This window comes from Colius striatus, chromosome 16 (genome assembly GCF_028858725.1).
Source record: "Colius striatus isolate bColStr4 chromosome 16, bColStr4.1.hap1, whole genome shotgun sequence".
NCBI classification, from domain to species: Eukaryota; Metazoa; Chordata; class Aves; order Coliiformes; family Coliidae; genus Colius; species Colius striatus.
In genome coordinates, this window is record NC_084774.1 from 1,618,191 (window position 1) to 1,669,400 (window position 51,210).

General features: G+C 58.1%; 2 protein-coding genes across 3 annotated transcripts; one reads left to right on the forward strand and one right to left on the reverse strand.

The window, feature by feature from the left end:
- Positions 1-1,118: 1,118 nt before the first annotated feature.
- PIGU (phosphatidylinositol glycan anchor biosynthesis class U) lies at positions 1,119-15,392 on the reverse strand. 2 transcript variants are annotated; one of them, XM_062008916.1, is made up of 12 exons: positions 15,202-15,392; positions 13,243-13,307; positions 11,844-11,903; positions 10,825-10,887; positions 9,212-9,321; positions 7,775-7,875; positions 6,952-7,049; positions 4,995-5,149; positions 4,414-4,557; positions 3,997-4,121; positions 2,542-2,684; positions 1,119-1,960 (listed from the first exon to the last, which is right to left on the reverse strand). In XM_062008916.1, the coding sequence occupies exons 1-12, from the start codon at positions 15,329-15,331 to the stop codon at positions 1,847-1,849; spliced, it is 1,308 nt and encodes a 435-aa protein (XP_061864900.1). In that variant the 5' UTR covers positions 15,332-15,392; the 3' UTR covers positions 1,119-1,846. The 2 variants fall into 2 exon arrangements, with proteins under 2 accessions (XP_061864900.1, XP_061864901.1); XM_062008917.1 differs by having other exon boundaries at positions 13,243-14,341; positions 15,202-15,283.
- A 21,418-nt stretch (positions 15,393-36,810) lies between these two features.
- Positions 36,811-49,014, forward strand: TP53INP2 (tumor protein p53 inducible nuclear protein 2). Its single transcript, XM_062009143.1, has 4 exons — positions 36,811-36,949; positions 43,184-43,500; positions 46,955-47,084; positions 48,747-49,014. Exons 2-4 carry the CDS (start codon positions 43,380-43,382, stop codon positions 48,994-48,996), a joined length of 501 nt encoding a protein of 166 aa, XP_061865127.1. The 5' UTR covers positions 36,811-36,949; positions 43,184-43,379; the 3' UTR covers positions 48,997-49,014.
- Positions 49,015-51,210: the final 2,196 nt, after the last annotated feature.

The window sequence follows — 51,210 nt, forward strand, 5'->3', positions numbered from 1 at the left end:
GACGAGCCAGGACAAGCAGCAGCCCTGGAGGTGCCCCCTGCCCGGAGGCAGGCCCAGGCAGGGGCAGGGGGGACGTGGACAGTGCTCTGAGATGCCAAAGCTGCTCCTACCTGCCCCCACCGACCATCAGCAGGCCCAGATCCCCTTTCACAAAGAAGTTGTTCCTTCCTGTCCACCTGAACACCTGTGTGGGGACAGCAGCAGGGTGCAGCCCCACCTCCATCCCTGCCCCTGCCCTGTGACAGGGGGCTGCCACTGCCCTGGCCCTGGCCTCTACCTGCCAGCAGCCCTGGGGACCTCCCAACAGCCCTGTCACCCACCAATGTCACCATCCCTGTCACCCACAGCCCCCTGGCACAGGCAGACATGGCTGATCTGCCTTCACACCCCACTGATGGGCTGTAGCTGTCTCCGGTGTGTGGAGGGTCCTCGGTGATACCAGCTGAGCAGAGACCCTTCCCCTTCCCCTTCCCTTCCCTTCCCTTCCCTTCCCTTCCCTTCCCTTCCCTTCCCTTCCCTTCCCTTCCCTTCCCTTCCCTTCCCTTCCCTTCCCTTCCCCTTCCCCTTCCCCTTCCCTTCCCTTCCCTTCCCTTCCCTTCCCTTCCCTTCCCTTCCCTTCCCTTCCCTTCCCTTCCCTTCCCTTCCCTCCCCTCCCCTCCCCTCCCCTCCCCTCCCTGCCCCTTATGCTCACACCGTTACCTCTTCCCAGGACCCCTTTGCCATCCAGCTTTGTGACCCGCTCCCCTGGGAGCCCCAGCTGGAGCCATCCTGGGGGCAGTGGGTGCTCATGGCCCTGGACATGGAGCTGGGCTGGAGCTGCTGCTGCAGCCCCTCAGCTCTGTCCTGAGTGAAGCATTTTCTGTGCTGTGGGCAGTGGGAGCTTGTCCCAATGGCACCATCCCATGGCCTGTTCCCAGATGGTGTTTCCTGCCACCCCCTAGGTCTGTGTGCCCTTTGGTGTGCCCCACGGCCACTTATTTTCCTTCCCGACCTGCGTTTGCTCGTTTGCTTTTAAGTTCCTCCCAGCCCCTCCCTGTGCGTCTCGGTGCCTCCCAGGAGCCTCTCCTCACTGCCAGGTCCTGCCCACCCTCTCCCAAACACAGAGCACACACACAAGCTGTTCAAAACCTGCAGTTTATGATGCTCCCTGACGTGCCCCACGGCGCGGGCAGCCCCAGCCCTGTGTGCCCCTGCCCAGGGGCTGCACTGGGACCCTGGCATGGGGGCAGATGGCAGAGAGGTGGCTCCTCTGCAGCAGGAACCATTCCAGGGCCACCCCCTGCCCCGTGGGCCACTGCCCCAGCTGATGGAGGGGAGGGCAGCAGTTGGCACCTTCACCAGGTCATTCCTCCTCAGCCCCCCTTTTCCCCCACACCCGCTCTGCCTCAGCACAGGAGCTTCCCCGATCCCGCAGCAGCAGCCAGGGCTCGGGCTCCAGGGCCCCAGCCAGCACCCTGTGCCAGGCAGGAGCATCAGTGGGCAAAGCAGCAAGGGGGAAGTCCCAGGAGAACCAACATCTCCAAGCAGCAGTGACAGCAAAGCAAAGGGTTTATGGTCTGAGCTCACTGTGGGCCTGGTCCCAGCTCAGACCCTCTCTCCAGTTCCTGCTGGACGGCGGCGAAAAGCAGAGCGGAGGGGAGAAGGGACACACTGCAGCTCCCACCAGCAGCTCTCAGTCTCTGCCCTGAGCCCACAGCTCAGGAAGGTGTTCCCAGAAGAACCTCAGCCCTTTCTTTCAGTAGGTAACATTCCCAAAGTCGGATGGCGTGGAGGGAACCTTCCCCACCCACCCCACGCTTTGCTGCTCCTTCCAGTGGCCCACGTCCCAGGGAGGGTGCCACGAGCCTTACTTCAGCACCAGCATGGCCTCTGTGCCGTCGGGCCGCGTCAGGTGCAGCCCGTGGGTGAGGTAGTACTCCCTCCGCAGGAAGGCATAGAAATAATCCGAGACCAGCAGGATCTGCAGGGGCAGAGGTTCAGGCATCAGTGAGGGCTCAGAGCAAGGGGCGAGCTCTGACAGACCCTGGTGGGGTCTCAGCTGAGCTCTGTGCTCCCTCAGGCTTGTGGCATCATCTATCCACACTGGTCCTGAGCGAGTCTCTCCTCGTGAAGTTCCTCCCTGTGCTCCAGTGGAACATCCTGCGCTTGCCCTGGCTGAACCTCAGCAGGTTCCTCTGTGCCCAACCCTCAGCCTGTGCAGATGTGGCTGACTGGCAGCTCAGTCTCTGGGGAATCAGTCAGTTTGGTGCCATCAGGGAACTTGCTGAGGGTCACTCTGTGCCCTCACCCAGGCCGCTGACGAAGCTCCATCCCTGCGGAACCCCACTGGCCCCAGGCCTCTGGCCACACTGAGTGCTGGTGCACATCCAGCTGGATTGTTGAGCAACAGCTCAAAGCTCACCAGCCTCCCCCCTGGCAGCGTGGGTGAAGGCCAGGCAGCTGCAGCTGGGGCAGGGGGGAGGGAGCTGCTGGGCAGGACCCCCCAGAGCCCGCTGCTGCTGAGGGCACACACACACGTGCCCCTCTGCCCCGGCCACTCACCTGCCCAACGTTGAAAGTCAGAGTGATGGCGTAATAAAAATTGGAGTTGGCACTTCCTGCATAAATCCAGAGGTGCCACAGCACAGGGAACAGCAGGGAGCAGACAATGAGCACACAGGACAGGATGAAGATGTTCCGGAGGACTGCAAAAGAAACCCAGGTGTCAGTGAGCAGCCAGCAGTGGCAGCCCGGGATGTGCAGCGCGGGGAGGCACCTGCCCCACACACACTCCTCTCCACTCTCACAGGGATGGAGAATTTCCTGGGCAGCTTTTCTAAGGAAATCACTCTCCTCCCCTTTAAAACAAACACTTCTGCCTTTGCCTGACTGTGGAATCACAGCCTCATCCACGGTTTGGGTTCCAAGGGCCCTTAAAAGCTCATCTTAAAAGCCCATCTCATCCCACCTCCTCCCACCAGCCCAGGCTGCTCCCAGCCCCATCCAACCTGGCCTGGAACACTCCCAGGGATGGGGCAGCCATGGCCTCTCTGGGCAGCCTGTGCCAGGGCCTCACCACTCACAGGGAAGAGCTTCTTCCTGATGTCTGATCTTCCCTTTGTCAGTTTGGAGCCATCACCCTTTGTCCTGTCACTCCAGGCCGTTGGACAAAGTTCCTCCTCAGCTTTCTTGCTGGCCCCTTTAGGGACTGGAGGCTGCTCTAAGAGGCTTCTCCAGGCTGAACCACCCCTACTCTCAGGCTGTCTCCATGCAGGAGGTGCTCCCTCAGACCACCTTTGTGATGTACAAATCTCCTGTGTACATCTCCTCATCTGTATGTCTTTCCTTCTAGGTCCTGCTTCCAAACGCTCTTCCTCAGAGGACTTTGGCTTTTTGGTGTCTGCCCTATAGCAAGTAGCCTGGCAGGGGGGGTCACAGCAAGGAACACCAGGAAAAGCACAGTGCTCCAAGTCTCCCCAGCACAGCACGTTCCAGGGACTGGGTCTGAAAATCATCCAGGAGCTCTCTGGTGATTTAAACAGCTAAAGAGGTTCTGTATGAAGCATTTAACAAAAAGTTGGAGTGAATCAGTTACTTTCACTCTAAGCAAACAGGCAGATGCAAACCAAAGCAGCACTGCAGGCTGCAGGGCTTGAAGGACTCGCCAGGAGCAGGAGCAATGTTCAGGCTGCACAGCCTCAGAGGGCAGAGAAGCACAGATGCACTTCAAATAAGCCACATCCCTTGTGCAGGGCTGGAAAAGGTTCTCACACAAAAGCTCATCTTCAGACCAACTTAAAGAGAAGGGGATGACAAGGCACAAGTGAAAACTCCCTTCTTGAGCAATTTCATCCCTGGTGCTAAAGACACATCACAAGTGTGTCAGCAGAAAAACGCAGCCCCTTCCAGACACCCCACGGAGGCTGCAGGCACCAGTCTGCTTTGGCTTCTGGCGACAATTGTTGGGCAGGCCTTTCCCCATTCCAGGTAAGGAACAATCAAACACAGTGAACTCACATCTGTAAAGGTGGCTCCAGACTGGAAGGAAAGCCATGTACAGGGCAACGTCTCCCACCGTGGGGTAGGACTTGAAGATGGAAATGATGGCGATCTGGATGAACATGAAGAACACAGGGTGTTCCCTGGAAGGGAAAAGACACAAAGGGTAAGAGAATGCAGAAGGGTCTCTCGAAATAAATATCAGCAAGGACACAAATGTGCTGTGGGACAGGCTCCAAGAGGCTCTCACACCCCTGTTCTCTCTGAGCAAGAGTGTCCAGAGCCAGGCACTGAACTGGGGAAGGGGCTGGAGCACAAGTGTGATGGGGAGGGGCTGAGGGAATGGGGGTGTTCAGCCTGGAGGAGCTGTAAGGTATCTGTGAGCTTCCATCAGACATCTGAGAGTACAAAAAGCAAGCAGAGAAATATACTTACTTCAGCTTTATTGCCAAGGGAACGGTGTAGAAGAACACGTTGATTTGAAACACACACACAAAGAACAGACTAAAGTGTTCAAACATCTCTGCAAAGAAGTACCAGAAAAGGCCAATGTTGGGGGTCAGATCTGGGACAGAGAGGCTGAAATTGGAAAAGAAAAAGTCAAGGTAATGTTTTCAAATGGCTGTTTTTCATTGCCCTGCTTCTGCCACGTTAATTAACATTGTGTGCCTGGAGGGCCTGTCTTTTAAATCTCTGGAAGAGAAAGCAAAGGGGTGCAAACCTGGAGAGCAAATGGCCTGATCCCTCCCTGTGCCCCAGCAGGACTCAGGCTGTGCCCAAGCAGACATTTCTCCTGAGATGAAAATCTCACAGCAGCTCAACAATCAAATCCATTTCCCATTGGAAAATATCTCCTGTCTTCTCTAATTGTTGCTGTTACTTAACAGAAGCTGGCTAAGGCCTGCTCTCCTCCACAGCCCCCACAGTGCTGAGGACAAGGACAGGGGCACCTGTGTGTGACTTGCAAGAAACAACACAGGGGGCTCAGCAGAAAAATCAAGAATCTTTGTACTCACATAAACCCATAAACAGAGGGGATAAAATCCCAGGAGTTGAGCAGGAAGAAGGAGAGGCAGATGATGACCAGCAGGCTGCAGAGGTACAGGGCTGCATACTGCATGGTGTACAGCCAGAAGCTTTTGCTTTTCGGTTTTATCGGTATGAACTGACGCTGGAAATTAAACACAGGCAGATCCTCATCAGAAGGAAAGCCAGAGGCAAGCCCCAGTGCTCAGAGAAGGATTTTAAACCAAGGGAAGAAAGCATCAGAGGCTGGCACTGTGCCAGCTCTCCAGCACAATGTGCTTGATGTTCTTTACTGTGGCCAGCTAAGCCACACGCAGTACACACTCTGCCAGAACTGGGCTTGAACACACTGTGGCTAAGCTGGTCACTTCTGCTTGCAGCATGTCTCAGGCACTCCATGTGGGACTTACCCATTTGTCTCTGTTTGCCATGCTGTCCTGCTGCCTGCCTGCTGCACAGACCCCCAGCAGCTGGGTGACTGAGCTCCACTCCACAGCCCCCACCCTGTGACACCAGCTCTCCAGCACACAGGCTGGCACTCATGCTCTGCTAAATCGGGGGGACAGCACAACCAGTGGGTTCCCAGGCACACAGGAGCCCTCCAGAAGATTGCCTCCTTGGATAGACACACTGCTGCAGTCCTGCCACATGTCCTGAGAGGTCAGCCACAAGCCCTTGCCACACAACGTGACATCCAGCTCTCTCACTCCAATAGATGCATTTGTACTTTGTTGCCACTTCACTATGACTGGAGTTAAAAGAGAACAAATGAGACTAAATCAGAAAAAACATAAAGTAAATGCCCCTAAAATTTATCAAACTGAAAAAGCAACACTGAGGCTGCAGGAGCTCTTGTAAAGAGCAATAATGACAACTTTTCTGAACAGAAAAGTGAGAGCTATCCATGCCAGAGGGGCAGGGGCACAGATGGACTCATCCCCTGCTCTCTTTTGGAGCTCTGAGAATATGCTGTAATGAACCTGGAGTTAAGGTGCAGTTCTGCAGGTGTTCAGCTGAGGGGAGACAGGAGCACTCTCTGCTGCTCACCGACAGGAGGCTGCAGGGAGCTGGGAGTCAGTCTCTTCTCCCAAGTAACAAGAGATAGGACAAGAGGAAACAGCCTCACATTGCCCCAGGGGAGGTTGAGGTTGGAGCTGAGGCAGAACTGTTTCCCTGAGAGGGGTGTCAGCCCTGTGCCAGGCTGCCCAGGGAGCTGGGGCAGTGCCCAGCCCTGGAGGGATCCCAAAGCCCTGGAGCTGAGGTGCTGAGGGCTGTGGCTCAGTGCTGGGCTGGGCAGGGTGAGGGCAGGGCTGGGACTGCAGCAGCTTCAAGGGCTTTTCCAGCCACAAGGATTCTGACTCTTGTTTAAGTATTGTTTGTAGTATCAACACAAGACCTTAGAGAGAGACCAGTGGGAAGCAAGCAGGCAAATGGGACAAACCCACTCAGCAGCAGAGAGCTCTGAGGCTGAGCCCTGTCTGCAGATGTGCCTGTCAGCTTGCTGCTGGGCTGAAGCAGTGTCTGTCTGTACCCAGGAAAGACTGAGGTTAGTCCTGCTGGAATTGAGGGTCCTGTTAACAGGGAGGCAGAAAGGCCAAGGGCAAGCACGTGCCTTGGGCCACTAAAGCCCAAAGCAGTAGTTCCAAGTTTGATTTGAACATACAGGTTCTCACTCAAACTCTCCAGGTCTCAAATCCTCATTGCCAGTCACACACACAAAGATGAGCACTTATTTCAGGCAAGCTAAACACCATTTAGTTCTGTAGATGACTCTCTGCTCTCTTCTCTCTGTACACAGGCATCCCTATTAGGCTTCAAACTCTCTATGGCTTGAGAAGAGTGACTTTTGCTGGAACTCAGGACTGGCCAGACTCCCCCCTCAATAGGTAAGGACTCCCTGCACTGCTACAAGAAGACAACAGGTATCAACAGTTAGAAACCATCTACCTGGAGAAGGTAAAGGAGTGCTGGAGCAAACAATGTCAGAGGGTAGAGTGACTGGTATGTTGCCAGGGCCAAGAACACAGCACTGAGGAAGGCACTACCTGCAAAGAAAACAAAACCCATGCTCATTTGAAAGGATGAAAATATTCTTCTGAGAACACTAACAGAATCAGTCTCTATCAGGTTTCTTTGCAATGTCTGGGCACTGCTGGAGACAAGAGAGGCTGACCCTTCCTCTGACCCAGCAGAGAACTCCAGACACTTGTGTGTCACACAGATCACATATGCTAAAGGCCTTTGGCCATGGGGAGGCACAAAAGAGACAGAAAGCTGGCATGATGCACAACATGCATGAAGCAGACTCTGGTGTTATTCAGCTATGCTGGTACAGGTCTGTGGTTACTCTTTGTGCTTCCCCACAGCTCAATCAGCTCACACCTCTGAGTGACAGCCAAGTAACAGCTGCAGGCAACTGCTGGCTTTTGAATAAAAGTGCAAAGACACAGCTGGAAAAGAGAAGGGATTTCCCATTAGGGAGGAGGCAGCAGGGTGTCATGTCCTCCTACACACAGAAATCATCTCCTCATCCACCTGAAGTCAGCTGGGAGAAGGAGGCAGCTTTCAGAGATGAAACTCTGAGGTGAAGGGAAGTTTTGACTTGACTGTCACATCTCTTGAGCTCAACTTCAGAGAATTTGAACCTTGTTCCAGTCCTGTTCCTGCTGCATTTTACTGAGATCTTTGTAGCAGTGTCAAATTCCACCTTCATTTAACTTCTGCTCTTTACAGAAAGCCATGCAGACCCATTTCTAACTCAGTGCCTTACCTTTTATTGTAGCCAAAATGAAGAAGGCGATGACAGTGTTGTTGATGGCACAGGTGGACTTTGCCACACAGGACAGCACAGTGTAGGGATTTAACAGGTAGCTGAAAAAGAGCAAAGCTCCAGTTACAGCCACAGGAGACAGCATCTCATGGAAGAGGTGTTCAAAGGAAAAGCAGGTCCCTTTTACCTTTTCTTCTGGTTTATTTGCATTTGGTGGGATCCTCTGGCCACCAAATTAACTCAGCTGAGCAAAGCCTTCAGTCTGGAGCAAAACTGATCTTTGGCTCGTAGCCTTGGACACAGTGGCCCCAGGGAGCACACTCAGGAAAAGCAGGTGGCTGGGGAGGTGTCCAAAATGCAAGCTTTAGCTTGGAAAATTACCAAATTACTACAAAAAAAGTCTGTTGCTTTGCTGAAAGGTTGTGAATGCATTCAGTCACACCTAGGATGACTTGGGCCAAAGCAAATTCCTACTGCCACTCACATCCACTGGCAGAGGTGACAAAAAGCAGATAACGTGATGGAAACACATCCTGAGACATCTGCAGCTTCCCCCAACCTTGTGCACTCCTGCTGTGGCAGAGCAATCATTTTTGCTCACCAGGGCATGATCTGAGCCCCAAACCAGCCAGCCATGGAAATCTGGGATGTTTTCATTGGCATTACGGAAAGACAGCAAATTTTGCAGCCCACACCAGGACAGGTACAATGTAACCGTGGGAAGGTGCTGCAATGTTGCATCCCAACCAGGCTGAGATGTATCAGCTCTGTCCTTCTGCCTCTGGGGAACTGACCCTTTGGCACAATTCACACAGAAATACAAGACAGTAACAACTTGTCTCATGGCAAACTCTGAGACAGAGTCATTCCCTGAATAACTGATGTCAAAACCCCAGTGAAGAAGGCAAGCCTTTGATGTTTGCACTTTGGTTGTGCATTATTTATTGTGGCTGAAGCTGGAATGTTTAGTATTCAGAAGGACATCAGTAGGTGACGTTCCTGAGGTGACAACCTGAACACGTCACAACTCCAGCGTCCCAGAATCGCTTACAGCAATTCAGACACATTTGGCAATCGTGTTCAAGTGCTGAAAGAGTCTCCTGCTTTTTCTGCACAGGCTCTGGAGGCATTTGGGAGGCAGAGAATGGGTTTTGGCAAAATAAACAGGAATGTGATGTGTGCAGACACAACGTTCCTGCTACCAAGTTACTGACCTCGCCCTCCTGAGGCAGCCCTAGGCAGCCTGAGCGAACTCACTTGCTGGCAACAAGCATTTGCCAAAGCATCTGCTTTTCAGTCTGAGTACTCAGGGCTGTGGGGATTTGGATGCTTCTGAGGAAAAAGCAAATCTTCAACAAATATGGAAGCCCCAGGTCAGGCAGATAAAAGCCACAGGGAGCTGAGGAGGGGAAGCAGCAGGTGAGCAGCAATACTTACAACAGTGCTACCTTGAGGGGGATGTAGTGCATTTCCATGGGAGTCTGGATGAGTTCAGCCACATCTGGTGCATATTTATCCAGCTCTATGAGAAGCTTCTGCTTTTTGAACTGAACAAGGGAGAAGAACCAAAGACTGTCAAATGAGGAAAGTCATTATTCCTTACTTCTCAGCATTTGCATTACTGTAGCACAAACAGGAGCCCCAGGCACAAGCCAAAACTGGCACCATGTGAGGTGGAGCACACACAGAATGAACCCACCCCCCTATTCCCAAACACTTGATTGAAGTGGAAGTCAGGAGGAAGCAGATGATCTCTGCTTCTTTCAGCTTCCTTAATTCCCCGTGTCTAGCTCTTGACACGACCTCTCAGTGAATTCAGCACGTGGGAGTTTGATGCTTTCCATCTTCCTAAAGCCTGTCTCCAGTGAAAAGCTGCCTGTATAAATTCACTGTTCAGCAAACAAGCCCCTGAGACACGAGGCACGGGAGTATTCAGTCTGCATTGTTCTCAGGATGGGTACCTCTATGCCAACTCTTTTGAGTCCTTACAGAAGATGGGTTACAGAGATTTTATGATGCTCTCTATGGAGACAAAAAACCTGAATTACAAACTCCTGAAGCATGTCACATGAGACAGAGGAGAGGCAACAAACTCCTGATGAGCAAAGTAACTCTCATGCAGGGTTTTTACACATCTGCAGCTCTGTCAGGAGTTACTTCTTCAACCTCAGAGGCAGAGGACAGGGAACAAGCATGCAGCTGGAGGGGGATCACACAGCTGCTGTAGGAAATGCAGTCTCCATGTTCCTGTTGACACTGAATCTCTGCCCCTCTACGATTGCAGAGAGCACAGCACAGTTCCCACAAAACCTCTGAGCTGCTTATGTGACAGCAGGGAGGAATCACTCAACTCCAAATACATGTACTTATTGTTTGAAGGGAAGAAGTAGTATTTGGGGCCAGGCAAGGTGAAAACCTTGCTCACTAGAGTGATTTATGTCACCTTAGCATCCTTGGAAGGTTTTATTCTTTCCTTTACATGCTTTCAGTCTGTGCATTAACTCATACTGTGTGTAAACACAAACCCTGCTCAAAGTAAAACATTCCAGCCTTTAGCTAGAAAAGGGACAGAAGATTGCAGTAGGAGTAGAGGCGAGAAAACGGAGTGCTCAAGTCTTGCCAAATCCACAGTCCAGTAATTACATACTGCAAAGTGCCCCAACAACTGGAGGCAGGTTTGCAGTCCATGTTCCAAACCCTCACATCTCCTCCTGTGTACTATGGCCCTGTCTGCATTTCATTGCCTACTGTGTTCCCACAAATATCTCAACTTCTCTGTAATCCCTCCAGACCAAAGAACCCACACTGCTGTCATCACCAGCCAAGTGCAGTGTGATGCTGCAGGCACCAGCAATGCTGCCAGCCCCAAACTGCAAATACCTCACTTGTTTACCACCTTTACTTCCCATGCTCATTGATCATCCAGATATGATCACATCTACTGCAACAGGACTGGGTGACACCACACCCTCTGGCATGTATCTTCTTGGGTACAGAATAACTATACCTGCTGGGAGAAGAGGACCAGCAACGCTAACAAGTCAGCTTACCACAACTTTGTTGAAGTCCTGGATGGCCAAGTAGAGGGCAACAGCAGTTAGCACATCAGTTATCTACAAAAGCAAGGCAGAGACAGACTGGCTGTAAGCAAAATAAGCACAGGGAGAAAAGGATATTGGACAGTACTGCAGTGCTAAACAAGGACTCTGATCTGACTCAGCTCGGGAGAAGTAAAAATAAGCTTTAAAAACAGCAGATTGCTGCTTTGGACACTGTGCTCACACACCACCCCTTAACCTTGAAGCCACGAGCTGTATCCAAGAGGGTAATATTTACAAAACAAGAGAATGGGGAGTCAAGGGGAAAGAAATTGCTCATAGAAAGAGGTATGGGGGGGTAAAGGGGGGAATCATTGGTGCAATTAGAGCATAGGCAACAGTGGGGCAGTGCCCAGCTGGCTAAACCCACCTGCCCACTAACCCAGCATGACAGTGCCTGGAGCTGCCCAGAATTCCCAGGCAGCAGCAGGACATCTGCGACTGCACTGGAGCCCAGCACAGATGCTGTCAGCTCTGCATGAGCCCTGCCTTGGCTGCCCAGGGGCTCCTCAGGTGCCAGGGACAGACAGCTCTGTGGTTCCTGTCCTCCTCAACCATGAGAGCTCAGGGAACAGTTTATGAGAGACATCTGGAGGACAAACCCACTGGCACTCTCTTTGCAGGCCTGGGGTTTGGCAGTGGGTTTTAGTGAGGAATACTGCAGTGCAGGGATTAGGCTGGGGGACACAAGACATTCTGACCTGCAAGAGGGAACCTTTGAAACCAAATGCCACCTGCTCATCCCTCACTGGGGTTACACATCTAACCAAGAACTCAACCAAGAAAGAATATGTACAAGAAGGGAAAAGCTCAAATGTCAGATGGCAGAGGCAAAGCTGCCTTTCTAATTAAACTGAGCTCAGTAGGAACCTGAACTACAGAGAAGATGAAGGTCCCTGATTCCTGCAGGAGTAGAAGGAAAGTTTCAGTCTCATGTGGCCTCTCAGGAGGAGCTTCCCAGGAGCACTCACCATGAACACCAGCTCAGCATACTCAGTCAGGAAGTGGAAGAGATAGATTATCAGTGGAGTCTAAAAGAGAGCAGAAGGGAAATCCATGTCAAATGTTGCCTTGATAAAACACCTGGTGATTTGATGAGGACTCTGAGAGGCTGCAGAAGGTCATTTTCCTCAGCCTCTTCCCCTGAGCAAAGTGATTAACCAAAGCACACTTACTGGTGGCTTTTTTCCTTGCAAAGTTCTCAACACACTTTACAGAAGACACCACCAATTCTCAGAACTATATTCAACTCCAGCTTCTCAGCTCAGCCAGTGCAGTGGGAGAGTTCCAACACAAAGCATATCAACAGTAGCTTTAGAAAACAGGTTTTTCTCTACAGAATCAGTTTTTTTCCAGGTTGTTTGCAGGTACTTTTGAAAGCATTTCCTACATAGCTGGGTTCCCTCTTTAACCTGCTGTTCAGATGAGTCTAAAAGATAAAGCAGTAGGACTACAGTACTATAATCTCTTACTCCTACAGCTTTTCTTTCCCAGGATAAGCACAGGAGCTTGCTTCTGAGTGATTCCTGGGACAGAAAAGCTTAATCAGGAAGTCCAGTGTGCATGGTGTGCATTCAGTCTTCACTGTGAGACAACAGGCTTCTTGTTAAATGCCTTTAAAAATAATGTGATGATACAAATAAGCAAGGGAAAACATTTCCCAGACTGAGAGAAAACTGTTTAATGAGAGATAATTTATTGGAGAAAAACAAGATTTCAGAGACATCCAACATTAACTGTCTCAGCCTGAGGTGATATGATGTATAAATGAACCTTCATAGACAGGAGGCAAGCCCAGGGCACAAAACCCCAGGGGTGCCCAAGTGTTTGGAGGAGTGAGGTGTTTTCAGGATGAGGAATGAAAGTACTGAGGTGTTTTCAAGATGAGGAATGAAAGTAGTGCATGCTTGTGCTGCTGTTAATATTTCTGCAAGTGCAGAAACTCAAGGTGCTGCTACCCAATAAAGTTGTGTTCAGGCTCATGATGACAGTCTCTGTCCCTGCTCCACCTTCAGCTGACAGAAACATCTGGGTGTGAGCAGAGGCTTTGACTTGTTATAGATTTCCCATCTTTCAGGCTCTCCTTCTGCCTGAGAATCTTACAACATCTATGACCTGCACAGTACTGAGTTACTCTGTGCTGAACTGCATCTCCTCAGCATTTGGGGTTGGATCAGATGATCTTTCGAGGTCCCTTTCAACCCTTAAGATTCTGTGATCGTGCCAGTCACCACACACACAACTACTGCACGGACAACTGCATGACTCCAAGGTCTCCAAAGTCTCTGGGACAAGGTGGGGCTTCAGCCTTTGCTGTGGGCAGTAAGATCAAGGAACCTGACTATCATATTGAAAATGAAGCCTACTGACCTCATGAAAAACAGCTCCAGAGTACGGTGAGACCCCCAAATCCAGCAGAGCCAATCCTTCGACCACTGAAAGGTACAAAAGGCCTGTGTTAGAACCCTGCCACATGGGAATAGCCCATGATGGTAAAAGTAGAGCTTCCAAAACAGTCACACTCCCAAGAACCTCAGCCTGAGTGGCTGTCTGAGTGGGTGACACAAAACCCCACGCAGCCAGAGACCAGCCAGAATGGGTTGCTCCCTTTAGCTGCCAGACAAACCTCCTTACTGACAGAAGGGTCAGCTCAGATCCATTTCTTTGTTTCAGCTACAGAATTATTACAGCTGCAATGTTCTGTGCTTGGTGATATACAAACCACACAAAGGATATTTACTGATTTTGGTCCCCTGTTCTGTGAGACATGGAATCTGTGCTGCAGAAATACTTCACTCTAAGAGGATATATCACCGTGTAATACAGAATTGGAACCGTTTTGCCTGATTAGATGTAGAGAGACCTGAAACATCCAAAAGCACCATAAAAGAGCAGAAACAAATACACATTACACACACAGAAACTAAAACTTTATCCATTGCTGTCACCTCCTGATATTTTGCACCCTTAATTCAGCCCCTTTGCAGTGATGTCACTGCAGCTGGCACTGCAGCACACAACCACAGTTTTCTGTAGGCTTTCCACCTTCCCGAGCACAAAGGGCTCCTGGGGCTGAGCAGCAGCCACCATGAAAGAAGCTGTGGGAAAGGGCTCCATTTACCCAGAGGGAAATGAGGCAGGAGGCTGCAGGAAGCAACAAGAGGTGCTCTGTTCAGCTGGAGACATGCTGCAGAGACAGATTCTGTCTCTGCCACAAAACTCCTGTATGATGACAGCCCAGACTTTGCTGCCAAGTGATCCCAGTCGCACTCCTTACCATCTAGATGCCTACCTTGGTGCTCCAAGGTAAGACTTCGAAAGTATCCACTGCTGCAAGGGAATTTTTGGGAGCTTTATTTTGAAACTAGGAAGCATGAAGTGCCATACACTGTGGAGTAGAGACCTCAGGCTCATCAAATGCATTCGTGCCTTTGACCATCACTCTGTGCCACTGAATTCCACCACAAACCTGCAAATTATTTTATGTGCATAACAACCTGGCATCATTTTCCCAAAGAGCTGTCTTTAACATAAATGTAGGTTCCTTCATGGATTCAGATGAAAGGGTAGTGGTAGTGAGCTGGGGGTCGATTTCTTCTCTCCAGTAAGGAATGATAAGACAAGAGGTCTCAAGTTGCCCCGGAGGAGGTTGCAATTGGAGCTGAGGCAGAACTGTTTCCCTGAGAGGGGTGTCAGCCCTGTGCCAGGCTGCCCAGGGAGCTGGGGCAGTGCCCAGCCCTGGAGGGATCCCAAAGCCCTGGAGCTGAGGTGCTGAGGGCTGTGGGTCAGTGCTGGGCTGGGCAGGGTGAGGCAGGGCTGGGACTGCAGCAGCTTCAAGGGCTTTAACAACCAAATGATTCTGTGACTCTCTATGAGGTGAATACCACCAAAAAGCCTTGATTCAGCTGCACCTCCGTCTCCAGAAGAAACACCTGAATCATGTTGGTAATGATCCGTGGGGCCACAGACTGAAGCAGGAACGTAGCTGGGTGCTGGCGCAGTCAGGGCAGGGTGAAAGGGGCTCCATCGGTGCTCTGAACCCCAGACTCGGCGCCAGAGTTTGCCAGCGTCCCATCTGCCGGACGTCCGTGACACAACCCGCCTGTGCCAGTGCAAATGGCACCCAGCGGCCGAATCGCCGGCCTCGTGCCTGCCGTCCCGTGTCCCTCCCGTCCCCTCGCCGCGGACACTCTTCCCTCGGGAGCAACCGCACGCAGCCTGCGGTAGGGCCCAGGAGAAGACAGGCCCGGGGCCGGGTCCCCGCCCGCCTGCAGCCGCGCTCCGGGCCCGCGGGGCTCCCCGGCCCTTCGGCCGCTCGCCGGGCCTCACCTCGCTTCCAGGCGTTTAGAGGGGACGACACCTCCACGCGCTCGGAGATGAAGGCGGCGAGGCTGGAGCGGTAGAGCACGGCGCGGACCGTGACGGCCGCCAGCACCACCAGCACCAGGGGAGCCGCCATCCTCGCGGGCGGGCGCGCGGCGGTAGTTCCCAGGCGGCGCCCGGCAACGCGGCGCCAATGCCGCTGCCCGCCCAGAGAGACTACATGTACCAGCAGCCCCCGCGCGCCGCGTCCCGGCAGCGCCCGGGCGCTACGGGCAGCGCGGCGGGCCAAACTGTACCGGAGCGCGAACGCTGCCAGGCTCTGGGCCACTTGGCGATGGCAGGAGCGGCCGGGCCCGGCTGGGGACACGGGACAGACAGCCCGGGACAGACATCCCAGGTCCGGCTGGGGACACGGGACAGACAGCCCAGGACAGACACCCCAGGCCCGTCTGGGGACACGGGACAGACAGCCCGGGACAGACACCCGGGACAGGCCGGGACAGACCCCAGGCCCGGCTGGGGACACGGGACAGACAGCCCGGGACAGACACCCCAGGCCCGGCTGGGGACACGGGACAGACAGCCCGGGACAGACACCCCAGGCCCGGCTGGGGACACGGGACAGACGCGCCTGGATAGCCTGGGACAGACACCCCGGGGCTAGGCCGGGGACACAGGACAGACACCCGGGACAGACACCCCAGGCCTGGCTGGGGACACGGGACAGACAGCCCGGGACACACAGCCCGGGACAGACACCCCAGGCCTGGCTGGAGACACGGGACAGACGCCCCGGGGCTCGGCTGGGGACACGGGACAGACAGCCCAGGACAGACGCCCCGGGGCTCGGCCAGGGACATGGGACAGACAGCCCGGGACAGACACCCCAGGCCTGGTTGGGGACACGGGACAGACAGCCCGGGACAGGCCGGGACAGACAGCCCAGGACAGACACCCGGGATAGGCCGGGACAGACAGCCCAGGCCCGGCTGGGGACACGGGACAGACAGCCCGGGACAGACACTCCAGGCCCGGCTGGGGACACGGGACAGACAGCCCGGGACAGACACTCCAGGCCCGGCTGGGGACATGGGACAGACAGCCCGGGACAACCCGGGACAGACAGCCCAGGCTCGGCCGGGGCCAGCTGGGACGGATGGTGCCGAATTAGTACTAAGTCATCGAAAATCGGTAAGAACATCGGTATCAGGGGAAAGGTGTCGGGGGCAAATGGCGACCACTGACCCACAGCCCACCCGCCCAGCTCAGGCCCCAGCCCCACAGCAGCGCAGTCATTTCCACGCCCACCCAGCCACTAGATAGAACAGCAGCATCTGTGCGTTCGTGTACCAAACGTGCTGATGGGTTGAGTGCAAATACAGCCCAGGAGGTGCTGGTGAGGTGCTGCCTTTGTGTGTTACCCCCAGCACCCGCAGCTGCCATCAGACACCTCTGTGTGTGTGTGTGTGTGTGTGGCTGTACACTGGGTGAATGACCCCACTTTGGGGATAACAGCCTCGCACAGTTTCAGCAGGCTCTTGGCAAGCTGAGCTTGTCAGCCTGAGTGGTTCCAACAGGACCAGCAGCCTCCAGAGCTTATGAGTTCTTGGGAGGCTTTCACACAGCACCTTCCCAGCAAGTGCTCTGCTGCTGTTTGCCCATAACTCTTTCTCCATCACATCCTATACAGCCCCCTCACAGAACTGTTCCCAAAGCAGCCTCTCGAGCAATTCCTCTGGAGCAGAGACAAGTCAAAGGAAAACCCTGTGGTCTCTTGAAGAGCTTGGGAGAAAGGACCCATTCCATGTGCTATATGAAGGCAACACTTATTTTCATGTAAGTAATGGAAAGCATTTGCTGGCTGACTTTACTAGGACTGCCATTTAAAAGAGCTGGATAGTGTCCAAGTCACAACATTGCCGTTGGATTGATGCAGCTTCAGAGCCATAGTGTGGACTTGCACCCACCTGTGGAAATGGAGAGAGGCTGAACGCTGCTGGGATGTGGCTCCCTAAAGGCCCAGGTGCCACAGCATATGCTCTCCCCAGGACTGGAGAGACTGGTGGATTAAGATGTCAAGTCACAGACACTTTCTGGACCAAGACCGTAGCTACTTCAAACAGCATGGATCCCTTCATGCTTCACAACCTGCTTCACATTGGCCAAGGAGTGTTTCCTACTGTGCTCACTCCTTTGCTGGGGTGAGGCAGTGTATCTGCTCAGCTGCTTTGCAGGGCTTTCCTCAAATGTGCTCCTGGCTGCTGCCACAGGACAACAAACCTGGTCCTGAAGCAGTAACGGGAGCTTTAGTGTTCAGTCTGTCGTATGACAACTGCTGCTCTCGGGCTGCTGCACTGAAGGCACTGATGTGGTGGTAAAAGTGGTTTTCCGTCAGCATGGGCACTGGCTAGCCGTGGGATGTGGTGGCCCCAGGTTTGGCATATCCTCTGATTAACCAGAGTAGATTTGTTCAAGTTAATTTATTTGTGCAGACATCTGTAAATCAGAAGCCAGAAGTGCTGATTCTTCTCTTTGGCAGCTGGTAACAGCGCTCTCTTCAGTTTTCTGATCAAAAGTGCTTCTTTTCCCAGCGATGGTTGTGCTCCAAGTGACAGTTCTGAGCCAATGTCATTGACAGCACTGAGAGTGTGGCTTTGTTGGGTAACTGGAATGGAGTTGTGTGGTTAGTTGTGTGCTCCAAGATGCTGTTTTTGGCAGTCTGATCAGTGCCATATGCTCTCCAGCACCATCTGATTCAGGACAGGGAATTGGAAGCCCTGGGGAAGTTCAGACAATGTCCAAGGGCACAGATGTGAAATCATACCACTGCAGTTGTTCAACTGGAATGCAAAAGCCAACTGAAAAGAAAGGTCAAGAGAGTAACTCATGGCAAATGCAGCAGTTCTGTCTGGAGCATAGGTTTGCCCAAATGTTTCTTCACCAGGAGATCCTGGGGCGAGCAAATGAGTGAAGTTTGTAAGTCGAGTTCACATGTCCATCCCCCTCACAGCATCTTAAGGCAGGTTAAGCACTGGAGCCTTGGCATCTGTCTATAGACTGACACTAATCTGGGGGCCTAGGCCTGGCTTTAAGGAGCTATGATAAGCACACACACACTGCCTGGAGCAGCCCTTTGTCTGGCAGTAACGTTTGAACCCACTTTCAGCCAAATGGGACACAGGGACTGGCCTCTAAAAACCTTGGGGCTCCCACAAGCTTGGTGAAAATCAGGGAGAGGTTAAAGAGGCTTGAACTGGTGTGGGTTTGGGAAAGGCAGCAGTTTGAGGTGACCTGGTGTGTACTGTGCAGCCAAGCAGTACTGGGTGGCTCAAAGCCAGCACAGCACAGCTGGCCACGTTCCCAGGCAGCAGCCAAGGGGCAGGGAGCGATGGTGGAGGCAAGAACAGAGAAGAGGTCTCAGGGACTACCAGAGACTGGTGCTGAGTGTCAGAGACTTGGAGCAAGGAGCTGTAGGGATACAGGCAACTCTGAGAAATTAAGAGCTTGCTTGGTTCACGTGGCAACTCATTTTCTTTCAGCAGAGGCATAAACACCATCTCCTGTGTCCCGTGTTTGCCCCAAACTGATGGCAGCTTTTGCAGCACCAAAGGTTTTACGAGCTGTCCTTTCTTCCTGAAATCCCTTGCTGTGCAAGAGAGCTGGTACTAACACACACAGAGGGCCTGGTGTCCTGGAGCAGTCTGAGCACCTGCAGTTTCTCCTCCCATGGTACCACCAGCAGCACTGCACTGGGATGTGTAGGGCTTGGTGGTCCACACAGGCAAATGCAACCCTGAAGGGCTTTCCTCTCATTGCCTCCCCTAGGCCTCTGGGTTTTGTTGCCTAACAAAAAACAGCTGAGCTGTAACAGGAGCCAAGAAGGGCTGGTGTGGAAGCAGCTTTGCTGCATTGGTTGCATCGCTGCGTGGGGCGCCCACGCTGATGGCACAGGGGAGGGATCCGGCCTCGAGATGTTGCATCACAGAACTTCCACAGAACACACTGGTTTGGACTCAGCCAGTTCAGGTGTGATTCATCTTCATTCCTGCAAACAGATGCTGGTTTGGGCACTTTCTGTGTGCCCCGATGGAATTGCACAATGGTGCCATTTTTCTGGGTAAACAAGCCACTCCTTTTCTGTACAAAATAGGTGATCTGGTTCCTTAGGCAGCCTGCAGCCCTTCCCTCAGCCCTCCCAGCCTAATACAATCTTTCTGCACCTGGGAGACCACAACTACATGCATTATTCTAACTGACAGCTCATCAGGGCCCTGTGCAATGGGTGCTCATAGCTCAGAGATGCTTCCTCTTCCTGTGGGATCTATTCCACCCCATCCCTACAGCCCAGGGGGCTCATTTTCATCCACCATTTGTTTTGGTCAAGCTGTCATGTTTTATTTCCTCACCAGTGCTACACTCTGATCTCTTCTTCTGCCTTTCCTCCAACAGACCTTACACAGCCACAGTTGTGGTGTTATTGCTGTGATGTTCTGAACATTAGTGCTCCTCAGTGGCTCTGGCTTTGATGTGAACTCCACCTTTCTGTTCTCTGTCTTACACACCACGATCATTTAGTGATAAAACACTTGAGTCACTTTGCCTCCTCTTTTCCAAGTTATCTCCTGTCAGAGTTTATTGGTCAGAACTCCCATCAGCCTCTGGTTTTGCCAGTGGAAGAATACCCCCCTCCCAGTTTGTGTGGGCTACGGGAGTCCTCGTTGCTCCTTTCCTTTGGCATTCTTGGGCCAGAACTGCTCTTGATCCAGGGGTACTGCTGTTTTTATAGATCACTGGGAGAAGGGTGCCTGCCCTACTACCTTGGGTTTACTACCTTGGAACAGAAGAGATTTTCCTAGCAGGCTGGAATAGCAGTAGTGCAAGTTTACTGCAGTACTCCAGTGTTTCTGCTGCTGACTGACAGGAGACAGCACGAGCTTTACAGTCTCTTATGGAGGTTTACAGTGGTCTGTGTGAAAAGTGGAGCCCGAGTGATCTGCTGTTCCCTGGCTTCATATGTCAGGAACTTCCTTTTCATGACAGACAGATCTCTGTAAGAAAAGAGCTCAGCCTCTCTCAGCCCTCAGGTTGTGTTTCTGGTGCTGCTTCGAACATTTTCCAGAACGAGTTTTAAATGGCAACATTAAATGAATCCCCAAGAGGAAAGCTGTAATTGCTGCCAGCTGACTGGGGCCAGCTAATCAGCTCTGGAAGCCCATCTTCTACATGAGGGAGTGTCCTGGTATAGGCCCATCAGGGAACAAAAGACCATGAGTAGCCTCAAGTACCAACGACCTGAGGAATGCCAAAGGGCAGGGAGAGCTGAATTGCTGCTTAAGGTCCAGGACAAAACAGAGCAGGGGACTGGGCTTGGGGAAGGAAACAGAAAATAACTTAATGCAACATCAACTAAAACATAACCTTAAACCCCAAAGCATTACCAAAATAAACCAACACAGAGTGGTACAGCAATGAAGAGTCCGACCAGCCCTTTTATGTTCACCTTCTCCCCACCGCTCCCCTCTGCCCAGGCTCAGAGCCCTGACCCGGGGGTTTTTACCTCCTCCCCTGAACGGCGCAGGGGGGCAGGGAGTGGGGGTTTCAGTCAGTCTATTCCCCATGGCTTCTGCCCTTTGTCCCTCCTCAGGGCAGGTGGCTCCACACCAGTCCTCCCTGCCGGGTGAGGGCCGTGGGGTCCCTCACACACACACAGCCCTGCCCAGGCTGCTACACGCATTGATCCCACAGGCTGCAGCTCCTCTCTGCCTCTCTGTGGGGCTGCTCTGGGCCCGCAGGCTCCAGCACGGCCTGTGCCATGGCCCCTCCTCACACAGTCTCTGCCCGGCCGGACGCCCTCACACGGAGCTGCTGGTGGCTCTCAGCCCTGCCACGGCCCTGCAGGGCTTGCAGGGGCACAGCTGCCTTCTCACCACGGCTTGCAGAGGGGTCTCTGGCCTGGTGCCCCTCCTTCCTTCCTCCTTCTCTGGCTGTGGGGTGTGTGTGGTCGCCTCCATCTTGTATCACTCTCACACCTCCTGCCAGCACTTCCAATTCCCGTCCCTAAATAGTGCTGGCAGAGGCGCCAGGTTGGCCCAGCCAGGGGTGGGTCTGAACCCAGGAGCTGGGGGAGAGTCCACAAACTCTTTATGGGGTCTTCACTGCAAGCTGCTCCCGCTGTTACCAAGCAGAAGCTGCTCCTTGCTAAACCATGACAGGGAGAGAAGGGCTTGTCCAGAGGGCTGAACACTTACCTCAGATACCTCTCCCACGTGGGGAAGGGCCAAGCTGAGTACATCAACCCAACACCAAAACTCTGGACAGCTGGTGTTAGGTGAGATGGCTCTAAAGGGTCTGACCAAGAGCACAGCTCAGGTATTGGGCATGGCCATGCCCACCTTAGACCCTGGGCTGTCTCATCGGCTGACGTTGGCTGGGGCTGGGGCTGCCGTGCCTGGGCCTGTGCCCAGCTCCCAGCCACAGCAGCTGGGGAGGTGCCTGCCTGCCGTCCCTTCCTGGGCTGCAGTGATGGTTGCTCATGTCACACTTGGAAAGGTCTGGTTGTTGGCTTCGCTGCTCATCCTGTCACTGCCTGGCAGAGCCATCTGCTTGGCACCTCTCTGGGCAAGTCTGAGGAGTAAATACAGCCCTGCAGACCACTGGATGCTTCAGGTCTGTTTTGATACAATGAGAAGCACTTCAGGTGTGATGAATTCCTAGGTCACTGGTTTGACAGCTCCGAGTATTTCAGCTGTACTTTACTTTCCCCAGTGTTGCCCATTGGGAGGGTTTGAGTGTGGTCTGCAGCACCCACTGCCTGAGCAGCCAAAGGCTCTGTGTGCTTTGGAACAACCTGTCTCGTGGTCTGATACACATGCTGTGCTTGCCAGGGCCACAGACCCATGTGCAGAGACCCCCTGTGGAACTGTGTCCACTAGCCAGGACAAAGAGCAGGAGGAGCAGAAAGGAGGAGAGGGGGTAACATAGAGGGTGTGAGCACTGCCAAGCTGACAATGCAGATTTCCAAATCAATATGGTTTTCTCCCTTTGTGATGAACTCAGTGACAGAATTGAACCCAACAGGGTGTGATGGATGGAAAAGCAATTGTTAAGACTGGATGTGGTTTTCCCTTTGCCTCATTCACTCGACATGAGGACTGGAAGAGGCAGGTGAGGGAACTTGGGGGATGTGCTGTGCACCTGGAAGCTTGTCAGCTTCTCCTAGTTCTTTGCAAGGTCACTCCCCTCCATTCTCCTCTGCATCTTGCTCCTGTTGGCACTCAGTCATTTCCAGGATGTGTTGCTAGTTGCAGAGCAGTGTCCTTGCCCTGCCACACCATTGTACCTAGTTCACCTTTCCCAGCTAAGAAGGTGTTAGAGCACAAACCTCTCTGCTGCAGAGAGGAGTCACAGGAAGGATGTTTGCTACTGTCAGCAAGGTTTGGATGAATTGCTGGTGCTCGTTCTGTCTCTTTGCAGCTTTAGGAACCATCCAGCCAGAAGGAAAAAAGAATGCAAGTGTTGAGAATTTGGCTGTTTGCTGCAATGTGTTGTCTGCAACATTAACCAGTGAGGCTGGTGGCTTATGCCAATGCCACTGGAGCTCTGCCTTCCTAGAGAGGTGTTTCCATGGAAAGTTGCTTGAGAGCTGTGTATCTCAGCAGGGTCAGGGAGGCAGGAGGGGGATGGAGTGTGAGCCCAGCACTAACCCTGTCCCTCAGCACCTCAGCTCCACCGGCTTTGGGATCCCTCCAGGGCTGGGCACTCCCTGGGCAGCCTGGCACAGGGCTGACACCCCTCTCAGGGAAACAGTTCTGCCTCAGCTCCAGCCTCAGTCTCCCCTGGGACAACTGCTGAGCCAGCAGTTTGGAGTGTGTCAGTAGTTTTTAGTGCAAACACACTGCCCATCGAGACAGGCAAGTGCAAGGGTCTGTTTTGCTTTCCCCAGTGGCAAACCCAAAGCTAAGAGAGGTGAAGCTGCCTGCCCCAAACCACCTGGGAGTGAACCTCCAGACTCAGAGCTCAGCTCCACTGGTTCCTCTGGTAATGAAAAACAAGCCTCTTTTCCTGGGAGGCTGGAGAGACAAGGGGAAGGTTGTCACAGAAAATGAAAGGCCACCAAGCCCAAACAGTGACTGAGTCACGGCCATTACTGGAAAAGCAGAGCCCTGAGCCCTGCCAGCAGCTCTTGGTGCAGCCAGCACAGAGCAACCTGCACCTCACAGCGGGGCTGAGCGGGAGAGAGGGAGAAAGGGAAAAGGGCAGACTTCAGGGACAGCAAATAGGACAGGAACAGTGCCATCCCCTCCTCATCCCCAGGGGTTGGACCATGGCAGCTCCTCACAGCATTTTCCCCTCCTGGTGTGATGTGGGAGGACACATCCAGAGCGAGGGGTGTCCTGAGCCCTGCACCGAGAACCCATCACGTATGTTCGGACAATGAGGGGTCCATGAGACACAGGAGTTGCTCTGGCCCGAGAGAGAAGGCAGCAGCCACAGCACCGACCCCCCACTGCCCTGAGGGCAGGCTGCAGGCTACAGGTTTTGTGGGGAGACACTGCTGGGGAGGGCAGCGGCCCCCTGCTCCAGCCCTCGCCCTGGGGAAGGCCCTGCCCTGCCCAGGTGCTTCCACCCTCTTCCTCCTCGAGGGAGATTTAGAGCAAACCCAAACCCCCAGAGGGTGTCTGTCCCTGTGCCATAGGTGGGAGCAGGTCAGGGAGTGTCAGCCAGAGGTGTCACACGCAGCTGCATCTCTGCCTGACCACGGAACGGCTGCTTTTCACCAGCAACCCTTTGGCCTTGTGGATTTATTTACCTTTGAAGATGGGTGCTTCTTTTATCCAGATCCGAGGCAGACTCAGTGCCCACAGCCTGTTTCTTCCACTTCAGCAAAGGCATTGCCTCTCTCTAGGGATCCCTCTGCTCCTGCTTCATATGGGTTTGCTGAAATTCCCACTGGTTGCCTGCCTGTCACAACACTTCCTTGATTAAAACACTTTAATGGGAGTCCCCATCCCTGAAGACATTTAAAAGACACATAGATGAGGTGCTGGTGGACGTGTGTTAGTGGTGGGCTTGGCAGTGTGAGGTCAGTGGGTGCACTCAGTGATCTTAAGGGTCTTTTCTAGACGATTCTATGATCGAGGTGGGATGGTGCTGGCAGGAGGCACTTGGGCGATGCTTTGAGACTCAGGGCCAGAGGCAGCCAGGGACTGGTGCTGAGTGTGGTGCCCAGACCTGCTGGTGACTCAGTGGTGACCTCTGCTCCTGCCTCCCCAGGCCTGAACCTGAGGCCCTTCCTGGTCACATGCGAAGCCTCTGTGGTGCGTAACTCGCCTGGCCGTGACTCGGTCGCTGCTCCGGATTCTCGGCACAGCTGCTGGCTGCTCAGCCCTGTGACCCACTCTCCAGTAGAGTCACCCCTGGGCTCTTTTGTCCCATGGGACCTGGCTCTTTGAAGTCCACATCCAGCCAGTGCTGTGGTGTGTGACGTGGCCACTGGCTGTCCCGAGGACCCTTCCCTTGTGCCACCACGTGTCGCCTGAGCTGTGGATCACAGCCCCATGTTGTCACCGCCCCGGGGCTGGGCGGTGGGTGCAGGCCTGAAGGTGCTCAGCAAGGCACAAAGTTTCGCCTCTGCCTCTCAAGAGGAGGCTGGTGGCCCTGAGGGCACTGCACTGGGTAAAGGGAGTGCTGGGAGTGGGCTCTGGGGAAGCCACGTGCTCGCCATCACACCGTGGGTCGGTGCCCGTGTGCCAGGCGCGTTGTGCCGTGTGCTGGGGGCTGCCACCGTAACTGCAGGGGCAAACGAGGGTGAGTGCAGGCTGGGACTGTCCCTTAGACACAGAACCCTGTGTCCTCCTGCACCCTGAGGGACAATTCTCACCTCCTGCAAACTGGTCAGGGCTGCTGGGTGACTGGCAGGAGCGCAGACGGACAGGTCCTGGGGGACTCTGCTGCCCACACTGTGCCTCGTGCTTTGCGGTGGGTTTATGGCCACAGCATGGCAGCTCGTGGAGGCTCTGTGGGCACAGAAGGACTGGCCCAGGCTGCACAGAGTGTTTGGAGGAAGCTCTGAGGAGGTGCTGTCCCTCTCCAAACCCATTTCCCCAGCTCTTTGCCAGCCCTGGCTCTACTCGCCTGGCTGGATTGCTCGGGCCGGCTCTCCCAGGTTTTGTCTCCAGGTCCTGGCTTGGCTGCCCATGCTGGCAGTGGGTGGGCACAGAGGGGTCTCGCTCCCAGGAGCAGGGCAGGGCTGTGCCACCCTCCTTGGCTTTGTCTTTGTTCTGCTCCAGCTGTATTTCTGCGGATCACTGATGAAAGTGGTGGCAATGGAAACACACCTTTAGCTTCGTGCTTACAGAGTGGCGCGGGGGCTGGGGCAATCCTGCTGACTGTGGGCTTCTCTTCCTAAAGAGCAGCACATCCTTGAGGGCTCCTTGATAACAGGCACCTCTTGAACCCACCTGCTGATGCCTCAGAGGTGCAATTACAATATTCTGGCTCCATCCCAGTGGCAGTGTTTGGGATGCTGAAGCAGGCACATCTACAACACTTCCTCACAACCAAAAGCGCACTTTCTATCCTCTCTGTTGCCTTTCCACATCCTCCCCCAACGCAGGGGAGGCCAGACCTGGCAGCCAGCCTTGTCCCCAGCTTTACCTTCACAGCAGGTCAGTGAGTCCCCCCTCACAAAGCAAGTGCCAGGCAGGGGTGTGGGGCTGGCACCAGGCCTGCCTGCCCTGGCTGCAATCGCGGCCGCCTCTTGCATCACCTCACCAGCAGCCTCCAGCTGCAGCAGAGCAGGAAGTCAAAGGGTGCTTTTGAATGACCCGAGTTAGACACACACACATGAATTACCCAACTGGAGCAAAATGGGCTTTGCAGGAGAGCAGTTCTGCAGCAGCCTTCCATCGAGGTGTGGTGGGGTTTGAGGCCAGAAGAGCAGCAGTGCTCCTCCACACGCTCCTGCTGCTGCTGCCCCGGTGTCCTGTCTGTCGTGTGGCTCAGACCAGGGAAAGAGCTTCTTGGGGTCAAATTCCTGCCTGTGGTTCTGGGAAAAGATGCTGCAGAGCTGCCAAGTGCGTGTTGCAGGGAGGTTGTTGATGCAGGGACAGGAGCTGGGGAGAAGGGTGTGGGGGGGATTTTTTCCCCTGGACATATGCTTTGATCCCCCTTATTTTGGATCAGCCCTTAACAACCCCAATGGTGTCTGTCCTTGCTCAGGGGAGCGTGTGCCTGAGGTTACCCTCACCCTGAGCACATGGATGCAGTCCCACAGCGCAGTGGCTGCCAGGAAGATCCTCCCAGCAACTCCCAACACCAGCTGTGCTCGTGCTTTCCCAGAGGAGGGTCACAGTGCCCTCAGTAAGGCAGAACCCAGCCCCATAACTTGGAGAAGCAGATGGCTCGAGGAGGAGGCGGCTGAGCTCTCGTCCCTAGTCCCTCTCTCCGCCCAGGTCTCAGCAGGCAGCTGGGCAGAGCTGTCTGTGCTCGCTGCCAGCTCTGCTCCTGAATCCCACCAGGTCTCCCTTCCCCTCGCTCCATCTCCAGCTGCACTTGTAGCAGTGGGTGAACCTTGTGCCCGGGGGAGGAGGGGAGAGGACTCACAGGGCCTGGGAGCCGTGGGGCCTCTGACTCACTGCTGTGGCAGGTCCCTGTCCTGCTCCTCCTCCACACTGTGTGTTTTTCTTAGACACCAGCCAGCAACCTGCCCCACACACCTGTGGGGTGAGTCCCTACCTTGGTCTCACCTCTCCAGCACCTTCCTGGTCTCAGCTCTAATGACGGGGTGTCCGTCCCAGGAAGGGCAGGTGGGGAAGGGAACGCCTGACGCTGTTTGTGAGAGCTTATCTGTCCCAGACCGTGACAGGGTTTCTATGAAAGTCCTTAAGAAGGTCCAGGGCATGAGGAAAGATCTGGTGAGAGATCCTGGAGGCGTGTTTGTGTTTCTGATGTCGCAGAACCAGCTGTGAGCAGCAGGAGGTCAGGAAGGGCTGAGGTGAATTGGGAGCAGAAACGTGCTTAGCTCCGGAGGGCAGCGAGTGGGGAGTGACCCCTCTTCCCACACCACACGTGCTGAGCTGACTGGAAAAGCATGTATTTCACCTAAAAATCCCTTCATGGAGTGTGTCTGTGAGCATCAGGCGAGGAGGGCAGCTCGGTGCTGCAGGTGTGCCCTAGCTCTGCTGGAGGAAGGTGCCGGGCTGCTGGGGCTCCCTCCAGGGCAGTTAATGAGCCGTGAGGACTTCAAAGCATCTCAGACCTTTTTCAAGGAGACTTTCCTATCTCATTTCAAAAATACAGCAAGGCTTGGCCCTACCAGGCACATTTTGTGAGGTTCCTTCTGCCTTTGTCTCAGTCCTTGTGAGCAGGGGAGGGTTGTTTTAATCCCCAAATCACTGAATCTCAGAAACGTGTAGAGCTGCTGGATCCACTTTGGTGCCCACCCAGAGCTCTGGAGATCTCCTGGGACAGCAGCCCTCTAGCGTCTGGGGACTGTGTGGGTGAGATTCCCTTCCTCCTCTCCTGCCCACCATTGTTCACCTCTGCTTCCCCTTGTCCTCCTTGGCCACTGCTGTGCCCAGGGGCTCGGTCGCTCCTGCCCCTCAGTGGGCCCAGAGATGGGAAGGTGGCGTGTTTGTCAGGCCATGGCGTTGGCAGAGGTCTGGCAGGCTGCAGGAGGAGAAAACTCCTCAGATCTGGCTTTAAAGTCCCAACTTGGGCAAGCAGAGACCCGCTGGGGACAGGTCAGCTGGAGGGTGCCGAGGGCAGCAGTGCCCGTGGGGCTGCTCAGAACCCCCTGCCCAGAGAGCCCCCTGCAGCAGGACCCGTTTGTGCAGGGCAGAGGGCAAGGGGAGGTGTTTACAGAGCTGGGACTGTACAGGGATGCTCCAGGCTGGGAGCATCCACAGGGACGGGTCATCTTGTCACTCACGTTCAGAGAACCCTGAGAGCCGTAGCAGTGCCGTGGGGCTGCGGCCAGACGAGGTGTGGCGGGAGCCTGCTGTGAGCACACCAGCACAAACGGGGCCTTTCAGAGCCACACTTGGCCCTGTGCTGGGATAAATCCTTTGTCTATATTTAGTGCATTTTTCAGATAACGCTCCTGATCTATTTTCAGGCCATGTGCTGACTTAGGGCCCCTGTTTGCTCTTGTGCTTGGCTGTATCACAGGTTGGAAGCCTTTCTGTTTTCAGGACCCTCAGATACCCGAAGGCCTGTGAGGGCTTTGAGTGAGGGCAGGCAAAGGGACTTTTTCACCTCTTTAATAATATTTAAAAAAAGATGAGGAAAATACTTTTTAAAGCATTTTGGTGGAACAGCTCATCACAGAAAGGCCTTTGCCACCTCCCCTTCCTTGCAGCGAGACCTTCAGAGGAACAGAAACCTGAGCTTCAGGCATCAGAGAAGGTGATGGGGGCATCTTCTGCCTTGGGTGGGCTGTGACAGGTTCCCCTGTGTGTGCATCAGGGAGGGAGCAGATGGTGGCAGTGCAGTTTCAGTGCCAGGGCCTTATAAGGCTGCTGTGGCTGGGCTCTGCGGGAGCTGCTCACCGGGTGGGAGAGCTTGGGCAGCAGGCCCAGGGCTCGGGGGAAACACTGGCGAGCACACACCTCCAAAACAAGCCTGTGTTTTGCTCTTTTTAAGGTCAGCTCCTTGGAAGGTGCCGTGCTCGGGCAGGCCACTGTCCAAGGAGCAAACTGACAGGCACACGTGTGTGTCCCCGGGGCGACGGGCCCCTGGCTGGCTCCTGCCGCAGCCCAGGGCCGGCAGCTTCACCCCACGGCTGTGCTCTGCCCATGTCAGGGCTCTCCAAAGGCAGCTGCAGCTCCTCGGGCCCTGTGCTGCAGTGTGGGGTCAGGCACAGGCAGAGCTGTGCTCCCTACAGACCCCACACTGCGCCTGACCCAGCCATGACCAGGCACTGAGGGCTGCCATGGCCATGTCTCCACCATGCTGAACCCCAGCCATGACCAGGCACTGAGGGCTGCCATGGCCATGTCTCCACCATGCTGAACCCCAGCCAGGACCAGGCACTGAGAGCTGCCATGGCCATGTCTCCCACCATGCTGAGCCCCAGCCAGGACCAGGCACTGAGGGCTGCCATGGCCATGTCTCCCACCATGCTGAACCCCAGCCAGGACCAGGCACTGAGGGCTGCCATGGCCGTGTCTCCACCACGCTGAACCCCAGCCAGGACCAGGCACTGAGGGCTGCCATGGCCATGTCTCCATCATGCTGAACCCCAGCCATGACCAGGCACTGAGGGCTGCCATGGCCATGTCTCCACCATGCTGAACCCCAGCCAGGACCAGGCACTGAGGGCTGCCATGGCCATGTCTCCACCATGCTGAACCCCAGCCAGGACCAGGCACTGAGAGCCACCATGGCCATGTCTCCACCATGCTGAACCCCAGCCAGGACCAGGCACTGAGGGCTGCCATGGCCATGTCTCCCATCATGCTGAACCCCAGCCATGACCAGGCACTGAGAGGTGCCATGGCCATGTCTCCCATCATGCTGAACCCCAGCCATGACCAGGCACTGAGGGCTGCCATGGCCATGTCTCCACCATGCTGAACCCCAGCCAGGACCAGGCACTGAGAGCTGCCATGGCCATGTCTCCACCACGCTGAACCCCAGCCAGGACCAGGCACTGAGAGCTGCCATGGCCATGTCTCCACCATGCTGAACCCCAGCCAGGACCAGGCACTGAGAGCCACCATGGCCATGTCTCCCATCATGCTGAACCCCAGTCATGACCAGGCACTGAGAGCTGCCATGGCCATGTCTCCCATCATGCTGAACCCCAGCCAGGACCAGGCACTGAGGGCTGCCATGGCCATGTCTCCACCATGCTGAACCCCAGCCATGACCAGGCACTGAGGGCCACCATGGCTGTGTCTGGGGCTTGAACTTGTTGTAGAACTCCTGTGTATGTTGAAGAGCTTGGAATGGTGTCCAAAAAGCAAAGCAAAAACTTTACCCTTGTCCCCTCCTCTCCTGCGACCTGGAGCCCCATCTCCAATGTCACAGCCATGCCAGCCCTGCTGCTGGCCCAGCGAGGTGCCAGGGAACACTTGGAGGGACTCTGCCAGCCATCAGCCGTCTGGGGGAGGATTGCTGAGATGCCACAGAGTCCTTGAGGATTTTCAGCTCCCTGTGACTGAGCTGAGCTGTGTTTACCACCGCCCCAGCGTTCGTCAGGCATGTGGGGGTCTGGCTGCACATGGCCAGGGGCAGCCTGAGGCAGAGCCACTGCCTCTTGCCTTGGCTGGGGGTGTCCAGGGCAGCCAGCCCTGCCAGCACGGCCCCATGCCCAGCAGCACCCCGAGCAAATGCAGCCACTGAGGCTGCCCAGCTGTGACTGCAGGCAAGTGAGGGTGGCTGCTCCTCAGGCTCTCATGACACAGAGGCCCATGGACAGGGGCTCACTCCCGGCCATGCAGAGGGCAGTGGGGCTGCCAGGCAATGGGGGTTTGGTGCCTGGACACGACGCAGCCGTGAGAGAGGTGCAGCGGGAGAACCAGAGCCATGACCAGGGCCAGAACTCAGCCCTGCTGCTGGCCTGGACTTCCTTCACTTGTCCCAGTTCATCCAGGACCTGTGAGCACTGTGTCCTAATGCCTGTCAGCTCAGCTCATGCCAGAGGCCAGTGCTGGGGTGAGAGGTTTCTGCATGACAGCCCTAATATGGCTCTGCTGCCTCCTCCTGCCCCATACATGTGCCTGTGGCTCGTGTTCCCTCGCATGTGCTGTAGCTCAGCCCAAGGGACTAACCAGAAACTCTGAACAGACCAAGGAGCCTGGATGGTTGCAGCCAGGCTTGTGGCCCCTCTCTCCAGGGGCCCATCCCATGCCTGGCTGTCTCCAGACGTGGTCCCTGGTTCCACACCGCTCCGTGTGCTTCCTCCCTGGGCTGTGGCCGTGGCTCAGCCAGCCGTGCCACTGGGGTGGCCACCAAGCAGTCCTGCTGGCCTGGCTGGAAACAGCCCAGGGCTAATTTTAACCTTCTGCTTTTGAGATCCCTGGGGAGGACAGGGACATGATGAGTGCAGGGGTGTGCATAACGAGCATCTGCACAGGCATGGAAACTTGGGGCAGGGCCTCTGGAGTGGTAACAGGGGATCTGTTCCTCTCGTCTCAGCACGAAACCAGACTGCAGATTAAGAGAAGACTTTAGTGTTCCCTTTCTGTCCTCGATATAGTGAAACCTGCACAGGGCAGGACATTTATAGATGCCCTCCCTTATTGGGAGCTCTCTTGGGTTTCACTCCTGGGTGGCACCTGGCCCTGTGGTCCAGTGCTGCTGTAGGCAGGGACTACAGCGAGACTTGAGGGCAACCCAGGAGCACCCTTGAGTTTGGCATCACTGGGCAGAGCACTGGCCACCCCAGGACACTTATCTGGAGAGGTTCAACCCAGGATACAACCCCTGGAGAATGCAACTGCCCTCCTTTATCAAAGCAGCAAGCCCACGTCATCACTGAAGCCACTCAGGGGATCTCAGAGGTCTCGGGTCCCCAGAGTCCTTGTCCACACTGGTTGGAGTCCATATGGCTGCAGAAAGAGCAATCCTTGAGCTATTCTGTGTTCCAGGCCTCCACACCAACATGTGCCCTCAGGATCATCACCCCTATGGAACACACTCTGCAGAGTGTCCATCCCTATGGAGCACACCCACCCCTATGGAGCACATAGACCCCTATGGAGCACATAGACCCCTATGGTGCACATCCCATCCCTATGGAGCACATCCTATCCCTATGGAGCACACCCACCCCTATGGAGCACACCCACCCCTATGGAGCACACCCCATCCCTATGGAGCACATAGACCCCTATGGAGCACATCCACCCCTATGGTGCACATCCCATCCCTATGGAGCACACCCCATCCCTATGGAGCACATCCCACCCCTATGGAGCACATCCCATCCCTCTGGAGCTCATCCCACCCCTATGGAGCACATCCACCCCTATGGTGCACATCCCATCCCTATGGAGCACATCCCATCCCTATGGAGCACATCCACCCCTATGGTGCACATCCCACCCCTATGGAGCACATCCACCCCTATGGAGCACACCCCATCCCTATGGAGCACATCCCACCCCTATGGAGCTCATCCCATCCCTCTGGAGCTCATCCCACCCCTATGGAGCACATCCACCCCTATGGAGCCCATCCCACCCCTATGGAGCATGTCCCATCCCTATGGAGCACATCCACCCCTATGAAGCACATCCATCCCTATGGTGCACATCCCACCCCTATGGAGCACATCCATCCCTATGGTGCACATCCACCCCTATGAAGCACATCCATCCCTATGGTGCACATCCCACCCCTATGGAGCACATCCATCCCTATGGAGCACATCCACACCTATGGAGCACACCCCATCCCTACAGGGCACATCCCACCACAACATCTCACCCTATGGCTCGTGGCATTTTGAGGAAGGCTGGGGGAGCCAGGGTGATGGCTGCTGCCAGGGTGATGGTGGGAAGGATGAGCTGGAGCCTTGGGGAGAGGCAGGGGCTGTCAGGGGAGGAATGCCTGGCCATGACCCACAGCGCAGTGGCTGGGGTAGCAGCAGGGGCTGTCTCTGTCTCCCAGCACAGGAGGAAGCTGGATGCTGGGTGTTCACTAAGGCAGCGCTAAAGATGAGGTGGCCCATAGCCAGTGGCTGTTACTGGGGCAGCAGCTGCATTCCCCACCCCCTTTTCCTGCTGCACCAGCAGGGAGAGGGCAAAGCTTTGCCCCTGAGAGCTTCCTGCTTCTGCGTGGGCTCTGGCAGAGCTGCTGAGCTGCTGAGGAGGTGGCAGGGGTGAGGGGAGCTGCCATGCCCGTCCCTCACCAGCCCCTCGCTGCACGGGCAGCGACCCTGGCTGCCTGCACCCGGGTTCCCCATGCTGAGACACACACCCTAAAATTGCCCTGGGTCAAATTACTGGGCTCATCCACCCGCTGCTATTTCCTTCTGTCCCAAAGCCAAACGAGAAGCTTGTTGAAAACAAGGCGGCGTCAGGCAAAGGGCACCCTGAGTCAGAGCTGCTGGCCTGGGTCAGGCGGGGCTGCTGGCTGGGGAGGGAGGGAGGGACCCCACGCCATGGGGACAACAGCCAGCTTCTCCCCCGTGACTCCCCCGCGGGATCTGCCTCCCTGGGCAGCCTTCCCATCGGGACACGGCTGCCTGGCACTGGGCCGGCCCGCAGCCCTGTTTTGGTGTCTCCTGGCAGAAAGCTGCTGCTGACCCAAATTCTAAATATAGAAGCAAATCCATTTCTTTTCTGTAACGAATGCAAAAACATCCGCCCCATGCTCATCTTTGGGAAGCGGGTTGTTTTGTCAGCGAAGTGGAAACATAAACCCCAGATTTCTTTCAAGTGAGGTCACCTCCTGGCCGTGGCCATTCCCAGAGCGCTCTCACGGTTATTTGCTGTAGGTGACTCCTCTGTGCTCCTCCACGGCTGCAAAGCACAAATCCCAGGTCCTGGAGTCTGTGCACCAAGGGCTTGCAGTAGAACGGGGGGTGGCTGGGACAGGGTGTCCTTCTGGGGAAAGAGAAAGAGCAGCTTCTGTGAGCACACGACTCAGAATGGCAGCGAGCCACACGGCTCAAACGGGTGGTGGCCTGCGGGCGCCTGGGAGATGCAAGGAGGTCAGCCTGCTGCTGACCCATAGCCCCACGACACACAGGGCCACGGTGTGAAGTGCTGCTTCAGGTGCTCAGCAGTCACTAGTGTGACCCAGTGTCACTGGGAAGAATGACTGTTTCAGTGCTGCCTGGACTTGGGCTAAAACTCAGGCCAGGGACAGACAGCAGGACCAGCGCCAGCTCGGGATGCAGCACGGGGACCTGCGAGGGACCCAGAGCAGACAGCGGCGGCCGGAGGGACACCTGTGCTCAGTCCAGCCCAAATCCTGCAGCGATTTGCAAAGATCCAGTCACACTTCCTGGTCTGGTTTCCTTGTCAGAAGCTTTGGGTAGCTGGCCTCAGCATCTCTTTTTGTTCTTTTTGTCCTAGGGGATGGGTAGATGCTGAGAGCCCTGACTGATTCACATGGCATTTGTGGGCTGAAGCGAAGCACGTGTGTTACACACCAGCCCTGCACCTTGCCAGGAGCTACCAGCACTGCATCCCAAAACCTCTGGGCTGAAGCAGGAGCCAATGTGATCACCATCCCATTTGCAACCGTCACCCAGCTACAGCAAGAGCCGCTGGTGACGCAGCAGAGCCCGAGGCCTCCTGGCACAGCCTCATGCGTGACACAGAGAGGCTGCAGGTAACTCTCTGTTCCCTGTGGGCATGTGATGTGCCCTCAGCCTCCCACTTGTCCTCTCCAGCCACAGCCACCTCAGGCCGTGCAGGTCAACTCACTGCAGCGTGACTTTCCTCAGCGACCCGATGGCCTCCAAGCTGGATCATCCCCTTTGGTAGGGTGAGTGTCCCTGCACCCTACCCGGATGCCACAGAGAAGTTGCACCTGTTTCCTTTCCTTTATTCAGTGTTGAGAGACATGGCTGTCCCTGGGGACCGAAGCGAGGGCCACCTCAAGCCCCACAGGCTGTCCCCACAAGCCCTATGGCACAGCCCAGCAGGCTGCATGCTGTGGTCCCTGGCTCGCGCTGGCAGCCTACTCACTGCAGGCTCACAGGCACCCGAGGGCTGGCTCAGCACCACTTCCCACCCCCAGCTGCTGCCCCAGCACATCACAGCCATTTCCCTTTGCCACCTGGGCACTGCTGCCAGCCATCATTCAGCCCACCGGCCACAGCGCCCAGGGCCAGGCCCAGCGGCAGCCAGAGCCTCTGTGTGCTTCTCCCTGCAAAGCTCGCTCCTCTGCTTGGCTGCAGCAGCTTCCCCCCAGCCATCGACCACTGTGGCTAAAAACTGCCCTGGCACAGGGGCTGCCTGCCTTGCTTTGCAGTGAGAGACCGGGGTAGGGTGCAGCAGGGCCAGACGCGTTTCCCATCCCAATGGGGAGAGTCATCCCGTTACAGCAGCCCTTTCTGAGACTTGCCACGCGAACGGGACGGTTCCTCCTGGGAGATGTGTGACCCCAGCAAGGTTTGCTCGGATGCATTTATCTCTATCCACGCCTGTATGGCAGCGGGGTCGCAGGTGAATTCCCACAGTCCTGCTGCAGCCAGGAGGAGCCGTGTGTCACCACTCTGTGCGAAACAAGTGCTACCAAAAGCAACACAATGACTCCCAGCAGCATGAGCCCTCAAGCAGGGACCAGTCTGGGGCTCGAGTCTGCTCTGCAGTGCAGCTCCTGGCGCCTCTGGCAGCCGCCGCATCGGGCACCTCTGGCTCCCTGGGCACTCCCTGGGCCTGCCATGCTGGATGTGCCCTCCCCAGACATCCCACACGAGTGGGTTTTCTGCTTAGGAACGTTTCAGGCTGCATGAGCTCCCCTGCCAGCAAAGCAGGGCATGAGCTCTGCCGGGCGGCCGCTCTCCTCTCGAAATGGTTTACAGCCTTCTTCAATTACAGAAGACTAAGTGTTATTTAATTTGTGACTGTGGGTAAAACGAGACTCAATTCAATTCTGCCTCTTGTGAATTTGCGATGGGGAATTCTCACCTGCCATGCCAGATGAGTCCTAACCGTACCACGCCTGACTCAGCCCCTCCGGCTGCCCCATTAATGACTGTTTTAACAAATGTTGTGTCTTTATATGGGCAATTTCCTGCCGTGTGACCGGCTTGGCTCGATGTCAAAGCAGAGCTTGGTCCCGCGGCAGCCGAGGCCGCAGGTACCCGCCATCCCTCCGAGGGCCAGGCTGGGGCCGCTCCATCCATCCGTGCCCCGCAGCGGGAAGGAGCAGCGGGCCAGTCTCCCGGCCAGTCTCGGGCTCCGGTCCCCGCTCCCTCCGGCGCATCTCCTCGCCCGCGCCCTCCCCGGCCCCGCCGCTCCCAGCCGCCGCCGCAGCCCCCCGCACAGACTTCCCCACATCTTTAATGCTTTATTTTCCCCCTCTCTCAGTCCCCGTTGAGCCCTGGTTACCTCGCCTTTCCCCGAGCGCACCCGGGGGCTTCCCAGCCTCTGCCTGCTCGCCCTTCGCCTCAGCCCGGCCCGGTCCCCCTAACCCCTGGGACAGGGCCAGTCTCGGGGCTGTGTGACCCCCCGGCTCGTCGCCTCGCAACCATTCCGAGCCGCCCCTCGCCCGGGGCCGAGTGGGGCTGGACGGGGCCGAGCGGGGCTGGACGGGGCCGAGCGGGGCTGAACGGGACCGAGCGGGGCCGAACGGGGTTGAGTGAGGCTGGACTGGGCTGAGCGAGGCTGAATGGGACCGAGCGGGGTCGATCGGGGCCGAACAGGGTCGATCGGGGCCGAAGAGGGTGGAGCGGGACCGAACGGGGTGGGGCGGGACCAAGAGGGGCCGAAGGGAGCCGAGTAGGGCCGAAGGGAGCCGAGCAGAGCCGAAGGGAGCCGAGCAGAGCCGAAGGGAGCCGAGCGCAGCCGAACTCCGCCCGCCAGCCGCCGGCCGCATGCCGGAGCCCCCTGAGGCGGGACGGGGGCGGAGCCTCCTCCCTCCCACTGCCCTTTCCCATTGGCCGCTTCCCCGCCGGGGGGCGGAGCCTCCTTTGTGACGTCACGATCAGCTGTCGGAAGGTCCCCGATTAGTTGCGGGGGGGGAGCGGCGGGGCCTCGGCACAAGCGCCGCGCCATCGGCACCGGACAACCGGCACCTACCTCACGCCTTTCCCGCCGCTCCCCTTCGCGCTGCCCTTACCGGCGAGGTGAGTCCGCTGCCGAACGAGCCGGGGGGGCGGGGGGCGAGCCGGGGCGAGCGGAGCTCTCAGCGCAGCGCTGTCCTGCCGCGGGGTGGGGGCAGGGAGAAGGGGGACCCCGCCGCCGGACCCCCCTCCCCTCGCCCCCGCGGGAGGACAGCGGCTCGTTCCCCCCTTCCCCCCCCCCCCCGGCGCCTGTTGTTTGTTTCTTCATCAGCGGATTAAGACTCGAGGTTGGGCTCGTCTCCCATTGGCTCCGCGGGTGTGACGTCAGCCTCATTTGCATATGACATTGAGACGTCATAAAGCCCCCAAATACATCCCACCCCCCCAACCCCCCCCTTGCCCCCCCCCCCCCCTTCCCGCGTTGTCCCGCAGTGACCTGGCGCTGTCCCGAGGGCGGTAAAGCCGCGGTCCCGCGTGGCTGTCGCTGCGTGTCGGGTCTGTTCCTTCCCCTCCGCGATACCCCGCTCTGCGACCCCCCGCGGTGCTTAGTTAGAAGCTCTTTTAGGCGCAAAACGCGGCTTTTCGGTGCTTTCCGAGATCCCCCCGCTCCCTCGTCCCGCCGCTCTCCGGGTCTCGGCTGCGCGGTGCGGGGTTGTGCGTGTGGAGCGTGACTGTGGTGGTCGTGAAGGAGCTGTGGGCAGGGGGCGCAGGGCACTGGCAGTGCCAGGCGGAGGGGCTGTGCCCTCGCATCGCACCGTGCCACCTGTACCGGGCTGCCGAGCCCGCGGCTGCCGTGGGTACCACACCTAGAGGCTGCTTTTGTGGGTGATGCTCCGAGTGTGCCCGCTTTGGGACAGCTCTGAGGTGTCCTCAGCCCTCAAAACACCGCGGCTGGGAAGGGTTTCGTGACCTTGGCAGCTTGGCTGAGCCAGGGATGCCCCGGGCACTGAACCTGCTCCCAGCGGAGGGGGCTCAGCAGCTGATAACAGTGCACTCTGTGGAGTGTAACTGCAGAACCACGTTAAAAAGGCACATAGTTGCTTTTGTTATTTAAAACACACATGTCTGTAGGTTGGTGTCTCACGTGCAGGGGGGCTGCAGCCTTGCTTGGAAAGCCTCAGCAAAGGCCCAGGCTCCCAGCCCCTGGTGCTCCAGGCTCCCAAGCTCCCAGTCCCTGGTGCTGGCAGCAGCTCTGGGGAGAGCTGAGCAAATTCGGACAAGCCTTTGATGGGATAGGAAACCATCCCTGAAACAGGTGCTGGGCTCAGGTACAGGACTGTGCTGCACCTTCTCACTGTGCTTCAGCTACCAAGTGCCAAGAACAGGGTTTTTTGCTCTAAACTAAACATTTCCTCTCCTTTTACATTCTGCTCCCCACCCACCGCCAAAAAAGCCGACACAAAAGGCTTCTGCTGTAGCTCACTGTCACCATTAGGGACCCGTTGCATCAAATCGGTGCTTATCTGGCTGAGCACAAAGGGAAAAATCGTAATGGAAGTTTTTCCCCTCGAGACTGAAGCGATATCACCTGCTTCAGCAAGACTGGAAAAACCTGAGCCATGAGCTCTTATCTGAGAGCCGCTGAGCACTAATTGCAGAGCAGGCGGCTCTCAGCCCAGCGCACGCACGGCCCCAGGAGGGAGCTCAGGGCTCCTTTGGGATCAAAGTCCAGCCCACAGCCGGTGCTGAGCCTCCTGAGATGTGGGAGGATGGGATAGGAGCTTCACCTTGCACATCCTGGAGCTTCGAAAAGCTCACCAACAGCTCATGGCAAATCTGACAATCCCCTGGTTGCTCCAACCCTGCCAACCCAGCCCCTGCCAGGCTCCCCAGGGCTCTGTGTGATGACATCAAACAGCAGAAGGTCAGGTTTATCCTTGGGCAAGGACCTTCCTGCTGCAGCCACACAAGGAAGCCAGTGCAGAGGGGGACGCTTGATCCTAGAAAACCACCACCCCTCCTGCCTCCCCCTTCTTCAGGTGGGGTCTGGGGGAGCGTGTGGGGCTCCAGCCCACACCGAGCTCCTGGGCTGGCTGGGGAAAGCCCCAGGTGCTGCCTTGGGCTGCTGTAAATAGTGACAAGGAGGTTTTTTGGGGGATTTTCCTGAGTACTCTCTGCCTTCCTCACCTTCCCTGCTCCGCAGTGGAGGAGGCTTTGCCTGGGGGGCTGCCTCTGCTTTGCTGGGCTCAGTCCATGCTGGTGGGGTCCAGCTCTGTGCCTGTGGCCACTGCTACCCGAGAGCCTCATGGCCAAGGCTGCTGGTGAGCCGAGGGATCAGCAGGAGGTGCAGGGCAGCTACTGAGTGACCAAATGCATTAATACAGCCCTGCCAAACTGTCCTGGGCAAGCTCCTGCCAGCTCTGGCCCTTTCCTCGGTGGGGACAGCACAGGGATGCTTCACTGGTCATTCACTGGTCCTTCCCCTCTCCTTTGCCTTGGGGAGGCCTCATCTGGAGCCCTGTGCCCAGTTCTGGGCTCCACAGCTCCAGAGGGACAGGGAACTGCTGGAGAGAGGCCAGTGCAGAGCCACCAAGATGCTGAGGGGATGGAACGTGTGTGTGAGGAGGAAAGGCTGCAGCCCTGGGGCTGTTCAGCCTGGGGAAGGGAAGCCTGGGTCGGGATCTCAGCAACACTAAGTACTTAAAGGGTGGGTGTCAGGAGGATGAGGCCACACTTTTTTTTCTGTGGTGTCAGTAATTGGCACAAGCTGGAACACAAAAAGTTCCACTGGCACAAGGAGAAGCTCCTTTGGTGCTGAGGTGAGGGAGCCCTGGCCCAGGCTGCCCAGGGAGTGTGTGGAGGCTCCTTCTGGGAGGTTTCCAAACCTACCAGGACACGTTCCTGTGCCCCTGAGCGAGGGGAACCGGCTTTGGCAGGGGCTGGGGCTGGAGCAGCTCTGCAGGGCCCTTCCAGCCCCCAGCAGCCTGGGATTCTGTGATTTTTGGGGGTGATGTTGGGCCCCCCCAGCTGCCCAACCTGCTGCTTCACTTGATGTCTGTGCCCTGTTCAGGATTTTGGTACACCCAGCATGGCGAGGGCAGCCTGTGAAACATTTAGGTAGAATGAGCTGAGAATCCCATTTCCCAGGGCTGCAGGAGGGCAGCAGCTGCTCTGTCCCCCCAGCAGTGCCCGCGCCGGGTACCCTCAGCCATGGCCAGGCAGCGCCGCTTGCCCCTGCCCCTCTCCAGCAGCATCCCTCCCACCAGCCAGCAGTGCTGCAGTGTCAGGGAGCCCGTGTCCATCCCCGAGGGCAGCTGCTGCTCCTGCAGCCTGTGGCTGTGGGAGCTGTGGGCGCAGGGCAGGTCCCGCTGGGCAGGCTCTGGCGCGTCCCGGGGCGCTGCTGCCCATCCTGCTGCCTATTCTTAGCTCCTGGGGTTATTTGCAGTGATGGTGACTCAGAAAACTAATTATTGTCTCGAGGTTTCTGAAAGGGGGGGGGGTGAATAACTTCATGTGTTATGGTTTCCTGACTCCTACTTGGAATTTGAATATTTAATGCACCCTGGGTAGCTGGAAAAGGACTTTCTGGAAGGATGCTGAGAAACTTCATTAGGAAACTCATCTGTCACCTGTGGGCTGTTCCCTGGTGCTGGCAGCAGCCTGGGCTGGGGCTGGTGTGCTGAGGAAAGGGCTGATGGAAGCCTGGGAAGGGTGGCAGCTGTCCCATGGTGGTGGCTCTGGTAGGGGACGTGTGGTTTCTGGGGCAGCTCAGCCCCAAGGATGTGGTGCATGGGCCCAGCACCGGCCAGACCTCCCCCACAGATGTGGGCTGTCTGGAAGAGATGGGTGGGCTGGAATGAGGCACCAGAGGGGCAGGAGAAGCCATGTCCTGCACCAAACTGCTGCTGTGGGCACCATCTCTGCCTGGTGGCAGGGCACGACTTGGGCAGCAGTGACACAGATCCCCTGGCAGGAACATGCTGGCGTCTGTCCTGCGAGGCTGCTGGCCACAGGTCCCCTGCTCTACGAGGGGCAAACGTTTGCTGCAGACAAAGTGGGGGCTTCCCAAAATCCTGGAGAACCTTTGGAGCTCCATCTGCTAATCAAGCCAGGGAAGAGCCTGCTGGCAACTGCAGGCTCTGAGGTCGTGTGTGGCTGTTCGGTAGCAGATGGCCAAGGAGCCTTTTGCCTTGTGAAGGGCTGAGAAAGTCACTCAGCCCTTGGTGGTGCTGACATTGAGGAGCTGATGTTCTCGGTCGCTTGCAGAGTGTCTGGAGTGGCTGCAGGGCAGTGCACTGATCCCACTGGCCAGGCAGGCTGTCTCTGTCCTGGGGTGGGTGCTGCAAGCTCTGCCCTGCCCCGTTAGCCCCACCATGGGCCATGGTACAGCGTGGACCCCCTCACACTCACCACACACTCCTCAGCACAGCAAGAGGGGTAGCAGTGGCTGACTTAAATTCTTTGGGAGACGATCCTTTAGAATGTCTTAGCTCAACTCTTGCTCTCAGGGGAGCTTTTAACTCTTTCCTCCTGTCCCCAGAGCTCCCTTGCCCTTTGCCTCAGCCCTCCCTACATACTGTGGGCTTGCCCTGGGGCGGGATGGTCCTGCCAGAGCCTTACCAGAGGGCTGGCCGTGTGTGACAGCGTGGTTATCACAGCTTTTGATTATAGGCAGGGAAAATGTGGGAGGTGGGACAATGATGGTCTCTGCTCTGCCTTGTGCCTTCAGAAAGGGAAGTTGTCTGGGGGTTAGGGCAGGCACCTGTGGAGTTCAGACACCAGCTCCTGTTGTGCACCCTGTGACTTTTTCTAGTCGCTAAGGAGGGGGTGCTGGGGCATGAGTGCTGCTCCCAGGGCAGGGGAGCAGACCAGCTTTGCTGCTGTCCAGGGGAAGCTACTGTCAAGTATTAACAAAAACCAGATGCTTTCTGCTCTCAGGTTTGACTGCCAGTTATCCTTCGGCTTTGACAGAGGCCGAGCTCCTTGCTGGGGGCTCTCGGAGCCAGGCTGGAGCAGGGGGCAGTGCTGGGGAGCTGTCAGGGCCAGGAGCTGTGGCAGGGCAGTGTGTGGGGAGCACAGTCTTGCAGCCAGCTCCTGCCAGGCTGCCCTTGCTCATGCAAGGGGGAAATCTGTGCCTGTGTCTGAGCTTGGCCTGTGCTCACTGCTTGGAAGCCTTTGTGGGTGACGGCTGCAGCTGGACAGGGGCCACTGGCCTCCCCCTGGCCAGCGCTTGTGCCCGGCCCTGTGCTGCTGTGCCAGGCAGGTCCAGGGAAGGGAGGGTGGAACATCAGTGTCCCTGGCAGTGAGAGACACCACACTGAACACAGCACTCAAGGTGCAGCCTCACCAGGGCCCAGCACAGGGGCAGGATCGTGCCCTGACGCTGCAGCCTCTGTGCCAGGAGCTGGGGGTTTCCCCTCTGAGTGCCCCCAGGTGATGTGCCAAGCAGGGCAGCACGCAGCTGCCCCACTCCTCACAGCTCACTCTGGGTGGCATTTGGATGCCCTTTAATGCCTCTGGACCAAGAAGTGTTTTCTCTGCACAGGTTGTGTTCTTTGTGCTGCACAGTTCGATCTGCAGCTTGTGGCTGCCTCTCTCGGAGCTTTGCAGCCATTAATAAAATGAGTGAGGCCAAACCTTCCCTGAGCTGGGGGAGTGTGTGTGTTGGGCAAAGGTGGAGCAGGGGGTTGGCACCAGCCCCTGCTCAGCCTGAGCTGATGCCTGAGTGCTCGGGGCTGACACAGCCCAGAGCCCAGTGCTCTGAGGCCCGTCCCAAGGGGCAGTGATGGCCCATGTGATGGCACCTGGGACTGTGTCACTTTGTGGGGCAGGAGGGTGGCAGGGAAGCACAGGCACACTGCAGAGAGACACCCACAGCGCTCAGAACTCAGCCAGGCTTGGGCAGGCACAGGCAGAGCAAAAGGCTGCTGAGGGCTCCTGGGGGGCAGCAGGAGGAGGGCAGGCCCTGCAGTGGTGGGGTGGCTTGTGCCATCATCCTCAGGCAGGACAACAGCAGAGCAGCGTTTGCCTTGCCCGAGCAGCAAAGCTCGATGCCAGCCATGCTTGGTGGCTGCCTGGGCCCAGCCTGGCTCAGGGAGTGTTTGGCTGCCATGTCCCCAGCCCATGCGTGCCCAGGGCATGCTGATGTGCCCTGCAGGGGCTGCAGGGGGAACACACAGCCCTTCACTGCTGCTCTTGGATGTGGTGCATGATGCCCTTGATGGTGCCAGAAGCTGGGATGGGCCACATGAGCCACCTTTGGATCTCACCCCCCAGCCCATCCACACCCCTGAGGTACAGGAGGTCCACGATGCCAACCAGTCCAACTGCATCATCCTTTTCCTGTCTCTTCCACAGGCCTTTGCACTGAAGCCAAGTAAAGAACCTCAGAATTGCACTACACACTGTCTAACCCAGCAGCAAAACTCCTCCAGCACTGAGCCCACCCGTGCCAGCAGTGCCCCTCGCTGCCCGCTGCTCCCCCCCACGCCTGGAAGCTGGTGCTCACCAGGAGCTCCAATTCACCAGCCAGCCCACCCAGCCACTGCCCACCATGTTTCAGCGTCTCACCAGCCTCTTCTTCAGTGACAGCAACACGCCAGAAGGCCTGGAGGAGCCCAAACCCTTCGTGGAGGAGGAGGAAGAGGAGGGATGGCTCGTAATTGATCTTGCAGGTGAGGAGAGCAGGTCAGGACAGCAGCCCCACAGTCTCTGCAGAGCTGGGCAAACCTTGAGGTGACAGACAGCAGATGAGCTGCACTGTGTGTGATCAGCTCTGCTCTGCATCCCTCTTCCCCTGGTGCCCGTGGGGCAGCCCCATGGGAGGGAGGTTTCCGCAGGCCCTGGGGAGTGAGAGCCAGCAGCATGGTGCCGGCCTGTTCCAGCCAGCAGCTGGGCCACGTTTGGGTCCTCTGAGTCCATCAGGGGAGCAAATCAAGTTCCAAGGGGCTTAGCTGCCCAAACCATTCCCAATGACCAGCCCAAAGCAGTGCCTGTGCCAACAGCACTCAGACAAGGGGTGTTTGGCACGAGGTGCCTGTGCCTGGAGAGCCCTCAGTAGCCACCCACAGCCGTTTCACACCAGCCAGGCACATGGAGCTCCTTGTGGGCCGAGAGCTTCTCCAGCTCCATGAAGACCTCCTCCTTTCTGTTGTAGGGTCCTTGACTCAACCAATTGCAAGAGGATTTTCTGGCCCTTTGCTTGCATATAGAGCAGGGCACTCAGCAGAGCAGCCTGCCCGTGCCCCACGCCCTGTGCTGCTTTTGCAGCCCCTGGTTACTCGTGGTGCCCCAGCCCAGGGGACCACAAGTGTGTCCTGCAGGTCTTGGAGGAGGGTTCTGTCCTCCCTCTGGCAGACATCTGGTCTCTGAGCAGATCACACAGTCACAGGATGATGGGGGTGGGCAGGGCCCCACAGAGCTGCCCCAGCCCCTGCCAAAGCAGGTTCCCCTGGCTCAGGGGCACAGGAACGTGTCCAGGTGGGTTGGAAACCTCTCAGAAGGAGCCTCCACACGCTCCCTGGGCAGCCTGAGCCTCTCTCACCTCAGCACCAAAGGACTTGCTCCTTGTCTTTAAGTGGAACTTTTTGTGTTCCAGCTTGTGCCTCTTACCCCTTGTCCTGTCAGTAGGAACCACAGAACAAACACTGGCCCCATCCTCTGGACATCTGTCCTTTAGGTACTTGTCAGTGTTGCTGAGGTGCCCCTGAGCTCAGGCTTCTCTTCTCCAGGCTGAACAGCCCCAGGGCTGCTGCCTTTCCTCCTCACACACGTTCCATCCCCTCAGCATCTTGGTGGCCCTGCACTGGCCTCTCTCCAGCAGTTCCCTGTCCCTCTGGAGCTGGGGAGCCCAGAACTGGGCACAGGACTCCAGATGAGGCCTCAGCAGGGCAGAGCAGAGGGGCAGTAGAACCTCCCTCGCTCTCACACTCTTCTTGCTGCCCCCAGGATGCCATTGGCTTCTTGCCCATGACACCACATTGCTGCTCATGTTTATTTGCTGCCCACCAGTGCTCCCAGGTCCCGCTCCTGGAGCTGCTCTCCAGCAGGTCACCCCCAGCCTGTGCTGGTGCAGGGGGTTGTTTCTCTCTGCCTGTTCCCCAGGCACTGGGCAGAGCTCATTTTCCTGGTGTGAGTTGTTCATTAAGGCTTTTCTCCCATGTGGGAGGGGTGGGACCAGAGCCCAGACAATTGTGGGATGGGACAGGGCCAGCCTGTGCATGGCTGGAGCACTCTGGAGGGCTGGGGGAGGTGTGTGGGCATGGGCAGCTGTGGAGGCGTTCCCTGTGCAATGGGTGACTGTCCAGGGAGGGTCACAGCAGTGCCATGGGAGGGAGATGGTGGCAGGGAGGTCCCTGGAGCCATGGGCACACAGCTGCTCTGTGCCTGGGCCACCTGGCACCGGCTGCAACGGGCCCAGAGCGTGCCATGACGAGCAGGAGTTTCTCCAGATGAAGGCTGGGCCCCCATGCCCTGGGCCTGAGGCTGAAGCCAGCTTCCTGGGCCTCGGGGATGACTGCTACAAAAGGCTCCCACTGTGTCCAGTCCAGCAGCCAGGCCCTTGCTGCAGAGCTGCTGCAGCAATGTGGCTGCCACCCACTGCTAAACCCCACTGGCTCTGCCCCTGCCTTTTCCCCTTGGCACTCCCCAGCCACTGATTTCTCTTGGCCCCATTTCTGAGGCTGGAGTTGTGCCTTTTAATGAAGCACCTTCAACCCAAACCCATGGGCTCCAGCTCCCATCCTGTGCCTTGGAGCAAGTCCCTCCCAGCCCAGCTCCCTCCCAGCAGCCTGGCCAGCCTGGGAATTCTTTCCCTCTCTGCCAGGTCCTTGACCCACGTGTGCAAAATGCAGCCAGGGTAACCAGGCATCCCAGGAGCGATTCAGATGCCCCACAGCCTGGTGCCCAGCCCTGCTGCACAACCCAGGGAGGGAGCAAAGAGCATTCCCCAGCGTTTGGTGATATGGCTGCAGCTCGCCCAGGGATTTGGGCATCCCAAGATTTTCCTTGTGACATTAAACCCCACCGTGGCAAAGGGGAGGGACGTGCAACCCTGAGCATCCCCTGCACTGCTGGGCTGGGAACAGCCCCTGGGCTCGGTGCCTGGCTCCAGGATGACAAATCACCTCCAGCCCAGCATGTCAACAGCTATTAATAGCTTGACAAGCACTGAGCTGAAGGAAAAGACTCTGCTGTGGCCGATTGTAGCCTGCTCCAAGCCCCAGGCTGGGACTGTGCTGTGGGGGCAGCGAGTGCTGGGTTGGGAGGCCACTGCTGGCCCTGTGCCTCACAAGGACACGGTCACCAGGGGTTCCTTCTGGGATTCCACCTGGGATTTCTCCTCCACCCTTCCCCAGATGCAGGGTCACGTGTGTCCCTGCACTGCATCCCCTGAGGTCCAGTCCCTGATGTGGCCAGGAAGGGCTCTGGGCATCCCAGTGAGCCCAACATCAGGCACCATCTCCCTTTCCCTAGCACAGCCAGTCGTTCTGAGCACGGGCAGCCAGAGAAGCACCAGCCCCAGTGCTTCTGCCAGCTGGAGGTGAGGAAAGGGGGGAGAGGCAGAAAGGCGAGGGGGGCAGCTCCTGGCTCAGCCACCCAAAACTCAGAAGCAGGAGGCACAACAAAAGCCTCTGCTGATGATTTTACTCCCGAGTGCTCCCAAAGCTGTGAGCCGCTTTGTCCCGCGGGGCTGCTGGTTGCAGCGTTCACGAGGTGCTGGGCTGGTGTTCCTCTGGAGTCTCTCTCTGGGTTAATTGTTTCCTTCTCCTTTGAGAAGGAAGGGAGGAAGGAGGGAAGCATTTCGGTGTGTGGTTGCAGCTGAGGAGCCACGGCAGCAGCTCTGCCCCGTGGCGGTGAGGGGCTGGGACGCGGTGTCTGCCACACTAACGATGCCCCTTTCTCTCCCCTCCCCTCCCCGCTGTCCGTGGTCTGTGTGTGTGTGCCCGCTGCCCCGCATGGCTGTGCCCCCCGCCCCAGGCAGCCGTGTCCCCCCCGCAGCCCCGGCGCGGCGCCCCCCGCGCTGCCGCCCGGCGCCCCCCGCGCTGCCGCCCCCCAGCGCTGCCCCCGCCGCCCCCTGCTTGATGGACGAGAGTTGGTTTGTCACCCCTCCCCCCTGTTTTACTGCAGAGGAGCCCGGCCCCGCCGGCGTGGGGAGCAGCCCCATGGAGGACCTGCTCATCGAGCACCCCAGCATGTCCGTCTACGTCACCAGTAGCCTCGAGGTGGACGGGGAGGGCCCCGAGGACGATGCTGCTGGGTGAGTGTGGCCGGAGGGTGCTGCTGCGCCTGCCAGCCCTGGCCCTCCCTGGGGGAGCGGGCTGGACCGTGGGCTCTGGCATCCCAAATCACCACGTAGCCCCGGGAGCGCTTCCCCCCAGGGAGCCCGTGGGGTGCCTCGTGTGGGTCAGACCCACGCGCCGCAGAAGAGGGTGTTGTCTCACGGCCATGTTGGGACGGCTGTGGGGCAGGGGACGGCTGTGGGGCAGGGGAGGGCTGTGTGCCTCCAGCCCCGAGCACAGTGGGAGGTTTGCCTGGCACAGCTTAAACGCGGCGCTTGGCACGGGTAGGGCACAAGCAGAGCCACCCCAGCAGGACACGGCGGCCTTTGGGCTGTGGTCCCCCAGGCAGGAGGGTGCTGCAGCCCCCCGAATCCCAGCACAGCCCAGGGCGCCCCTCAGCAGCAGGCTGCCCTGGCCCTGGGTGCAGCCGTTGCTCCCTGCCCCACAGCTCAGCTCAGCAGGGAGGAGGCTCGACAGGGGTGCCCCAGATGGCCCTGGTGCCCTCTCACCCGGCAGGAGCTGTGGGCTCCCCGTCCTGCGCTGGGGTCACAGCCCTGCTGCAGCTCTGCCCTCTCCCTGGGGCTGCGCCCTGCCCGTGGCACCAGGAAAGCCTCGGTGGTGGGGATGATCCCACCCCGCCGTGCCACGGGGTCCCTGCCGCCCCCAGCCCCAAAGCGTCTCCCTGCAGAGCCCCTCGCTGGGGCAGGAGCCAGGACTTGGGGTGAGCCTCTGCCCAGGCTGGGTGACACCATTCCTCCAGGACCTCTCTCTGCCGTGTCTCCCTGAGGGGCCCCAGCGTGAGCTCAGGGGCTTCAGAGGGTCCCCGAGTGCTGGAGGGTGCAGAAAGGGGGTCAAAGGGTGTTAGAAACGGGCCGGGAGCACAACCGGGTGGCGCGCGGGATGGGAGCGGGCAGCGGGGCGCAGGGCGGCAATGGGGGGCTGCAGGGCGGCAATGGGGGGCCGCAGGGCGGCTCTGCTGGGGTGCAGGGTGGCTCTAGGGGGCCGCAGGGCGGCTCTGCTGGGGTGCAGGGTGGCTCTGGGGGGCGCAGGGCGGCAATGGGGGGCCGCAGGGCGGCAATGGGGGGCAGCAGGGCGGCAATGGGGGGCCGCAGGGCGGCTCTAGGGGGCCGCAGGGCGGCAATGGGGGGCCGCAGGGCGGCTCTAGGGGGCCGCAGGGCGGCAATGGGGGGCCGCAGGGCGGCTCTGCTGGGGTGCAGGGTGGCTCTAGGGGGCCGCAGGGCGGCTCTGCTGGGGTGCAGGGTGGCTCTGGGGGGCGCAGGGCGGCAATGGGGGGCCGCAGGGCGGCTATGGGGGGCAGCAGGGCGGCAATGGGGGGCCGCAGGGCGGCTCTAGGGGGCCGCAGGGCGGCAATGGGGGGGCGCAGGGCGGCTCTGGGGGGGCGCAGGGCGGCTATGGGGGGCTGCAGGGCAGCTCTGCTGGGGCGCAGGGCAGCTATGGGGGCCGCAGAGTGGCTCTGGGGGCCGCGGGGCGGCAATGGGGGGCCGCAGGGCGGCTCTGCTGGGGCGCAGGGTGGCTCTGGGGGTGCAGGGTGGCTGTGCTGGGGCACAGGGCGGCTCTGGGGGGCGCAGGGCGGCTCTGGGGGGCCGCAGAGCCGCAGCTGACGGCCCGTTTGTCCGCAGGGAGCCGGCGGCGCGGCGGCCGGAGCGGCACGGGCCGCAGCACAGCCGGGCGCTGCAGCTGAAGGCGGCCGTGCTGGAGAAGCTGGGGCAGGCGCGGCGGGCGCAGCGCGCCAGGCAGAGAGCCGAGCGGCCGCGCCTCAGCCCCGCGGCCCTGCAGCGCCAGAACCGCGCCCGGCAGCGCCCGCCGCGCCGCGCCCGGCAGCCGGGGCCCGTCCTGCACCAGCCCTGCCGGCGCCACTGCGGCTACTGACCCGCCGCCCGCCCGGCCGCGCCCCCCGCACCGGCCAGGCCGCGGCCCCCCGCCCCCAGGCACCGGCGCCTCGCCCGGCCCCGCTCCCGCTGCCCCGCGGCCGGCCCGGGCTGCGCCGTCGCGGCCCTGGGGCGGCTCCGGCCGGACCCCTGCGGCCCCGGGGCGGCCGGGCCGTGCGGCCGGGCCCGTGCCGTCAGTGCCTTTCTCCCCGCCCCGGCGAGCACAGCGACGGCAGCGGCACCCCTCGGCAGCTCTGCTCCGTGGCGCTCCACCATGCTCCCTCCCCCGGACCAGCAAACACCCCCCTCCCTCCTCCATTTCTTAACCGCGGTGTCACCGTGCTGAGACACAAACCCCCCCCGCGGCCCGTCCCCGAGAGCTGGGGGCGGCTCCGGCGGCTCCCGGGGCCTCGCTGCGGGGTTAAAAACCTTTCCCAGCAATCTCAGGAAACCAAGCACCGTCCCAGCGCCTCGCCGGGGGCGGCCCGGGGCCGGCGTGGCTCGGCCGCCCCGCGTCCTGCACCACTCGTCCGCACGAGAGGCACCTCCATCCACCCCTTCCCCTCGCCGTGTGCGCTTCCCCGTGCCCCCGCGTCTGGGAGCTGCCCGGCTCAGGCTGTGGCTGTTGCTGCGGAGCCCGGGAGGGAGCAGAGCGGAGCAGGGACCTGCAGCGGCCCTGAGGCGGCCAGAGCACGTTGAAGCTGGTGGTGAGGGATGTTGGAGAGGAGGCCGGAGGGACGAGAGTGAACAAAGGACATGGAGCTGGGAGCTGCTGCAAGGCTCAGGATGGGGAGCGCAGGCAGAGGGGCCGCTGCAGCGGAGCCACGATGGGAACGTCAGCCTCGGCCAGCACAAGCAGCATCCTGCCCTGCCACGGGCCACGTTCTGTCCTGGGCAACGCTGATTCTTCATGCACATCCCTCCCCTCCCTGGGACGGTGGTGTTCTGCTTCCAAAGGACTCAGCCCCGGGTTCTCACTGCTGAGACGCCTCCCAGCCCAGCAGAAGCTGGCTGTTTCACCCTTAGGGACTGGTTCTGCACGCCATGCTGGGGGAAGGCCAGGCCCCTGCTCGTGGCAGCTCCCACCCCGGATTCCCACCTCCCGAAGCCGATAGCACAAGAGTTTCCTCCGTTCGGCGTGTTGCAGCTGTCTCTCTGCTGGAAGGCTTCCTGGTGAGCCCAGCCTCAGACACCTGATGTTTATTAATGTTTTTAACAAGATCCCAACCCCAGGAGCCCTGATGGGAGCAGCAGCCCTGGCTGTGGGCGATGCCCTCCCGCAGCTCGGTGCCACGGCACCCCAAGAGCACACACACAGCCGAGGCCCAGCTTCAGAGAGCTCTTCTTGGCCTTTCCCCTCCAGTTCTTCCAGGCCAGTTTCTTCTTTCCCCACCTCCCAAGAGCCCTGGGCCCCAGCTGCCGCGGTGCCTCCAGCCCTGCCACCCGTGGCACTGGCCACGCCGCGTGGGCCGCCGCTCTCCCAGGCTCTGTGGCACCAGGATCCTGCCCAGGGGTGTGTGGGGGGATGCAGCATCACCCCCAGCCCTGCCACAGAATCCAGCCCATGCTGGGGATCCCCTTCTGTCATCTCTGGGGTCTTCTTGGTGCAGAGACAGAAGGTTCCTTGCCTGGAGGGGAAGGTTTCTGTTCCGTGGCTTCCTGGGCTCCACATTAAATGCCTTTTTGCCCTGTAGCGGTGCCTGGTGTGAGCTGGGGCATGGGGGACATGGCACAGGCACTGTGGAGGCACACGGGGCTGAGCCAGAGCTCTGAGGGGTCTGATGGCTGCTCAGAGAGGTGCTGCTGTCACCCTGCTGCTGTCACCCTGCTACTGTCACCCTGCTACTGTCACCCTGCTGCCCTCTCCCTGCTGCTGTCACCCTGCTACTGTCACCCTGCTGCCCTCTCCCTGCTGCTGTCACCCTGCTGCTGTCACCCTGCTGCCCTCTCCCTGCTGCCCTCTCCCTGCTGCCCTCCCTGCTGCTGTCACCCTGCTGCCCTCTCCCTGCTGCCCTCTCCCTGCTGCCCTCCCTGCTGCTGTCACCCTGCTGCCCTCTCCCTGCTGCCCTCTCCCTGCTGCCCTCCCTGCTGCTGTCACCCTGCTGCCCTCTCCCTGCTGCCCTCTCCCTGCTGCCCTCCCTGCTGCTGTCACCCTGCTGCCCTCTCCCTGCTGCCCTCTCCCTGCTACTGTCACCCTGCTGCCCTCTCCCTGCTG

Excerpts from the sequence above, each read along its gene's own strand:
- PIGU (XM_062008916.1), bottom strand. The coding sequence starts at position 15,331 with ATGGCGGCTCCCCTGGTGCTGGTGGTGCTGGCGGCCGTCACGGTCCGC. Across the intron at positions 13,308-15,201 it reads TCTAAACGCCTGGAAGCGAG|TGGTCGAAGGATTGGCTCTG; the intron begins GTGAGGCCCGGC and ends TGTACCTTTCAG. Across the intron at positions 10,888-11,843 it reads ATGCTGAGCTGGTGTTCATG|ATAACTGATGTGCTAACTGC; the intron begins GTGAGTGCTCCT and ends TTGCTTTTGTAG.
- TP53INP2 (XM_062009143.1), top strand. The coding sequence starts at position 43,380 with ATGTTTCAGCGTCTCACCAGCCTCTTCTTCAGTGACAGCAACACGCCA. Across the intron at positions 43,501-46,954 it reads GCTCGTAATTGATCTTGCAG|AGGAGCCCGGCCCCGCCGGC; the intron begins GTGAGGAGAGCA and ends GTTTTACTGCAG. Across the intron at positions 47,085-48,746 it reads CCCGAGGACGATGCTGCTGG|GGAGCCGGCGGCGCGGCGGC; the intron begins GTGAGTGTGGCC and ends GTTTGTCCGCAG.